This window comes from Vombatus ursinus, unplaced genomic scaffold (assembly GCF_900497805.2).
Source record: "Vombatus ursinus unplaced genomic scaffold, bare-nosed wombat genome assembly UNPS02003292.1, whole genome shotgun sequence".
Taxonomy (NCBI): domain Eukaryota; kingdom Metazoa; phylum Chordata; class Mammalia; order Diprotodontia; family Vombatidae; genus Vombatus; species Vombatus ursinus.
Window position 1 is genome coordinate 4,732,663 of NW_020943070.1, and position 68,658 is coordinate 4,801,320.

Genomic DNA, 68,658 nt, shown 5'->3' on the forward strand with positions numbered 1-68,658 from the left:
TGTGTGTGTGTGTGTGTGTGTGTGTGTGTGTGTGTGTGTGTGTGTGTTTGTATGTGTGTGTATGTGTGTGTGTGTTCCCACCCTGGCATTCTCAGTACCTGGTAAACTGACCTTACATGAAAAATCGATTAACAGAAAGTCTAGGGGAAATGAGGAAATGTACGCTGTCCTTTTTCTGTAGTGTGAGTGAAGCTATTTATTCACCGTGGTTTTGATGTTGTGCAAAATGCCACCCGCCAATATTCCAGCGGGTGATGAGGTGGGGGAGGGTGTTGGAGACTAGTTGAGAGAGGGGGAGTTTTGGGAGGGGAGGGTAGATGGCAGGTGTCTGGCCTCAGGCTCACTGACACCCTCTGCTCAGTTTCTCCTCTCTCTCCCCGCTAGATACAACACCTGATGAGAGCCTGAGGATAACAATCTGAGTTTTAAAGTTTACAAAGTCCCCTTATTGCAAGTACTCTGGATTGGGGGGCAGGGAGGAGAGAAAAGATGGTAGTATCAAATCTCATTTTACAGATGAGGAAATGGAGGCTCAGTGAGAGAAGTAACTTGCCCAGGGTCACACAGCTAATAAGTAAATAGAGCAGTGGAAATCGAACTGTCCCTAAAGTAATAGGATCTGGGTCCAAATCCTGCATTTGAACTGTATTACCCATGTAGACTTAGGCAATTTACTTAATACCCTGGACCTCAGTCCTGTTTCCTTATCTACAAAATGAGGGAGTGGAGAGGTGTTACTGGTAAAGTACAAAGGAATTTAGAGCTTGGTTCCCTGCCTTTGAGGGGTTTGTACCCCATTTGAGACAGGGGATTGATAATCCAAGAGTGAGTCCAGGGGCCAAATGCTCATGTCTGGGGTTCCCCCTCATTGGAAGGTTTCAAAGAGTCAATATCTACTTGTTGGGGATGGGATTCTTGTTAGATTGGATGGTCTCTGGGGTCCCCACAGCACCCCTTGAGAGCAGGGAAAATGTTTTTTATCTTTCTTTGTATCCTCAGGGCTTAGCACGGTGCCTGACACTTAGTGCTTAATACATGTTTGTTGACTGATTAACACCTTTCCTTTGAGATAGAGGTAGAGCAAAGAGTAGCCCCATTTAATAGATGACATAGAGGCATTGTATCTACTAGACAGTAGCCAGAGCTGGCATTGGAGCCAGGAAGACCCGGGTTCAAGTCTTGCCTCTGCCATGTACTGGTTGTTGAGACTCTGGCCAAATCATGAAACCTACTTGTTCTAGACATCTCCTTCAGGCTAAGCTGCAGACCTACATTGGTAGAGGAAGTTTCCTCATTGGAGAGTTCCCTGTAATCGATAAAATCAGAGGTTCAGTCCTTATCCTTTTGTAGGTGAAGAAACTGAGAAGTGACTTGTCCACAGCCACTAAAGATGAGAGCTGGGATCTGAACTCGGGTCTTGTGATGCCCAGTGTTATCAAATTGAGGTCCAAAGGTTGAGGGACTCTGGGCCCCAGGCATGTTCCTTTCATTCTCTTTCCCTGTTTAAGTCCCTTTGGAAGCCTTAACCTTTACTAATACACCATGAGTTCCCTAGCCTTTATTCAGACCAGGTGCTCTGCTGGGGCACCAGAGGTCCTGTAGGGGAAGGGAAGGCCCTGCACCTTCTCAGTTGTAGCAGAAAACCTGCTGCCCAAATAATAAAAGAATTCTGGCCTCAGCTGGAAGAAAAAAAAAGAAATCTATGAGGAAGACCACACAAACAGGACAGTTTTAAAAGGAACAAGCATCATTTATTTTATATATTTTTTTTAAAACAAGTGATATGACCTGGAGTTTCTTTTTTGTGTGTGTTCTACTGTGTATATAGAAATACTTTTGGGGGTGTATGCATTTAAGTTCAGAATAAACAAAAATTTAAAAAAATTTAAAAAGAAACAAAAAAATTTTAAAAATTAAAAATTTTTTTAAAAAATTAAAATAAGAAGAACCACAGAGTTCCTTGAGCTGGGAGGTATGTTATGTTGCCACAAGGAACAATAGGTAGTAGATGTAAATAATGTGTGCATTGGTCTTTTCTGACTTGTTGTTTACTTCGGGACCCAGATGGAAGATTTGAAGCCAGGGAGAGGACTGATGATAATCAATATACTCTTCTACTCACATAGTTCAAGGAAACATGAGTTCCCAAGAGGATGCAGGAGAGAACAGAGTCAGCACTGTCTCAGAGAGCAGAAACATTGGAAGAGAAAGCAGTAGGGGAGGAGAAGAGACAGAATGACACCAGTATCCAGGATTGGTTTTTCTCCTCTTTTTTTCTTTTGCCTTTGGGAGCCACTTCTCAGTCACTGAAGGTTTAGGGGACCCAGAACGACTATTGTAAAACAACAGTTTGCCACCTATGATGAAGGCAGATGCTAGTATATTTGGGATAAACAGAAGATCATAGTTTCAGAACAGAAAGAGATCTTAAAGGTCAATGAATCTAATTCAATAATTTTACAGATTAGAAAACTAGGACCTGTAGTGGGATAATGACTTATCCAGGGTCACACCAGGAGTAAGGAGTAGAGCCTGGATTGCACCTAAAGTCCTTTGGCTCCAAACCATTCCATTCTATGGAATCATGTGGTTGGATACCACTGTTGCCCACAACTATAAGCCAAACCCTACTTGTGGTGAACAGTATATGTGGTGCAACTTTCATGTAGAGATCCAGGTGTGGAGAATGAGACCAGTGGGAACCACTGTGGAAGTGAGACTGTATTGAAGGTTAGGGGTCAGCTTTTGAAAACCTTCCTTGCTAGTCAGAAAAAAAGGAGATCAAGTCACCTCCCTGAGTCCACAGTCCTCTCTTGCTTGCAGTCTTGACCATGACGATGGGTTACTTACATGTAAAGCCTCCCCTCGATCTTTCTCATGGTCTTGGAGGGGGAGGGCTTTGGACTTGTCCCCGGGGAAAATGGGAAGAAGTCTGGGGATATATTTGGAGACTAAATGCTAAAAGTAGGAGCACTGAAACCTTTTCCCTTAAAGTTTGTTATGTTAAATAAACTTCATGTCTATAGACTTCTGATTGCTTTAGTATTGAGAGATAAAAGTCCAGATACGTGGTGGGGGCTCTGAGCTATGTGAAAACTATGATTATATATGCTAATTTTGACGATACTTCATCATCATCTAATCTAAATTTAGAACATGGTCAAGGTGAGATTTTTACCTGCCCATTCAGAGCTATGCCACCTGATAGTACAAGAGGGTTTGGGGAGTTTTCCTATCTGAGGTACTCTGGCAAGACCTTTTGGTTTGTGGCTTGAGTATAATACCACATTGTGAATAACACAATCTTACATTCCCTCCCTGAGAAATTAATAACCTGACACCTTACCTTTCCATAGACTTATGAAAATCAGCACAGAGGTGATGTGGGCTGCTGACATATGGGGTATTCATCAAGTGTCATATTCACAGTGCCTGGAACATAGTAAGCTCTTAATAATTGTTTCTTGACTGAAAAGCAACCTATCCATATGTCACATGACCTAAGCAGCTAGGTGGTACAGTGGATAGAGTGTCAGTCCTGGACTCGGGAAAACCTGGGTTCAAATTTGACCTCAGACACTTATTAACTATGTTACCCCAGACAAGTCACTTAATATCTGCTTGCCTCTGTTTCCTCAGTTGTAAAATAGGGATAACAATGGCACTTACCTTCCAGGATTGTTATGAGAATGAAACAAGATAATATTTGTAATGAGCTTAGCACAGTGCCTGACACATAAGTGCTATATAAAGGTTAGTTATTATTATTAAATTCAAACTCAAGATTTAGAGTCCTCTCAAGACATCCCCAAGTGTCTCATGATAATCCATCATTCATTTTATCCACGAATTTAGCTAAGCCATCCTTAATTCTGTGTTTTGTTCTCAATCTGCATCTATAAATGTACACATGAAGTGGATAGTGTAGACTGACAGTAAGAGCCTTGGTCTTGGAGAACAGGAGCCTTGCATTTAAGTCATGGCTCTGACATTTACAAACTGTGCAATGTTGGGCAAGGCATTTCATGTCTGTGTACCTCGATTTCCTATCTGTAAAATGGGATTAATAATACTCATATTCCTCACCTCATGTGGTTGTTATCAGGCACATTATTAATCTTCACATGTTACAGAAATGGAGAATATTACGATTTGTGTTAAACTTGCCTCTCTCGTGCTCCAAAAAGAATCACTGAATTCATGTTCCTATATAAATTTCATGTATTACTATTATCATCCCCCACAAAGTCCTACTTTGCTTCCTGGTTCTTCAAGGATATGCCAGTGTCTCTGCCAAGTTTCACAATGTTGGAAAACCTTTAAGAATGGTCCCAGTCATTGACCATGGCCTGAGGACCAACCTCACTAAAAATGATGAGTCCCATCACCAGTAGCTTGGCCACATGGTACTTTGCCAAAGGGCAAAGATAACCAAAGAAACAAAGGAAAACAGAAAAAATGGCACTAAGTCCTGAGACCCCAAAGGCAAAAAGGAACAACATTTCATAAGATACTTGGTCTTTTCCCTTTTCAATACTTATAATGGGAATAAGCTCATAGACCACCATGAAGGAGCTTATTGTCAACATCTGTGGCAGAAGGCAATGAGATAGATATTTTACTTAGAGCTTGACATGTTTCTTCTACAAGTCAACATATACATTTTTATTCAGTGACTTCAATGTAAAAGTGGGCACAAAGGAAGATTGTGAAAACTTGAGATAGGAGAGGTCAAAGACTTATAGACCAATGTCTACATACATATCATGAATGTATATGTGTGTACATATATGTATATATAAAACTATCTGTATGTATGTAGATTTTCCCCCAGAAGAGAATTAGAAGATTCTGGACAACTCTGAATAACATAGCAAAAAAAAATATCAAGTTGGCTATATGTTAGACAAGATGTGACTGGTTATTGATGTGGGAGGCATGGCAGAATAAGTTGTCTCCATGCAGTTTGAGCATGGATTCTTTAAACCAAAAGTCAAAAAATAAAAATTAATTATACTGAAGGCTAGAGATGAGAAGGCTCTCTAAACAATCACATGAGCTTTGACTTGGCCTGTTTTAAAGAACTTTCAAAGCTCTTTTTCGACCTTGATCATTTGATCATTCCATTCCCTGAAAAAACACTCTAGCAGTATAAACCAGTAACCGTAATGGGATGGCCAAAAGAACCCAATAAACAACTGTTCTTTCTTTCCTCCATAAAATGGGACTAGATGATTTGTAAGTTTCCTCCAACTTCTAAATCCTAAAGATGCACATGGAGAGAAATAGAAGCCAATGACAACCTCCGCTTAGGATATAAAGTCATCTACAAAATGCTTGCTGAGGAGGATGGTGGAAGATTGTGAATAGCATTGCCTCACAAAAGAATGAATATCAGTGGAGGCAAGATGTCCGCAGAAAGCTTGTCATTGAACTCTATTGAACCACATCATCTTAAGAACATTCACAAATAAAACTGGTAAGAGGACAACAAATAGAGGTCAAATAGAATGGATTGAATGATGCTTCTATAATGATCTATTTTCATCAGTGAGAGAGGAACCATCTCATTGGGACCTAATACCATTCCCTAATGTATTATTTGAAGAAGCAGAAATAGCACTTAGAAAGATAACTTCAGGCAGAGTGTCTAGAACCAAGTGAAAGGCACAAGGAAGAAATCCATCCTGGGAATGTGTTATAGAAGCTCTCTTAATCTGAGTGACTCCATCTTGAATATGTAATGAGAAGCACACACTGTACATCTAATTATATAAACCTGATCGTGTAGGTTTAAGAACCAGATGTTTGGCAAACATGCTGGTCAAAAGCAAATTGTACTGGTCAGGATGGTCAGATATGTTATTTCATCAGTTCTTCACCAAACACTTAACCCTTTAATTGAAATGTGACACCGACGTAATATGTGTATTGACACAAGCAACCTTGGTCATAATTACATCAGAGAAGAGCTGATTGGTCAAGTTTCTCTTAAAACAGGTCACTCTGTGCCCTAGTGGCAACTCTTGATCATCACAAAATGGTCCATTGCAACAGGGGAGTTCGAGCCTAGGTCCAAGACAAGCAGAACCAGGAAAACCACATTGGTAATTAGCATCATACCAGGCATCAAATGGCAAGATATATATTCACTGAAGCTGTTTATTGCTTCTGTAGAAGATGTCTAATCGGTGCAAATGGAAGATCCAAAAGGAAGTGGGATCTCCAGTAATTGGACCCCAGATGATATCATTTGAGGATGACACTATTCTGAGTATGTCAAGCCCCAGAACATTTGTGGCAGGACCCACAGAACTGACAGGTGTCATGCTTTTCATAATGTCTGGTCCCTGTTGTTTCTATAACCCTTTTTTGGTGAAGTGAGCAAGGGCATGGTTTTGCTGGTTAGAATTTTATAACTGCAAATTCTATTCAGCCTCACCCTGAAGAATGTAAATAAATCAGTATATCTTGCTTAGATAGATGCACATTTGCTCACATTTATGTATGTGTGTATATTAATGTATGTGTATATATTAACATATGTATATGTATGTATTAATTTATGTATGAGTATATTAATAAGGCCTTTCCCTCCTTGCTAACATCTTTGTGTATTAAAAGTTCATTTTTCCCTCCCTACTGAATCTGGGTTAGCACTCTTACGTAGAATCCCAAGGGGCTGGGTGGGGAACAACAACCTAAGTGTCTTCATAAGCTATGATGGAAGAAGAGGGAAACCAACCAATTTGGGAGGTGGAGGGTGGGGTCAACAGAGCTTTTAAATCCCTTCACAGGCTGACCACACATTACTCTCACTCCTATGCTCTATTCTTCCACCAAACTGGTCTAATGGGCTATTTCCTGTTTGCAGAATTTCATCTCCTACCTCCAGGATTTTGTCCTCCATGCCTAGAAGGTGCTCCCGGCTCACCTTTATCCCTCCAAAAGTCCTGCCTCCTTTCAAAGCTCAGCTCAAGCACCCCTCCTTCACTAGGACATTCCTGATCCCCCTCAGTTTCTGCTGCTTCTCCCTGCCCCCTTTGTGATACTTGTTGATTGACCCAAATAGACAACAGAGAACTACTCAATTCCCATTTTTGCAAGTTTTCTTTACCAAGAGAAATGAAACTCAGAATTTGAAAAAAAAAATAAAGCAAAAATGATTAAACAGGGTTTAATTCAATCACATGCTACATCTGTTATGCACCTACTGCAGGCAAGAGACTGTTCTTGGGGCTGAAAATTCCAAGATAAAAGTCATTACTGCCTGCCCTCAAGGAACTTCCTTTCTATTGGGAAATACCACATGTAAGCAGATGACTGAATTCGAGATATTTGAGGATGAAGAGGGTTTAACTTAGCAAATGAGAGGGGAGCAGGGGAGTGAGATGAGATGGTCATCCCTGGAACTTAGAATGGGAATTTTTATAGCTGCATTAAAGATAAATTAGAGAAGGGGGAAGCTGGAGGCAGGGAAATGAATGAAGAAGCTATTTCAATAGTCCAGGTAAGAATTAAAATTGAATGTAAGAATCATCATAAATCACAAGTAAGATCTCCAAAGCTCTGGGGATCAGGAAGTCCAACCCCCTCATTCTGTTCAGAAGTAACTGATGCCCAGAGAGGTTGAGGCTTGTCCAGCGTCACACAAGTAGGGGCCTGAGGGGGGAATTCAAACTAAGTCAGCTCTCCCTGACTTCAAGTCTGGCACCCTATTCACTATATTGCCCTTTCTCAGAGTGCTAAGAAAGCACTTGACTGACCCTGAGTTTCTATTACCAGGCTGGAATGAAATACATCCCATGGGTGTTTTAAAAAAAATGGTAGATGTAAATGGTGGTGCCATAACTTGGAGTCAGAAAGACCTGAATTTCAATACTGCCTCAGACACTAACTAGAAGTATGACCTAGGCAACCCCCTTAAATTCTCTCAGCCTCAGTTTTCTCATCTGTAAAATGGGGATAATAATGGCACCTCCCTCACAGGGTTTATGTGAGGCTCAAATGAGTCAATATATGGAAAGCTTTTTGCACACCTTCAAGCCTTATATAAATGCTGTTATTATTATTATTTTGTTGTTATTATCTGTTACTAATTGCTGAGTGCTAGAGGTGATCTTTGAGGAGCTTAGGAGAATAGAAGAGAGATATGCTCTGGATATGGGCAACTCTGTCCCAGTTTTCAAAGGGTAGGAGAATATGGATCCTACAAATTCTCTGCCAGTGGGCTGAGCTAAAAAGCTCTTCTGCTTTCTTTTTTTTTTCCTTCTGCCTTCCTGAGCCTGGTCTTTCCTGTGACAGGCTGTCCTGGCTCTAGCTACACCCTGGGATGAAGGCTTGCTGACCAGAGATTACATCTCTACCTCGGAACTGGGCCAGGGAAGCTTCCCTTGGGCCCAAGAACATTATCTTACAAACCTCCCTCAATTCTGATCTCACCTCAAGGCCCAGGGCTCCTAATCTTCCCAGTCCATAAGACAGCCTGCCTCCCTGGGTCCATAACTACATTCTGTGTCTTCTATCTTCTACCAGGGCCGCCATCACTGAAGGTTTCCAGCTTTCTTGACTTCTCACTCCTGTCCTTTCATCTCTTGCTTCCAAATCTGTGAGGCCACACGAGTGCAGTTTCTCAGATTTACAGGGGGAAAGATAAAATAGAAATTTAGAAAGACTATCAGGATAAAATAATTAGATCATGGGCCTATTATATTAATACCATATGTAAAAGATCCCCCATCTACCCATCTGTGGCTTGGTAGCCAGTTGTCTGAGTCACTCTATTATTAAATGACTTCACTGCCCAGGATCTTAGAACTAAGTGCCAGCAGCAGAATTCTAATCTAGTTCTTCCTCGACTTCCTAGAACTCAACACCCTGTCCACTATGCCTGGCTGCCTCCCTGTGGACAGCATTAGATTCTCACCCCACCCTTTCCCCAGTGAAAAACAAGAAGAACTCAGTGACTGTGAACCCATATGCCAATTTTTTTTTACCACCACAAAATGTTTTTGAGAATTATTTGGACAAGGCTTCTTGATCTTGCTTGATGGACTTAAAAAAATTATAAGCATTTCAATAAAATTGTAATAATAATTGTAAATTTTATATACATGTGAAATTGTATATTTTATATCATAAACATTATTCTGAGAAGTTGTCTATAGATTTCACCAAACTGCTAAGTTTTCTTATGTGTAATATGAAGGGGATTCTAAGGTTCCTCCCAATCCTGACATCCCCTGTTCTAAGTCTCCTCCCAACCCTGACATCCCCTGTTCTAGGGCCCTTCCCTGCTCTGATATTCCCTGTTCTAAGGTCCCTTCCAGGTATGACTTTCTGTTTCAATGACCCTTCATCTGTAATATTCTAAAAGCCTATAGGGGACAGGACTATGATAGTGGAGACAGAGGCACATGGAAGAAGACTGAGCTCATCTCATGTATTTCTACTTGGGAGCTATTGTTATAGCCTTGGTTATACTAGGTCTGTCAAGCAATAGTCTGGCCTGAGGTTCCCACAACTTTAGCATCCCTAGTTCAGGTCACTACTTGGGAAGGCAGTGCTGTATGAAGGAAACACCACTGTACTGGGCTCAGAAGAGACTTGGGACTAAATTTAATACCTGAGTTCAAATCCAGCCTCAGACACTTAATAGCTGTGTGACTTTGGATAAGTCATTTCACCCTGTTTGCCTCAGTTTCCTCATCTGTAAAATGAGCTGGAGAAGAAAATGGCAAACCACTCCAGTACCTTTGCCAAGAAAACCCCAAATGGGATCACAGAGAGTTGGATATGACTGAAATGGCTGAACAACAACTAAAATCTTCCATTATTAGTCCTTGGCCATCTGAGTCAAGTTGATGGGGTCTCTCCATGTGCCAGATTCCTACTTCTAAACCTTAAATCATTACAGAAGTGTTATTATTTAAATGAGTCAATTCATCTGGATAATCGATCATTTACTGGGTGTGTGTTAGTTTGAAGGATGGAGGTCACTTCTGAGGTCTGACTGGAAGTGAGCACACTACAGCGTAGAGATACGCAGTTATATGCTTCTCATTCAGTGTAACCACCTCAGATCTTAGCTTCCCAAACTCTGAAGTATGCTGGGAGCTCCAATGTTCAGTCAGTTGGCCAACGAGCATTTATTAAGAGCTTACTATAGTGGTGCAGTGGATACAGCACCGGCCCTGAAGTCAGGAGGACCTGAGTTCAAATCCAGCCTCAGACCAAACACTTGACACTTACTAGCTGTGCGACTTTGGGCAAGTCACTTAACCCTAATTGCCTTATCACCCCCCCCCCAAAAAGAGCTTACTATGGGTGAAGCACTCTGCTAAGTACTGGGCATACAAATACTAATAGAAACAAAGACTGTCCTGCCCTCAAGTGGCTTACATTCTAATCAGGTAAAACAATACAAAAAAATGGAAAGAAGCTAAAGGGGGGTGGGGATGACTAGGCGAGAACAAATGGGTTTGGGAGAAAAAGTCCATAGTATAGCCTAAAGAGGAATGAAGACAGGGCTGGCCCAGACACTCTCCTCAAACGGAGTTTTGGGGAGGGGCCATCCAGTCAGAGGGAGGGGCTACAGGAGGGTGCTTCAGCCCGGAGTGAGGTTTCAGGATGGAGAGCTAGGGCATAGTGGAGGAAATCTGGAATTCAGTCTGGAGACCAATGAATTATCAAACGTGTGTGGTGCCATACGCGAGGATGCCACCCCAGAGTCAAGTTGGGTCCATTCTCCCTTGACACCCTTGCTGGAGCCAGCTGGGGCCGGGAAAGCTGATTGTTAAATTTTCAGCGTGAGCATTTACATCTGTTAGATCAGCAAGAGGTGCAAGTTGGGGCTTGTCTGTTTCTTTGTTGGTTGTCTAAACTTGTGAAAGTGATGGGGAGAATGTTGATAATGAAGTTTAGAAACTTGAAAGCGTGTCATGTGCACATTTATTTTCTGACGAGGGAGAGCTGGTTGTTAAACATTAACCAACACACTACACCCATCCATGCTTCTCAGAGTTCTACTGAAGGAAGAGTGTGTGAGGGCAGCGTCAGCCCTCACAGTGATCCCTCATTCTCTAAGGGGTTCTGATTCTGAATTGTATTCCCCTGTGCTGACTTTGGGTGCTGATTCCTAGGTCAGTAAGGAGAGGTGGTTCCTGCCCCACCTCCCCTTGTTCTGGGCTACTCAGGGGTCTGGTGGTGGGGTTGGGGGAAGACATCAATCAACAAATATACTATCGTTAATTAACATGATGTGGGCTCTAGCTAAGGCAGAGAAAATGCATTTCAGGTCATCCATTATCCCAAGCAGGATTTAGCTGGGCATGGGTACAGATAAATCTGCTCCCATCCTAATTACGTCCGTGATTTATCTCTCCTGAGATGGCCTTGCATAGAATTTATTCAGAGTGAAGGCAGGAGCAGAGATATCTCTCTTTTACTAGAAGCATTCATTTTTTTCCTACTTTTGAACAGGTGCCAGTGTTTTAGAATTCACCTTTAATCTCCTTCTCTTCTTCGCTCTTATTTCTTTCTACTTTGTCCTCTTCCCCAATTTCCCACAAATTGAGTAGAAAGCACCCTGGATTTAACATCAGAAGACCTACATCTGAGATGTAGAGGCATTGAGTTCTAGCCATGTGACCTCGGGCAAGTCACTGGGGCCTCAGTTTCTTCATCTGTAAAGTGGTATGATCCAGACTTACACTACTCACATCACCAAGGTGAGGCAAAGTAGTTCACCAATTAGACAGAGATATATGCAATATTATAGCTTCTTCCCTTTTCTCATTCCTCTCCCTGAAACCTCAAGCGGTGTGAGAGGGATATGCGGTCAGGGTTGAAGATGAAGGGTGGGGGGAAACAGTGGCAATTTCTTTATTTCTTGCTTTGAGCTGGGCTTCTACTTCCTCTGTCCTGATGTGATTGCCTTGACAGCCGCCATCCCTGGGGCTAAAACTGCTCCATTTTGGGCTCAGAGTGCCCTACTCTTTTTTACTTAGCAAAAAGAGAGGTACCCAGCAGGGTCCAGTTTGGTCCAGTTTGAGAGAGATAGTAAATACCATTTGGGGGCTTCATAGAAGCATAGAATTTTAGCACTACAAGAGGCTTGAGGGATCATCTGGTCCAATTGCTTCATGTGTATGAAGGTAAGATGAGAAAACAGTTTTGAAGAGTCCAAGTGACTTGTCTCAAGTTCATGGCTAGACAACCATTCAAGGTCACCTAGTGAATTAATGACAAAGCCAAGCCTAGAACCTGGCTGTCCTCTAAGTCCATCTTCTTACTATCTGGCATTTACCCCAGCTCAGGGCAAAGCTCACTCGTTGGCTCTAAAAATAACCCATTTTCCTTGTCAAATTCCATCTCGTTGCTTTCTCTTTCCTCTCCAAGGAAGCAATACCCTTTGGATTTTGCCTGTCTCTGCTCTCCTCTGGTCCCTCCCTCCACTCCAATAGGGCTCCCTGATCAGCTTCATCGGAGTTTCGGGCTTACTAGTAAATGTTTAACTAGCTCTCTGGAAAAGCTTTGTGATGACATACTTTAAAATTTAATCTATATTATTAAATTTTTCTCCATCATTTTCTTAAGCCTAGGCAATCAACAAAACAATAAATCTAGAACTGACTTGCAGCATTTGCCAGTTTCCTGAGGTGCTAATTGCTTGTACTGAAAATTTAACCACTGGCTCTCACAGTCAGTTCAAGCTAGCTCCAGCCAATCCCTGATTGGTGTCCAACCTCCCTTGGCATTCCAGCTCTCTTCTTGAGGAAATCTTTGGCCTTCTCCTGTGCTCCCTAACTTCTTTAAAATGTTTTGTTCCTCTCGATATGAGAAAAGTACTTTGTACACAGTACTACTAACGAAACCTATGGGCCCTTCTCAGAATAACGGTTTTAAATGCATAAAATCAAATACATAGAATTACAAAGGAGGTAAACTATATTGAAAAACAGTCATCACAATATATTTTTGATTATATTTGTATTTCATTAAATATTTCCCAGTTATATTAAAAAAAATTCATTTTAAAAAAAAATTGGAGTTCCAAATTCTCTCTCCCTCCTGCTCCTCTCCCAACCATCATAATATATATATATAATAATATTATATTTTCCCCCAATTACATGTTAAAACAATTATTAATATTTTTTTAAAAAGTTATGAGTTCCAAATTCTCTCCCTCCCTCCTTTGCCCCCTCCTTGAGAGGGTAAGCAATCTGACAGGCTATACACATCATAATACACTTTTGAAAGATTTCACTGACCCCAGGCTAAAATTCCCTAACCTGGAGGAAATCCACTACCACGTTAGTTACAACCTCTTTGGACAATTTATAGCAGAACATAGGTAAGAATCACACAAGATGGGGAAGCTAGAGTGTACTCTGCACCAATGAAGAGAGTAACCCCTACCAATGAGATCATCCATCAGCTGAAGAACCTAAGTATAATCATTAATGATTCAGTTTTATACCTCCATGGCAGAATGAAGTTGAAATTTCTCTTCTGTTCCTACAGTGTTGCTGGGTCCCTCTAGTTAACAAGCTGCATCCTTGGCCCAACTGGCCAGTTTACTGTTCTGTGACCTCAACATTCCATCTCATGACTCTGTGCCTTACCGGATCTCCCCTATTCCTGGGGTGCACTCTCTCCTTACTTCCACTTTTGGAATTCCTGTCTTTCCTAAAGGCTCAGCTCATTTTCCATCTCCTGTAGGAAGCCTGTCTTCTGGCTAGTCTCTCTCCTCTTCAGAACACGATCCAAATAGCCGGTCTTGACTCATGCCTTACCACTGGACTTCGAAGACTCTGGAGGAGAGAGTGAGGCTGATGCCTTTGCACAGTACTCCCTCACTTGAACCCAATTCACCTGCCAGTGGAGGCATCACCCTCCTCACGTAACCACAACAAACTTAACAGGATTATTAAGGCACAGACCTGACCATGTTCCTATCCTGCTGGAGAAGCTCTGGTAGATCCTTATTATCCTAGGATAAATACTCTCATTTGAAGCTATTCAGGATCAAGATTTAGCCTAAATTTCCAAGCTGATTACATATTACTTGCCATAATGCTCACAGCATTTCAGCCAGATTTGCCTACTTGCCCCCTCTGCGCCTTTGTGAAGTCAGTTCTCGATGACTAATGTGTTTTCCTTCCTCTCTTCCACTTCTTGGAACTGTAGCTCCCCTGAAAACTCAGCTCAAATACTACTTCCTTCAAGAGGTTTTCATGATTCCCCAAATCGTTCAAGCCACCCCACCCTGAAATCACTTGGTGCTCAGTTCGTAGGTGTCTTAGTGTAACCCCCCGTAGGGTTTATGTGCCCAGGTGGCAAAGGCTTTCACTTTTGTTTATATATCCCCAAATGGGCCAAGTACAGTGCTTGTCAAATGGTCAACTTGTTATTTCCTCCAGTAGACTATAAGCTTCTTGAGGGCAGGAACTATGTCATGTTTGTCCTTGTATTCTCAGAACCTAGTATAGTATCCAGCACATGATGGTCTAAGTAAATGTTTCTAATTGATTGATTAGCTGATTGCTTTTAGGTAGCTAGGTGGTGCAGTGCGTGGAGTCTTCTTCATTTTTCTGTATCGGCTCTCCTTGGTTTCAACTCCATGAACACTGTGCCCCTCTATGCTGGGTACCCCCTCCTCACTTTTTAGCTTCCTTTTGTATATTAGATTCTAAGCTCTTTGAGGGCAGGTCCTTGTTTTTCTTATTTGTAGCCTCAGTCCTTAGCGTAGTGCCTGTAGTAGGCACCTAAGGAATGCTTAATGAACCAAATTGAATCACTGGGCACAGAATCAAGGAGGCCTGAATTCAAAACCTACATCATACACATCCTAGCTGAGCACTCCATTCTGTGCCTCAATTTTCTTATCTCTAACATGAGAGGGTTGGACTTGCTGGCATCCAAGGTCCTTTCAGCTCTTAATCTACAGTAGGGTAGCATATTTACCTCCAGGGACTGGGAAAAGAACCAGGAGATACAAAAAGAGAGAAGGACCTACCTCTTAGGGTTGTTGTGAGGATAAAAGTAGAATATTTAGAAAGTATTTTGCAAACCTTTATATTAGGAATGGAACTGTCAGAGAGGTAAGAGGAGAACCATATGAGTGTGAAACCAAAGTTAGAGAGAGAGAGATTATGTGGTGGTTAGGAAAGGGTCATAGAGGAAGAGAAACGAGAAAAAACAACTAGGTTTGATCATGGGGAGGATGTTAATGACCTTTCAAAGAAGCTTGGAATAGAGTGGTTGGAGGGGAAACCAGACTGTAAATAGCGAGTGGGAGGTGAGAAAATGGCAGTAGTCTTGGGGGGTAGGGGGTGGGGGTGTTATGATATTGTCTTCTTTCTTGGCCATTTTTATTAATAATAAAGCAGCAAAATGAACTTTAGTGAGGGAAGATAATGAATAGTGTTTTGGTTATGTAGAGTATGAGATGCCTCCAGGACATCCAAGCAGGAGTACAGAATTGGAGGTTAGGAGAGAGCACAGGGCTGGCTATAGTGATCTGGGAGTCAACTGACTTGAGATGATATTGTGAGCTGCCAAAGACATGGAGAGAGTGTGTAGAGAGAGAAGAGAAGGTGGGCCAGGACAAGAGCCTCAGGGAACACCTACCCTTAGATGGTGGGCGAAGGAAGATTGCCTGCAAATGGGAGGGAAGAGAAAGAGTCAGCTGGGTAGGAGGAAAACAAAGTAAGGGTATATACCACAGGCCACGACTGAGGAGAAAATGATTAGGAGTGGGTAATCTGTGGTGTTAAAAGCTACACATGACCCAGCAATAACGCTTCTAGGTCTGTATCCCAAAGAGATCATACAAATGGGAAAAAGACCCACATGTACAAAAATATTTGTAGCAGCTCTTTTTGTGGTGTCAAAGAATTGGAAATTGAGGGGATGGCCATCATTGGGGAATGGCTGAACAAGTTGTGGTATATGAATGTAATGGAATACTATTGTGCTATAAGAAATGATGAACAGGCTGACTTCAGAAAAACCTGGAAAGATTTGTATGGTCTGATGCTGAGTGGAGTGAGCAGAACCAGGAGAACAGCAATAGCCACGTTGTGTGATGACTAGCAATGATAGACTTAGCCCTTCTCAGCAATACAAGGATCTAAGACATCTCCAAAGGCCTCGTGATGGAAAATGCTATCCACATCCAAAGAAAGAACTATGGAGTCTGAATGCAGATCAAAGCAGACTATTTGCTATTTTTTTTCTTCTGTTTTGTTTTGTTTCTTCTTTCTTGTAGTTCCTCTTATTGGTTCTAATACTTCCTTACAACATGACTAATGTGAAAATATGTTTAGTAGGAATGTATATGTATAGCCTATATCAGATTGTACGCTCTCTTGGGGAGGGAGGGGGAGAAAAATTTAAAACTCAAAAGCTTATGGAAGTGATTATTGATAAATCAAAATAAATTAATAAATTATTAAAACTAATTAATAAAAATTAATATTTAAAATTTTTTAAAAGCTACACATAACAAAGGGAGAATGAGAACTGGGTAAAGGCCACAGGATTTTGCCTCTTAGTACATCATAGTATAGTATGGTTTTGTTTTCCATGATATGATAAAATTCAACAAGTAATATGATTGATTTTGGCCCCACTCTCTCAGGACGAGGCCTCTTACATTTTAACCCCTCAGGGGTCTCAGTTACTCTGAAAGGATTGGGAAGGCTCTCCTCTTCCATCTGCTTGAGTCCTCACCAACCATTTTTCCCTCCTCAATTTTAAGGTCCCAGTGACTAGTACTCCAGTTCCACTTAACTACTTAACATTGAATTAGCTTTTACAAGGGGACATTTATTTAAGAGATAAAACAAGAGCAAACTTACAAACATTTCTTCAAACACCTCAAGGGCGCAGTGAGGGGGTGTGGGTTATTTCCACAGCTTAGCATATATAGATCTTACTGTTGTTGTTATTCAATTGTGTCCCACTCTTTGTGACCCCATTTGGGGTTTTCATGGCAAAGATACTGGGGTGATTTGCCATTTCCTTCTCCAGCTCATTTTACAGATGAGGAAACTGAGGCAAACAGGGAGAAGTGACTTGCCCGGATTCACAAGCTAGTAAGTGGCCAAATTTGAACTCAGGTTCTCCTGACTCCAGGGATGGTGCTCTACCCACGGTACCACTTAACCCTTATAACATTACAAGTATAATGGAGCAGTGAAGGGTATAGCATGTTTCAGTTTAGTCCAGTAAAGAATAATATAATGTGTATGTGTGAAGTATAATAAAGTATTGTCCTCAAGGAGACAACATGTCAGATTGGAAATAAAGCCGGCCTCTGAGTCAGGAAGACCCGGGTTCAAGTCTTGCTTCCGACCCCTACCAGCTACGTGAACCTGGGAAAGTGACTTAGCTCCTCAGTGCTCTAGACCAGAAGGGTCAACGATGGCCCCTTGGCTGCAAGGGGCCCACCATGTATGGTCCAAACTAAATTGAAATGTAATTGATAAATATTTAACAAAATAAACAAAAATATAGTAGAACACAGATAATGTCAAGATGTGGTTTTGTGAGTCAATATGTAGCAGCAGGGATCCTTCTGAGTTTGACACCCCTCCTCTAGTCAAACTCTCTAAGAATGGAGAGAATGTAGACCTGCATGGGGAAGGAGAGTTTTCTCACCTGGGAGTTCTTTATTTCAATGAAATCAGAGGTGATGTCCATATGCCACACCACACCCCCCCCCACACCCAACCGAATATCCTACTGTGTAGGAAATTGTGGTGTGTCATAGCTTTGAATCTGATGGTATAGTATGGTAGAGGAAATTTCAGTGGAATATTATGTAGCCAAGCACCCAACAAAGCGTACAGGACAAGTCAGACTCAAGGAGCAGACACATTGTCTCACACTCAGTTTATTGGATAATATACAAACCACATGGAAATATTCCCTCCCACAAGAAAGTGACAAATACTTTGTTGCCTCACACTATAATATAGTCCTACATGGGGGATGAGAAGGTGTCAACCAGAGCTGTGGTTCTACCTGTGCAGGGGAGTGCCAGAAAGGAAACTCCATCCACTAATGCAGATTGTCATTCATGTCTGTTACTTAGAGTCTTAGAATGAAAGGTACCTGAGGGCAAAAACTGTGTCCCTTGCTTTTATTTGTTTCTTCAGTGCTTAGTACAATGCCTGGCATAGGAAAGGGCTTAGTAAGTGCTCTCTCTCTCTCTCTCTCTCTCTCTCTGTCTCTGTCCCCCTCCCACCAGAGTTGCTTGAAATACTAAGAAGTTAAGTGACTTGCTTAAGGTCATACAGCAAGTATATTTCCTAATTAGGACTTGAACCCAGGTCTCTCTGACTCCAACCAGTCCTATATCATCTATGTCACTGATGCCTCTCTATGGCATTATATAATAAGAGCTAACATTTATATAACACCTACTATGTACCCATCACTGTGCAAAACCCTTTACAATTATTATCTCATTTGATCCACACAACAAGCCTGAGAAGTAGGTGTTATTATTACCTCCATTTTACAGATGAGGAAACTGAGGCAAACAGAGGTTAAGTGACTTGACAAGGATCAAACAGCTGGAAAGTATCTGAATTTGGATTTGAACTCAGGTCTTCTTGACTCCAGTCCCAGTGCTCTAACCAGTATACCACCTAGCTGTCTTATATAGCTGCATTATATAGTAAACTATTCTGTAGTATAGTATAGTAGTAGCATAACATGGAATGGGTAGAAATGATAAAAATGTAGAGTGCTAGAAATAGAAAGAGAAAGGTAGATCAGATAGGTACCTGGAGCATTTATTAATACAAATATGAGCAAATAAGGCAGTCCTTACCCTCGAAGAGCTTACATTCTGATGGGGGGGGAGGGATGATACATAAAGGGACCTGGAAAAGAAGGAGAGAGGAGAGCCTGGTTAGCCAGGGCTGGCCATGAAATGTTGGTGCACAGCAGGAATTCATCCATTGGAAAAGGGAGGTGCGGGGTAGAGGTATCTCTAAGGTAAGAATGCTGCTAGGGTGGAGGTGGAACAGTCCAGAGGATCTAGAGCAAAATCAGGAGAAAATAATTCAGAGAGCTAATTATAGGATGAGACAGTGAAGTACTGTACAGTGAGGTATAGTAGTATAGCTGGAATCCGACAGCCCAGCACAGCATCACGGAATAGATAGCAGAGGACTCCACAAAATCAGCTCACATAGTGTCCCCCACACAGGGCTTGGAAACCTTGGAATTGGCCAGTACAGGATGGAAGATGAGGCCAAGAACCTGGCTTGAATTCCCAGAGCCCCAGAGCCCTCTGGTCCTTCCTGATGCCAGCATTCTGTCCCTTGATGCTGATTCTCACTTTGTGGGTCCAGGTGGTGGAAGGCTGTGATGCAGGGTCTTTAGCTTAGGTACCTGAGTCTCAACTTTCCCAGGGTGTGTCTATGGGGCTTGTCAAGGGATTCTGATCAAACCCTGAAACTTGTCTGGGTGGACACCTACCCACCCCACCCATTGCAGAACCTGCCTGGAAAGCAGCAGACACTGAGACACTGTAGGAATCATGGAACCATAGTTAGGGAGCCTGGGGATGTGTGCTCAGGAGCAAGTCACTTCCCCTGGCTGGGCCTCAATTCCCTCCCTTGAACATGAAGCTTCCCTCCAGGGCTAAAGCTGCATGAATCCATCATTCCATGAGAGATTTATTAAAGAGTACCAGTGACATCATTGGGTGATAGCTTTACTTGCTTATGACTTAGATTTAAGTGAGTTGCACAAAGTTATGTATGAAAGACAATAGTGTTCAAAGATGAGAAAGGTCAGAAGAGCCTCTGTTGTGAGGGCCCTTAAATGATGAACAGTGGACTTTAAATTTGATTATAATAAATTTTAACTAATAAATAGAATAACTAGCATTTCTAAAGCACCTACTATGTGCCTGGCACTGTGCTGTGCGCTTTACAATGATAATCTCACTTGATCCTCCCTCCCTGGGAGGGAGGTGCTATTAATATCCCCATTTTACAGTTGAGAAAGATGAGGTCAAGTGATTTTCCCAAGTTTGCACAGCTAATAAATATCTGAGGACAGATTTGAACTCAGGTCTGTCTTTCTGGCTCAAGGCCCAGTGTTCTATCCACTGAACCTCTTGGGGAGAATAGAAAGCCATTGGAGTTTATCAAGTGGACAGTGGGGAGGGGGAGGAGATGGTGACATGGGCAGACACAGGAGAAGCTTAGAATGTGGAATGACATACTTAACCCCAATTGCCTCACTAAAAAAAAAGAAAAAGAAAAAAAGAACATCTAATGACAGACCTGGGGGTGGGAGGCAGGAGAAGATTATAGGCTGTGTGAAGAAAAGAACACTGAGTTTGAAGTCAGGGGACCTGGATTCAAAGCCAAGTCCTGGGGGGAGGTGAGACACATCAGTGAAGAAGGTAAGAAACGGCACAAGTAACTATGATACAAAATAGTGAGTAGTTGTTTTTGTCCAGTACCTGGCACTTGATAAATGTTTATCGAATGAATGAGAAGTTCAGTCAAAATGCCTAATAAAAACTTGAATGCAGAGGGAGCAGTTCTAGCTAGAAAGGATAAGTGAAAGCTTTACAGGGAAAGTAGTACCTGAGGTTAAATGACAGGAAGGGTTTCAACAGGAAAAGCTATACCTCCCCTCCCTCTGGGATCTTCACAGTTCTCTGGACTTACAGTACTACCATGGAGAGGAAAGTCTGCAGGGTTACTATAAAGATAAGAAGTCCACCCCCTAGTAACCTTCACCTCCCCCAGGGACATATACAGATCTCCCACTTATAGTACTACCCAGGAGTTGAAGTTTCCCTAAAATGGAAAGCTCTCTCAAGGTCACCAGAGTTCCTCAGACTTCCACAGTCCACATAACTCACATTACCAGTGAAGGAAAAGGTCTGGTTTTGCTCTTTTACATCGTGGTTCTGTTTCTTGCCATGATACTCCATCTTGATCTTTGTACCTGTGTACTGGTTGTCCCCCAAGGCTGGAATGCTACCCCTCCTCATCTTTTTCACTTTCTTCATGACTCAGATCAAATCTCCCTGTCATCAGGATGCCTTTTTCTGGTCTCTCTCCCCAGCCTCACCTCTAGCCCCAATCCCTTCCCTCTGGGATTACTTGCTATCAATTCTGTTTGCCCATGTATATGACATGTTGCACACACACACACACACACACACACACACACACACACAGACACCACCTTGAGAGCAGTCAGTGTTTTACCTTTCTTTGTATTCCTAGTTCTTAGCCACACATCATGAGTACTTAATCAGTGCTTAATGACTAACTAAGCTCCTTCACTCCTTTGATATTACCTGTTCCAAGGCCCCTCCAAGCTCTGACATTCCCTATTCTAAGGTATCTTCCAGTTCTGACATCCCCTGTTCTAAGGCCCATCCTAATCTTGACATTCTATATTGCTGTGTTTGTCTGTGAAGTGTGGAGGCTTATTCCTTCTGTTCTAAGTCTGTTTTGCTGTGAGTCGTGAAATCCATAGATAGAGGCATTTTCAGATGCCTTTAAATCTATCATGGAAGAGGGGCACACACACACAAATGTGGCAGGGTAGGATGGCCTGGTGAGAACTTGGAACAACACAGTACGGGCTTCCTTTCACTTCCCCATACCTCATGCAAAACACACAGCCCTCTGCCCAAGGGGAAAATAGGGTACTAAGGAGCCACCCCTCCTCCCCTCCCCATTGACCACTGGTACCTAAAATATTCCCATTTGAGCCCTGCCACTGGAGGGCATCACAGGAAGGCTGTGGTAGGGGGAGAACCAGCTGGCTGACTCGATAGGGCCCAACACACACAACTCCCCGCTCCACTGGGACCACCACCACAGCAGAGTTGAGGACTAGCACCTTTGGTGTCCCGCCCACCACCCAACTCTCACGTGTCCTTCCAAGAAGCTGTAGCTTACATAGTAGCCACACCCTGGTAAAACCTTCCTGGCAAGAGTCAAATCAGGTTGAGTGGCAACAGATCTCAAGCCCATTGGTGAATTAGGGGGGTGTCTACCCCAAACATATGAGAACTTCTCCTGGCGGCATGGGCAGATGAGAACAATTTGTTCCAATGGCCATGAAGGAGGTTGAATACTTAGAGCTTGGTCAGACATCAAAGATGCCAAGGTCATCCGCTGCATCCCAGGCCTTTGCCAGTCATCTTGATTTTTGTCCTGCCACTGGACTTAGATGACTCTGGAAGAGAGAGTGAGGCTAATGACTTTGTGCAACTCTGCTTCACTTAAATCCAATTCGTGTATGAGTCAGGACATGACCCATGATGTCATTGGTCCTCTTCAAAAGGAAGGATGAGCAATAAAGCTGCCATGGAATGATGGACTTGTGCAGCATTAGCCCTGGTGAGAAGCTTCCTGGCCCAGCCAGGGGATGTCACCTGCTCCCGTAGACCTGATCTGCACACGTGCACAGAGGCCCAGCCCAGCCTAGGGGCCAGGGTTTCAGAGCATAGGCACACTCTGGGCATGTTTGTCATCTTTCCACCATCACACCCAAGGGAAGGTTCACCCTTTTTAATTTGAACCTCCTGAGAGCAGAGAACTTACTTCCCCCTCACTCCTCTAAGAGGTAGCAGAGAATGGAGACTCTGTGTCTCCTATCAGAATGAAAGCTCTTGTAAGGACTATGGCCATGACATTCTGTGTCCTCAGTCCAGAGCTTCCCAGGCTGCGTTTACTCCCTCCCCTTCCCATCTCACATTGTTGTTTGTCCTTCATTCTCAAAGAAAACCATGGCATCAGGAAGGGGATGCTATAACATGTAAGTGAATTGAATTCGAGTGAGGGAGGGCTGTGCAAAGCCACCAGACACACTTTCTCCTCCAGAGCCATCTGGATCCAGTGGCCAGAAATGGATCAGGATGACTAAGGATGACCCAAGATACAGCAAGAGCAGGAACTCTCTAAGGCCAGAGACTATGTCTCCTCCTTCCTCTGCATTCCTCTTATACCATCTAATGCAGAACTCAGCCCAACAAAGACTTACTGAATGTTCTTCTGTTTAAGAAGCACACCTCTAAGGGGCATCTTGCCCAGGGAGTGCCTCTGGGAAGACAGAAAAGTTCTGGGATGGGAATTTGGGTTGTCCTGGAGAGCGATCTCCAAGATAATAATAACATTAATAATAATAATGATAGCTAGGATTTCTATAGCACTCTAAGGTGGCAAAGCACTTATGTATGTATGTATGTATATATATATATATATACACACACACATATATATACATATATATACACACATATAGAGAGAGGGAGAGACAGAGAGATACACAGAGGGAATTGGGTGGGTGGGACAGTATTTGTGAATGAAAGTGACATTTATGTCACTATGTTACTGGGTACTAATTCTGCCTTTCATGTTTATTAGCTGTATGACCATAGCCAAGTCTCCTCCCTCTTTGAGCCTCATTTTCCCCATCTGTAAAATGGGAGTGGTAATAACTGCCATACCCACATTACAGAGCTGTTGTGAGGATCAGATTAGATTACACATGAAAAGGACTTTGTAATCCACAGTGTTATAGGAATGTTGGCTATTAGCTCCATGTGTTTATGTGTAGTGCATGTGGCAATGTGTGACTGTGTGTAAGAGTGTACTTGACTTCTGCATTGGGTGGTCTGTGTACATATGTTTGGGGGGAGGTGCAAGTGAGCAGGATTTTGTGGTTTAAAGATCTGAGAAATGGGAGCTGAGTCCTGGGGAGGCCTTCCCTGGGAGGCAGAGACCAATCTTACCTCTTGTGTGTGTGCACATGAATGTGGGATGTCTGCTCAGTCTGTGGGAGTGTGTGGGGGGAGATCTCTGTCTGGTACCTGGTTGCTCTGTTCAGAGTTTCAGACTTAGCCTAATTTCCACCCACCTCTGTCCCCCTCCCCCAGTCACCACAGGAAGTGGGCTGAGCCTGGGGGATTTTTAGTCTCTGCCCAGGTAGCTGTCTTTTCATAATTGGAGGCCCTGGTCCAGGCCAGTGCATGGAGCCCTTAGGGCAGAGTGGCAGGCTGCTGACAAGGTCCTGCCTCCCTCCTCAGGCCACCTAAGGGACAGTGACCTCTCCCCTCTGGGAATCCTCTCTCATCCTAAGAAATCCCTGCCTCAGAGTGTGTTTTTGCCCCCTCTGGTGGCCCTGGTAGGGGCTGTGTCCCTGAAAGAGGCAGCAGAGGGGGCAGCTAGTGATGCAGAAGGTAGCGGATCCTGGAGAGCTGGAGGAGGTAAGTCTGGGGCAGGGAGCCTTCTGAAAGAGAAGAAAAAGATGAGGAAGAGGAGAAGCTGTGGGGCAGAAGTGATGGACCTTGTGAGAGGAAAGAGAAAGAAAAGGGAGGTGTAGGGAAAGAAGTGCCCAGGGGTCCGGGGCATTGTGGTAACACAACAGCATTGAATTTGGAATCAAATCTTGCCTCCGATACTATTTAGGACAAGTCCTTCTACCACCCTGAGCCTCAGTTTCCTTCTCTGTACATATATAGGATTTGGAGTAGACAGAAATGTTAGGATTTGAGTCCATTTTAGAGAGGTCATTGATATACTAGAAAAAGCATTGATTCTAGAATCGGAGATCCTAGGTTGGCCTCTGAGCTCCCTACCAATTCTCTTATAATCTGGAGGGTGTTCAGGAGAGGGAAAATATGGCAATGATGAGGCGGAAGCTGCTGCCATATGAGGATGGGTTGGAGGAACTGAGATGCTGATTTGGAAGGGAAGACTGAGGTGGGGGAAGGGGGATTCTGAGAGCCACCTTCAGATATCTGGAGGGCTGGCTGTCCTGTGGGAGATGGGTTCCATTCATTCTGTGGCTACAGGAAGCAGAATTAGAAGGAGTGGGTGCAAGTTGCAAAAGGGTAGATTTTGGCTTACATTAGGAAACTTCCTAACCGTGAGAGCCGTCCCAACGTGTAATGGGCTGCCGGGAGAGGTGACGGCTTTCCTCTCATTAGAGATCTTTGAGCAGACTGAATGAGCACTTAGCAGGTGTGTGGTGAAGGGGATTCTTGGTCAGGAATGGGTTGGACTGGACGGCTACTGAAACGCCTTTCAATCTCTGAGATCTTCCGAGGCTATCATCTCTTAAGATCCATCCAGCCTTTCAGTCTGTGTTCTTATGTCCTCTGTTCCTTTGGGGGAGGGACCTTTGAAGTAGGCAAGAACAGAGGCTATGGAGCTGGGGAAAGTGGGAAGTGGGGACATGGATGGAGCAGGGGGGAGAAGGATAAGCGACCTTTGGAAAAGAGGGCTACAGTGGAGAATAATAATGGAGATGTTGAGGGACCAGGGAAAGGTTATGGGCCATGAGAAAAGGGAGGGGCTGCTAGGGGCTGCTTCCCAGCTAAGGAGGGGGTGGATGGTAGGCACATATATAAGCAGTTTCATTCTGACACATCTTTCCCAGCAGTAAGACAGATCTGGGTCCCCGTGGGCGAGAGATTACTATCCACTGTTTTTCTTCTCCTTTTCTCTGGGGACAGCCAGATGGGGAAGTGGTCGCCTTGGAGAACAGGTGAAGAGAATGCTTCCAGATCCCTCCCTCCAGATTCCCTTCCTTGTACCCTGACACCTGCCTTTCCCTTCCTTCTTAGAAGAATGAGGGAGCATCTTGTATTCCCCTTCTGAGCCTGTGACTGTTGAATTGTCAGGGGGTGTGGGGGGAAGGCAGAGGGCTTGTGTCTGTCTTTGTGTTTCATCACATGAGATCAAAATCTATCTCTATGACTCAAGATTCCCCCACTCCTAATCCTTCCTCTTCACCCCGTAGAAGTCTGGGGGTTATACTGTCATAGGATACCACAGTGATCATGGAGTTCATATCTCTCATGTTCAAAGGAGGAAACTGTGCCCCAAAGAGGGCATGTGCTTTGTTTAAGGTCACACTACTAGTAATTATGAGAGCTAGGTTTTGAAAAAAGCTAGGACTGTAATCTCCCAATGAGTCAGCTCTGCAGCTGAGCAGCCTCCAAAGCTGATGCCTTCCTTGGCCACAGGAAGTGTCCAGAGCAAGGGAGATGCTATTCCTACTAAGCTGTGCCCCAGTCAGCCCCATCTGGAGCATGGCTTCTGTCAGTGATCACCCTGAGCACGGCCAGGGGAGAGCAACCAGGATGGTTCATGGCACATCCATATGGACTGGTTAAAGGAACTACCCCTGATGATGATAAGTTTGTGAAAGGGGGGGGAGGACGTGAGAGCTGTCTTAAAGTATTTGAAGGGCTGTCACTGGCGAGAGGGATCAGACCATTCTATTTGGTGCCACAGGACAAAAATGGAAGAAAGACACCAATTCAGCTTGAGGGATGTTGTAGATGGCATTCCTAGGCATTCCAAATCTGCTGTTTTTCCATGATACCTCAATGCCTCCCTTCATTCAGCTGCCAAGAAGAACAAGAGTTAGACAGCCTCTAAGAGCCAGGTAGGAGGTGAGAGAAGGCTGATGGGGTGGGGGAGGGAGATAATGTAGTCTGAAACTCATTCCCCATCATTAGGACCTGGGGAGGCAAGGGGCAAGACACTACTCCTCTCTGAGCCTCAGTTTTCTCATCTGTTAAAAAAAAAAGCAGAGTTGGATTCAACATCTTCTAAGGTCCCTTGTAGTTCTAGATCATTTAATCAGTCTCCTTATTGGAAAAATAAAACTGTGTACTAGAGAATCTTTAATGTCCCATCCAGCTTGCAGGGGAAGGTGGACTTAGAGAGAAGATTTCACCTTGATGCAAAGCAGAATAGTCTAACAATGGAACCCACTGCCTTGCAAAGAAGTCTTCATGCAAAGAGATGGTTTCAAGGGAGATCTGGTGCTGGGAGGGAAGTTGGGTCTCTGAGGTGCCTCTGAAGCCGAGATCCTGGGATTCCATGAACCTAAGCCAAGGGGAGAAGGATCCAGCTTGCCCAAGGTGTCCCATTGGATTAGGAGCAGAGCAGAAGACCAGCTTATCCTCTAGCAGCTCGAGCAGGAGGTCTAACATGGGCGCCAGTTTTCAGAAAAGACATTGAGAAGCAGTGTGTGTCCCAAAGAGATGTACTCCATATCAACAATGTTGAGCCGTGGGCTCACTGCAATTTTCTGCCTTTGGATACACACACACACACACACACACACACACACACACACAGCTCTGTTATTGTTGCCATTTCAATCCTATCAGACTCTTCATGACCCTATTTGGATTTTCTCGGCAAAGATACTGGAGTGATTTGCCATTTCCTTCTCCAGTTCATTTTACAGATGAGGAAACTGAGGCAAACAGGCTTAAGAGACTTACCCCAGGCCACACAACTAGTAAGTGGCTGAGGTGGATTTGAACCAAGGTCTTCCTGACTCCACGTCCAGTGCTCTATCCACTATGTCACCTAGTTGCCCCCAAAAGCTCTGTAGGTCTTGCCCCTAAAACCTCACTTCCCCTATCCTTGCTATAAGGACCCTTAAAATATAGAAGTCAAATTAATTCAACAAGTATTAAACAACCACTTGTTTCAGGAACTGGGGATACAGTGACAAAAACCCAACACTACTCCTGCTCTCAAGTGGCTTGCATTCTATTGGGGGAGTATAATATGCAGAGAGACAAGTAAATACAAGGTAATTTGAGAAGAATGAGTTACAAGCAGGGTTAGGAAAGCCATTCAAAGCAGGTGGTCCTAGACATGAGCCTTGAAGAAGGGTAGGGATTTCAGGAGGCTAGGTTAATGAGGGACAGCATGCCAGGCATGGGTGACCACCTACGAAAAGGAAGAGGCAGGGATGGAATGTTGAGTTCCAGAAAGAACTTTGTCTGGGACAAAGTATTCATGAGGGTGGGAATTGTTTGCCTTTTGTCCTTGTATCTTTTTATTTTGTTTCGTTTGTTGGAGGGGGGGAGGGGGAGATAGGGTTAAGTGGTTTGCCCAGGGTCAGACAGCTAGTAAGTGTCTGAAGCTGGATATGAACTCTGGTCCTCCTAACTTCAGGACCAGTGCTCCATCCACTGAGCCACAAAGCTGCCCCATCTTTGTATCTTTAGGACCAAACAGAGTGACCTGGACACAGGAGGTGCTTAATAAATGCTTGTTGATGGTTTGATCAATGAAGGGGAATAGCATGAAATGTCAGGAAAGATTTGCAGGAGTCAGATTGTGCAGGTATTTAAATGCCAAACTAAGGTGTATATTTCATCCTAGAGACCATAGGAAGTCACAGAAGCTTCTTAAGCAGGGATGTGATATGGTGAGACCTCTATTTTGGGAAGATAAATTTTGGTAGCGTTTGGAGATTGATTGGGAAGGAGAGAGATGATTTAGGGAGATCGACTATGGCACCAATCTAGGTGAGAGATCAGAAGCCAGGAGATGGAGTGGTGGCCACGTGAGTAGAGAGACGGGTAAAGATGTTATGTGGATCAAATCGGTGAGCTGGCAGTTAGCTGGCAATGGGGTGGCCAGATGAAAGAGAGAGAATTAATCTATCAACAAGAATGAGTGAAGTGGCTGCTATGTGCCAGAGTGTGCTAGGTGATGGAATACAAAGACAAAAATGAAATAGTCCCTGCCTTCAGGGAGTTTACATTCTAATGGGGAAACAACATGTGCATAAATGAGCATATCAAAAGTAAACACAAGCTCACTTTTTTGTGCCTGGGCAGTGGGGCTAAGGAGGGATCAAGAAAGACTACTTATGGAAGACAGCACTTAAGAAGAGTTTTGAAGAAAACAAGGGATTTTAAGAGGTTCAGGTGAGGAGGGAGAGGGGACAAACATTTATTAAGCACCTACTGTGTGCCAAGCACTGTGTTAAATGCTTTACACAATGACCCTGGGAGGTAGATGCTATTATTTTTCCCATTTTACAGATGAGGAAATTGGAGCAGACAGAGACTATTTGACCTACCCAGGGTCACACAGCTAGTAAGCGCCTGAGGCAGAATTTTAACTGAGGTCTTCCTGACTCCAGACCCAGCACTCTACCCACTGTGCCACCTAGCTGCATTCCAGGCCAGGGAATGGAAGGAGTGGCAGCCAATGCAATGTCATGGTGATGGGCAATAATATCTTGTCTGAAGAGCTGCAAAACCAGATTGGCTGTGATGGGAGAGTGTGGAAAGAGAAGAAATAGACATAATCAAGTTGAAACTGATTTGGGGCCCATTTGTGTTGGGCTCTAAAAACTAGAGGGGCTCCTATCTGATCTTAGGGGCAATAGGGAGTCACTGGAGTATAATGAGTTGAGGAATCATATAGTCTGATTTGCCCTGGAAGAAAATGTCTTTGGTAGCTAAATGGAGGAAGGGTTATTAAAGGAAGAAGTAGAAGACAGGGACATTAATTCAGAGGCTATTGAAGTAGTCCTGGTGAGAGGTGATGAGGACCTGAATGAGGGTGATGGTGATATTAGATGAAGATGATGAGGATGAGGATGAGGATGAGGATGATGGTGGTGGTGGTGGTGATGATGATGATGATGATGATGATGATAACTAGAATTTATATAATGCTTTAAAGTCTGAAAATTGTCTCACTTGATTAAAAAAAGGGGGCAGATATAAGAACTATTGTCAGAAATGACAAGAAGGAGAGTCAGGAAGACATGAGTTCAGATCCTATATCAGGCACTAGCTATGTGACCCTTAGCAAATCACCACCCAGTTCTTTACCTGTTGTCTTCCCATTAGAATATAAGCTCCCTGAGAACAGGGACTAGTTTTGTCTTTTATTGTATTACTGCTATTTAGAGCAGTGCTTGACTCTTAACAAATTCTTATTTATTGAGTGACCATAAGCAGATATCTAGGAGGTGATTTGTAATGGAGGACTGGGGTTCTAGAAATACTGTTAGTGAAGATACATAAATTTAGGAATCATTATTAAGACCCTATTCCATAGGATCATAGTTTGGGAGTTGGAAGGGACTTTATAGGACCAATAACACCAACTCTATAATTTCATCCAGAACAAGATTATAACTGAACTGAGGGGTGCTCAGAAGTTCACTAAGAGCAATTGTGGAAAGAAAAGAAAAGGATCCAAGACAGAGTGTTGGCATGTACCCATAGTTCAAATTTATACTGTTCTTCAAAGAATGAGAAGGCACAGCCAGAGTGGTGGGAGGAGAACCAAGACAGAGCACTGTCACAGAATTCAAAGGAGAAGATAATTCCCAGCACAAGGGAGGAGTCAGAAAGTGTCAAAAAATTGCAGAGAGGTCAAGTAAATTGACGACTGAGGAAGGACTTTTTTTTAATTCATCCACCAGGGCATAACTAGTGACCTTGGAGACAGAGTTATCAGGGGGGTCACAAGACCCATTGCAAAAGGATGAGAAATAATTGGGAAGTGAGGAAATATAGACAATGAGAGTAGAGTTTTTTTTTTCTACAAGTTTGTTGGTGAACAGGAAGAGAGATATGAGAGGAGAGGTCCAGAGGATGGCTGGGTCAAGTGAAGCTTTTCTTAAAGATGGGAAGGTGTGGGCATGATTGTCAGCTGCAGGAAAAGAGCCAAGATAGATAAGGGGGTGAGGATGAGAGAAGGGAGGCAAATTCCAGGAGGAAGCAGGAGAGAATGAGATCTAATGCAACAAGAAGGTTGAGCTTGGGAAGGAGAAGAGTTACTTCTTCTTCAGAGACCGGAATAAAGAAGATAACGGGGGCTGACATAAAGAAGTCTGAGATGTGAAGTAGCGGAGAAGGGGGAGCACAAAGGAGATACATGCCTCCACTGAAAGAGAGAGGAGAATGGAAGTTGTGTAGTGGACTTAAGGTAAGAAAGAAAGCTTTGGAATTTGGGGATTATGATAGTCAACAAAGGAAGAATGAAAGGATTGCTAAATGTCATGGGGAGAGGAGGAGGAGGAGGAGAAGGAGGAAGAGGAGGAGGAGATGGAGGAGGAAGAGGACCTGAGTTTAAATTTAGCCTCAGATACTTACTAGCAGTACGGCACTGGGCAAGTCACTTAACCTTCGACTGCCTAGGTTTCCTCAACTACAAAATGGGAATAATAATTATAACATGCATCTCACAGAGTTGTAGTTAGGATCAAATATGATAAAATTTATAAAGCACCTTGCCTGGCACATAGTAGGCATTTAATAAATTAATTTCTCTCTCTATTGCTTACTGCCTGTGTGTCCCTGGTCCAGTCAATTAGCCTTCATAAGCATCAGTTTCTTCATTTGTAAAATGAAAGGATTGGATTTAATGTCTTCTAATGTTCTTTCCAGTTTTAAGTTTATGATCCTTCTCAAGATATAAATTTGAACTCAGGTCTTCCAAACTCCAAGCCCAGAACTTTATCGACTTCCTCACCCCCAGGATACCTCAGGATCATAGCCTTAGAGCAAAGAGACCCCTGAGGCCATCTAATCCAAACTCCTCATTTTACGGAAGAGGAAATCCCTCTGTAAAATCTGGGGGGTTGGGCACAAAAATCTCTCAGGGCTGTCCCAGCTCTGATGTTTTCTCTGATGTTTTGTGCTCTGGTATGCAAGAGGAACCCCTGATACAGAGGAGTGATGTGGTTAGACCCAAACTGCTGCCTCCCCACATTTTCCACATCCTGTATTCATGCAGCTGATTATTGGACCCAAGTAAAGGGCCTATCCTTATTCAGCTCCCTCCTCTTCAATTCTGTCCATCAGTGTGTCAACTTTTTTAGACCCTGATTCAGTCATTCTACCAGTTAAATAGCCCTCCCAGCTTTGTGCACATGACTTCAGTGTCTTCATCCAAGAAGCTGATGGGGATAAGAGATTGGGGTTGGACCTGGGATTTCATCAGGAATGCTTAGAGGGGGAAACTCTTTCCAAATGCAAATTGGCATCTTCACCCCAACTTGGAGTCTTCGATACTTGCTTGGTGTACTGAGAAGTTTAGTGACTTGCTCAGGGTCACTCAATAAGGATGCATCAAAGGCAGGATTTGAAGCCAGGTTTTCCTGGCACAGAGCTCTCTATAGGCTAGCCATGGAGCCTCTCAAGTCATTGATAAGCATTAAATAGAATAAGACCAAGGACAGATCTCTGGGATAATCCACCTTTCTCCAACTTAACAAGGATTCATTCAAACCACGATATGTCAGAACTGGGAGGAAGAAACAGGTCACCTAGTCCAATGCCCTTATTTTATGGACCAGGAAAGTGTTTTGCAAACTTGAAAGTGCTATGAAAATACTCACTGTAGCAATTACTACTTCAGTAATTATTCAGCTTAGCTACAAGGCAAAAAGGAAGATGAATTTACCATTAATTAATGACTGATCTTAATATGTCATCACTCTTTGTCTCATTGTTTTTGAACTTTTCTAACTGGATCATCATGTGGTCTGCAAGGATGTTGTGGGAAACCATCAAAATCCATGTTTCCAACATTCCTTTGATTTGTCAGTTTGGTAATCCCATCAAAAGAGAACATTTAGTTACCGTGGCATGACTTGCTTTTAGCGAACCCATCCTGGCTCCGAGATGATCACCACAACAAGAAGAACTGAAGATGGCCATAGCATTTTTGCCCTAGGAAGTCAGTGGTGAGTGGAGAGAAACTGTTTTCAGTAGACTGGTTAAGAATGGAAGTCTTATTGAAATGATTAGAAGGAGGCAATAGTGTGGAGGGAGAAACAGAGAGTATAGAACATTGTGGGATAGTCAGGCAGTGAAAGGAACAGAGCAATTGAGTCAAGGAGAGAGGAGCCCTGTTAGACTGCAAGAGTATGTTTGGCTTCTGATCATGACCTTCAAAGTGCCCATCTATGGAGGGAATGGGATGTTAGCCCCTCACCAGCACTTCCAGCAGCAAACTTGGTGGATTGTGGGATAAAGGAGTAACAACCTGAATTAGACTGCAGAGGAATAGAGGAAAGGTCATTAGATGGAAGACTAGGACACTGAGATTCCTGTGCCAATTCTGTGACCTGTTCTGTTAACTATGTGACCTGGGACATTATAGAAACATAATTTCCTTGACTGGAAGGGACCTTAAGGGTCATCTAGTCCAAGCCCTTCATTTTGTAGAAAGGCAGTGTGACAAAATGGTTAGTGTGCTGAATCTGGAGTTCAGGGACCTGGGTTCAAATCTTGACTTTGCTGCTTCCCATCTGTGTGACTTTGGGAAAGTCTTTTCATGTACCTGGACCTCAGTTTTCTCTCTGTAAATGGGAGAGGAGGCAGACTAGTTGGCCTCTGAGGCCCTTTCCAGGTCTAGATCTATGGTCCTGTAATCATCTCCAGGCCTCAGTTTCTTCAAATGTAAAATGGGGAGGGAATGGGTTGGACTAGATGACTTCTAACGTCCCTTCCAACTCTGGATTTATGACCTTGTATTCATATACTTGGGCTCAAATAGTGGGAGGTGATCTTGGATGTTAAAATGGCAAAGGTGGGATTCTAACTCATTTTTCTTGACTTGAAATCCAGTAATCTTCCCCTTATACCACACTGCCTCTCTCTGAGTCTTAGCTTCTTCCTCTGGAAAACTGGGTAATAACATTTGCATTGCCACCACCTAAAATTGCTGTTAGGAAAGCATTGTGTTAACCTTAAAGTGTGCATTGAGTAAAGGGGAATTATTATTATTATTATTTCATTTTTACTCTCCCCTCTTTCCAATCATAAATCTTTCTGATGCCATGCTTTCTGCCATTTCTCCTTTGCATAATAAGTTGTAGACTCCTCATGCCAACAATTCACCACTCCATGGCTTTTTAGATAACTGTCAGGGAATTCTCCCTACCTCTTGGGAGAAGCATATCCATAAGTGAGGGTCTGATGACTGTGGGTCAAAGATGGGAGGCCAAACTCAAAGGAAAGAGATCAGTTACCTCTCTAAGGAATCTGCTCTTGCTGATTCAGGTTTCTGGGGTTCAGATTGGGCCTTTGTAACCTTTCAAACCCACTTCAGACAATTAGTAGCATTCTGTGACAACTTAGGATAGATCAGCAAAGCATTTCATGGGAGTGGGAGGGGAAGAGAAAGAAGAGAGACAACTAAGAGAGAAAAGAGGAGTATTTGGAATGCGAGTGGCAAGATTTATTAACAGAGTAAAAAAAAAACAACATTCCCTGTGCAAGGTCAGGAGACAATAGGAAGAACGAAGGCAGTCCTTTTAAACAAAACTTTGTGGTCTCTTATCCAAGGACAGTAAGTAGTTGTTAGATTAATGAATGAAACCATTGGTTTTATCATGTCCTTATGTAGGACTTGGGAACTTTCTAATATTAGGCCACTATGTGGTTAAGAGATCTCTAGTTAGTTCATCAAGATGTGAAATGATTGTTTTTTCCTACTTTTTTCCCATATTCACCACTTTAATTCTTTGAAAATTGTGGCCTTGCAGGGCTCAAAGTTATAAGATGTCCCTGGGAGAACGTGAATGTTACAAAGAAGACTTTTTGGTTGTAGGAGAAGTTAGTGTTTCCCAAAGAAAGCGGAGCTTTCCTTTAATGAAAGCAAGGCATGGACCGCTGTGTATTTCACCAGTATCTATAATTTATCAAGGGTCTTAGAATGACTTCAGCATGTTAGAGGGCTTCCCCATGGAGAATTCACAAGAAAACACAGAAAAGAGTTCCATGGGATGATTGATATTGACAATGATAGAGATAATGGTGATGGTAACGGTAATGAAAATGGGAATGCTAATAGAATTGATGACTGTGCTGATGACAGCAATGGAGAGGATGGTTAGAGTGGCCACAATCATGATAGTGTTGACAAAGATGATGAACCTGAGGGCGGTGTTGACAATGATGGTTATGGTCATTGGAAGGATGGGGATACCTATAATGACAACAGGGAAGATTTATACAATCATGGTGATGTGGATGATTTTGGTGATGGCAGTTATGGAAAATGGGAAAGGTAGTTATGGTGATGAAGATGATAATAACAATGTGATGGTGATTCTGATGATGGCAATATAGTAGTAGTAGTAGTAGTAGTAGTAGTAGTAGTAGTAGTAGTAGTAGTAATAGTAGCAGCAGCAGTAGCAACAGTAGTAGTAGTAGTAGTAATAGTAGTAGTAGTAGTAATAGTAATAGTAGTAGTAGCAGTAGTAGTAGTAGTAGTAGTAGTAGTAGTAGTAGTAGTAAATAACTTTTCTTTCTCTAGTGTTTGATTTAACATTTATAAAACACTTCCCTCATGGCAACCCAAGGGGCTATATTATATGCATATTACTGCAGTGATGATAATGTTGGTGATGATTTATCATAGTGATGACCATAATGATGATAATAGATAACATTTGCACAGTTCTTTAGGAATCACAAAAGGTTTTACCTATCAGGCATGAATGGGTTGCCATTTGCATGTCTGGACCAAGTCCCTGAGCTGAAGAGCTTACAATACCATTGGAATGAGTTCATTGTGAACCTGTGCCCTCTTATCTCTCTCCTTTTCCAGATGAGAAGACTGGGGTGCAGATGAACAAAAGGCCTGATCTAAGACCCACTCCCCTGTTGGTAGCTAAATCAGGAATAAAACTCAAGAGGACTTGCATCTGTTTCTAAGGACCTAACTATGCAACCTTCTCTCCAGATGGTAACTGCTGGGATCTTTGTTTTTAGTGCACTGGAAAAGACTGAACAACATTTCTAAATGATTTTTTCCATTCCTCTCCTTTCCCTAAGTCTACATGACTTAAGTATGATTGGAGGGGGCAGAGGCAAATGATCAAGCCCACTGCACCTTTCCCTTCATTCCTACTCTATTCCTTTGAGTCCCTTCAAAGAAGCAGTGTGGCAGAGTATCTGAACTTTGGAATTGGCATCAGAACCTGGAATCCTGGTTCTGCTACTTACTAGTTGATGACTTGGGCAAATCATTGACCCTCTCTTGGCCTCAGTTTTCCTCTCTGTAAATGAGAGGGTGATCTCTAACACCATTAGATTTTAAATTCTGTGGTCCTAAAAACAGTGTGGAATAGTGGCAAGAGTCTTGGACTTAAAATCAGAGGCTCTAGCTTTGAATGTTGGATCCAACACTTATTAATACAGTTAGATAAGACAGAACTAGGATTTTGAACTCAAAGACTGGAGGTCTTGACTTCAAATCTGCCCCCCAAACACTTACTACCTATGTAACCCTGGGCAAGTCACTTAACCTCTCTATGCCTCAGTTTCCTCATCTATAATATGGGGAAGATGTCAGCACCTACCTCCCAGAATTGGCAAGAGGATAAAATGAGATAGATATTTGTAAAGCACTTTGCAAACCCTAAAGGACTATATAAATATTAATGATTATTATTAGCCCTGTGACCCTTGGCAAGTTAGTTTACATCTCTAAACCTCAGTGTCTTTATTTATAAAATGTGGACTAACACCATAATTCAATTCAGCAAATATTTATTGATATATAATTATATATTTATATATGCATATATTAATATATACAAGGTACATTTTTAGGTTATGGCAATATGAGGTAAAACCAAAGTACATGTGCAGTATAGGATAATTTGAGGGAGCAGGAAGAGTACTCACAAATTGAACATAATATATTATAGTTTCTTTATGTCTGCTATGCACCCTTCCATTCCATCATCCATCCCTTGGGTACCACAACCTGAATTCTTTGGATACTGTGGTACCCAATGCCTTGTAGCCAGAAGGCATCTCCTGAAGAATATTTCTATTACAAAGAAGGGCCATTGCTCCAAGAAAAAGCTTGGGACCATTAAAAGCTTGGTGTAATTTTCTAAAGAGGGCAGGACTGCCATTTATTGAGAGCAAAGGATGGAGAGCTTCATGCTCAGTTGGTCTCCTTGTTAAGCCAAAGAAACAAAAGACACCCCCCAGAATGTTGGTTGAATCACCTGAGGAGGATTGACAGGAAGCCACAAACCAGAGCCACACAGGAAGGTGATAGTGATGGAGGTGTTAGAGCTGTTAGTTTTGATGATAATGGTAGTGATAATAATAGAGGTGACAATGCTCTTGGAGGTGATAATGGTGATGATGAGCATAGTGATAATGAGAATTGTGGAGTGATATTACATTGGGGATATTCTCTCTTGCATTCTCTTTTCCAGGGGCCCCATACTCAACTTCACCCTGTGGGTATGACCACCTGTTCTCTTCCATGGTACCTACCTCTCTTCCTCCTCCTCCTTGTTCTCCCTTGGATCCAAGGAGCCTTGAAAGGTGAGGAAATTCCATAGTTGGAGAACTGGTACAAAATACTGAACTTCATAGGAAAACTGACTTTGCCTTTAGTAGCTCAGTGATCTTGAATCTCCCTTGGGCACAATTATCTCCTGTGTAAAATGAGAGGGTTGAGCTAAATGGTCTTTGGGTTCTTCTTCAGTTCAATGGTTCCATTGTCCAACATCTGCCCTGATCCAGGGAGTGGGAACCCATCTCCCAGTCCCATGTTCCATAACTTAGTTCTGTAAACTGAGCAACCAACTTGTAGGGGAGCATGATCATGTGTGTGCATGCATGTGTGCAAAGCCAAGGTGATTTTAAGAGGCAAATACACTGGAAATATCTTTGGTTCTTAGGGTATGAAGTTGGAAAGGACCTTAGAGGATCTCTAGTTCAACCTTCTCAATTTACAACAAAGGGAACTGAGGCTTAGAGAGATCTGCTATGGAGTCCTATTACTATGGTTACAAAAAAGGGACTCTCTCACTCCAAATTCAAAATCAATCTATGTCCCAAGGGGAAGGGCTGATGATGGGAGTAAGTAAGTGGTAAGGGATAGGAGAATGCTGCTAGGAGGATTTTAAGCCTTGGTCGATAATTGGATTTCTTTCAGACTCTCCTCAACTGTCCTGCTTCTATAACTCAAAAGCCAACATCTCCTGCACCTGGAAGCCAGAACCTACCCTGAGGGTTGAGCAATGCCATCTCTATGGCACGTCTAAACGGCAACAGTAAGTGGCAGTCATTAATGCTTCTCCCGTCGCCTGTGTTGTTGTCTGTGAGGTCCTCCTGCTCGCTCACTAGGAGCTGTTCTCAGGACCACCTTTCCCCTCTTGCCTGCTGTTGGCTAAGGTAGCCCTGAGAGTGATGGGGAAACCATATGGTGAGGTTTATTAAGCTAAGTAAGCTTTTTCTACACACTATAATGTAATGAGCCCAGGAGGTTTATAGCCCAGTAGGCTTCCACTTTAAAAACTTCCAGACAACTAAGAGAGCAGTACCATGAAATCAATAAATCAATCATTAATCAATAAGGACAGGTAGGAGGCACAGTGGATAGAGTGCTGGGCCAGGAGTCAGGAAGACCTGAGTTCAAATCTAACTTCAGACATTTACTAGCTATGTGACCCTGGGCAAGTTACTTAACTTTGTTTGTCTCAGTTTTCTTATCTGTAAAATAAGCTAAAGAAGGAAATGGCAAACCACTTTAGTATATTTGCCAAGAGAACTCCCAAAGAGTTGGACATGACTTAAAATAACTAAACAACCAAAAAATTATTTAGCAACTACTATGTGCCAAGTGCCAGAGGTACAAAAAAAGACAAAAATGAAAAAGCCCCCAAACTTAAGAAGCTTACATTTTATTAGAGGAAATTTCATGCGCAAATATGTGCATTATGTACATTGATTAATCAACAAACATTTACTATGTTCCAGGCACTCTACTAGGCACTAGGGAGTCAGTGACAGACAGTGAAACAGCTCCTCTCTGCAAATTACATTCTATCAGGGGAAGGGACACTACAAAGATAAGCATTATGCAAATCAATTAATCACCAAGCATCTATTAGGCAAGGACTATGTTCCAAGGTGGGTTGTAGGCATTCAAAGACAAAAATGCCCTGCCCTCAATGAGCTTCTATTTAATTGTAACCAAGGAAGAGAGAGGACCAAGAAGGAATAAGAACTCCTTGATGTCACATGTTACATAGAAGAGAGGGAGGAAGAAGACTGAGAAAAGGCCATTGGATTTGGTGATTGTTAATTCACTGGTGTCCTGAGAGAGGACAGTTTGAACAAAATGTTAGAGATAGAATCCAGATCTCAATGGATTGAGGAGTGAATGAATGATGAGGAAGGAGCAGCCATGAGCACCCATGCTTCTTTCTAGGGGTCTGGGAGGAGAAAGCAAGCTTTGGAATTTCTGGGAATAGCAGGATTGAAGAATTTCTTTTTCAGGATAGGAAAGACCTTAACCCATGTATAGACTGAAACTTCCCCGTCCTCCTCCCACTAGCATCATTCTTGCTAATTCTACCCTCTGGGGTCAAGCAGACTATGGCTAATCTCTCTTCCACCTGACAGCCTTTCAAATATTTGAATACAGATTTCATATCTTTCTCCCCACCTCCAAACCCAGGTCACTCACAAGTATTCCCCTCTCCAGAATCAACGTCCTCAGTTCTTTAGCCAATCTTCATAGAGCATAATTTCAAGGCTCTTCAAGATCCTGGGCCCACTTTTCTAGAAGATGAGCATTCTGAGTCCCTTGGATAGGATTCCAAATTGTAGACTATATTTTGGCCTTTCTCATTGGGGATCATGAGCATTACAGACTCTCGGTGACCACATGGCACCTAAAGAGTGCACGGTTATACCCACTAATCCAAAGAACAGAGTAAATATTGTTAAAGTTGTATCAATTAAAGTCAAGAAAGCATTTATTATGCACCTACTATGGGTCAGGCACAAGTTCTGGGGATAGAAAGAAAGGCAAAAAACACAACCTGCCCTCAAGGTGCTCACAGTCTACTGAAGGAAGACAACACGTCAACAACTACATACAAACAAGATATAGACAGATATGGGACAGATTGGAGTGACCCAATTGCTGAACACCCTAAAAGAGATTTTTAATTTTTTTTATTTTCTCCTTAGCAGACCGGTGAACCGAAGCTGTGAGCTTCTCCATGTGGCACCAACACTCTGGACTTGTGACTTGATCTTAGGAGAAATCGATGTGAGTGGCTGGAATCTTCTGAGACAGGGCTGAGAGGATAGAGAGAGTGACATGGAATCCTCAGGCAAGAGGCAGATTTCCTCTATATCTAGACCCATAGCCAGCAGACTTGGCTTCAGATCTGGGTTCTGCCACTTACCATCTATGTGACCTTAGGAAAGTACCAATCTCTATGAGTTTTAGCAGTCTTATTCATAAAATAAGGAGATTGGATTAAATTACCTTTAATGTCCCTTCCTGCTCTAAATCTGTGATTCTTTCAGTCTTAAATCCCTGGTGTCATCTACCATCCCAACCCTCTGAACCTCCTCCTATACCCGTATAAGTCACAATCTCTCCATATTAGGCAGCTGCAATGGGAATAGCCCAATGTTGAATGCCTGAAGGAACCATAGGATTACATGTAGCATTGGAAGGGTCTCAGATGCTGTCCAGCCCAACCTCCTCATTTTACAGATGAGGAAACTGAGGCCCAGGGAAATGAAGGGACTTGAAAGTTATAGAGCAAATGTGTAGCGGCCAAGTAAGGACAGACTACCACTCAGGGATAATCCAGAGTTCCTTTGACCACATCATAGATCCAGAATTAGAAGGAACCTCATAGTTTCTAGCCTAACCTCCTTATTATACAGATGAGGAAACTGAGAACCAGGGAAATAAAAAGACTTGCTCAAAGTCAGGCAGTAAACATTGTCAATGGGATTTGAATGCAATTATAGCTTCAGGTCTGCCACGGGCTTTGGCTGAGTGACCATCCCATTCTGGCCCTTAGTTCCATCATCTTGAAAATGAGATGAGAGGAAATCTTTGAGCTTGAAAATGTTGTGATTCTATAACTCTTGAGCTGGGCCTTGCCATACACAATAGAATTAAATGGCAGAGAGAGAGCAAGGGAGGGTATCATGGGCCTTTGGAGAATCAAGGAAGGAGTGACCTGAGAAACTTTGGGCTTTAATTCTGTTGCCCTGTTCACCTGGGAAATGAAGGGGTCAACTTGATGACCTCTACGGTCCATTCTGACTCTACAGCCCCATGAACCTATGAAGACAAGGTATGAGGGGAGGGGGAGTCTATCTAGACTCTTTATTGTTGATGACCTGGGTCCACTTTCCCCAATCCCCAATCTTTAGGACCACCCACTGCAGCCCTGATCTCTCTTCCTACCAGGGTCAGCCTCTGACAGTTGTTGACGTCCTGGTCATGAAGGTGAGCTGTCTGATTGGGGGACAGAGGATGGTGATGCAAGAGGAATTCAGACCCTTTGAGAAGAGTGAGTGAGGGGATCCTGTTTCAGGATCCAGGATAGGGTGGGGGATATGGACCCAACTTTTTTCCCTTTTCTTGAATGTAAGAAATAAAAGGGAAATAAAATAAGGTTGATAGAAAGTCAACTCCTTTTCTTGGATTTGAACAATAGGAAGAATTCATGGTACCAATGGCAGGCAAGGTATGGGCTTTATCTTCTACACTCTGGTTCTGTGCCTTGCTCTTTCTTGGTTCATACTCCTATTTGGGCCTTAAACTCATCCTCTTGGCCTAGGAATTGAATGTGATTCCAAGGGCCTTCCCAGTTCTGAGGTTCTAGGATTTTTGGAAGGTTTTTAGCCAATGTTTCTCTGTGGTCAGGGTTGAGGTCTACTCAAATATCAGCTCTAAGCTCTGTAAATCCATCCTATGTTTATTTTCCTGCTTCCTAGTTTAATTACTATTTTAGCTTGTCTCATTTGAATTAAGTATGAAGAGAGACCTGCTTATTATACCTGGGCCCTGACAGGGGTGCAGGGATGAGAGGCCAGAAAGCCCAGATGATGGCGGCAGTTGTCCAGACAAAGTGGATGGAACTAGATGGAAGAAAGCAAGTGGGGATAACTGAGTCCCTACTATATTGGAGTTTCCTCCCAGCATCCCCAACTTTTCCTGCCCCTTTCTCCTTCAGTTCGACTGATGGCCCTCAGTGACCTCTGCCTAATCCAGCAAGAAGAACATGCCACCAACGTGTCCTGGGCAGTCCCCTTATGTTCACACTACCTGGAGGATAACCTGGTGTTCGAGGCTAGATATAAGGTTCAGGGAAGCTCCTGGGAGGTGAGTGACTATTGAGGTTTGGGGCTCAGTTGCTCTGTTCTCCCTGACCCCTGGGGGCTACTCCCAACTCCCCTCCCCTGACCTCTACCACCCTGCCAGACACAGCCAGCCCTTCAGAATTCAGGGTCTTTTGGGAAAATCCATACCTGCTAAACCCTCTGTATTGTCCAATCCTATTTCAGTCTATGGCAGGCAAAGGACCACAGGATGCAGAGTTGGAAGGGAAGCTCCTCAGAGAAAATCAAATCTAGGAGTTCTTAATCTGTGATCAAAGGGATCCATGGAGAGATTTCAAGAAGCCTATGAACTTGGATGGGGAAAAATAATCTTTACAGCAATAGAATTGCTTTCCATTGTAATCCTAGTTTTTTATGCATTTAAAACCAGGATTCTGAGAAGGGGTCACTAGGCTTTGGTAGACTGACCAGCCAGGGGATCCAGAACATGCAAAGAAGGTTAAGAATTCATTCTCTAAGACAATACTTCTTTTTTTGGGGGGGGGGCGAGGAAATTGGGTCAAGTGACTTGCCCAGGGTTGCACAACTAGTAAATGTATGGTCTGAGACCAGATTTGAATTCAGGTCCTCTTGACTCCAGGGCCAGTGCTCTATCCACTGCACCACCTAGCTGCCCCTAGGACAGGGCCTCTAAAACTTTTTCTACTCTTAATCCCTTTTATGCTTCTTAGATGTGTGTGTGTGCATGTGCGCATGCATGTGTGTGTGTGTGTGGGGGGTACTTTAGGAGGACCCAGGTACAGAAGATGAGCATTCTGGCTTGGAGTATTATTAGAACTACCCCCCATTCTCCTTTTCCTACTTCTGTTCAGAACCCTTCCTCATATTCCTTAGCCCTCTTGAATGTAAGATATAAAAGGGAAATAAAATAGGGTTGAGAGAAAGTCAACTCCTTTTCTTGGATTTGAACAGTAGGAAGAATTCATGGTACCAATAGCAGGCAAGGTATGGTGACCCAGCCCAGTCTCCTCTCTTCCCTCTGATGGATAGTTTAAAACTGGGGTTCTTAACCTGGAGACCATGAATTTTTTAGAAGTATTTGGATAACTGTATTTCTAGATCATTGATGTCCTTTGTAAGCCTATGTATTTTATTTTATTCATTTAACAGCATGATTCTGAGAAGGGATTTCAGCAGACTGACACCCCAAGAGGTCCAGGACACACACAAAATAGTTAAGAACTCCTATACTAAAAGAATTCTTGCTCCTAGCTGGGAACAGATTAAAGGGGAGGATGGAAGAGTGTGATAACTGGAGAGGTGATTTGGCAGAGTGAAGAGAGGCAGGCAAACCTGGTTTTAGGTCCCACCTCTGATACAATTGGTTATGTGACCTTTGACCTCTCAGTGACTGAGCAATTCCCTTAAGACTAGATGTTGGAGAGGAGATGTCACTCTGCTTTGGTAGAGGGCATTTCTTCATTGGGAAGTTCCTTATACCAATGAAAAACCAACCATCAGAGGCAAATATGACATAGTTGAGAGAGACTTGGCCTTGGGTATTTGGACATAAAAAGACCTGGATTCAAATCCAGCCTCTGACACATACTGGCTGTGGGACCCTGGACATATCCCTTCATTTCCTAGTCCCCTAGCCAATTCTCTGAGGGCTAGAAATGTCCAGGGAAATACTGATCTGTTTTGGTGGAATTGGAATTTCTTATGCCAATGAAATAATCTGTCAGGTCCAAAATGTATTATAAAATATATAATATATAGTAATAATATTACATAATCATAAATAATAATTGTTATTATTAACTGAGGCATATTATTACATTATTGGACAACTTTCATCCTTAGGAAGTTCTTCCTTACATCTAGCCAAAATCTTATTGCCTGTAAATTACTTCAGTCTTTATTTTGCTATCTGGGACCAAGTGAAACATTGACCAGGATCAGGTGTCACCCTTCAGTCCTTTGACTTGAGTCAAACACACTCATGGAAAGGGAGACACCTTAAACTGTTATCATTTAGTGATACTTTGGTATGAATAAGGGATTGGGCACTAGATGCAGAGTGTTGAAGAGAGATCGAAAAAGCATGAGGGTGTGAGGACCACCAGAAGAGAGGCAGTGAAGGGGGAAGAAGCTGAGGGTTGGGGGGTGGGGTGGGGCAGTGTGTCTGGAAGACTTCGTTGTCCTCATCATCTCGCTGCTATTGCCCTGAATCCTGCATATAGAGTTCTGTTGATATAAAGCAGGGCAACAAATGCTAGAAACTCATATAGACCAAATCCCAATAGTCCAAGAGTCTAAAGATCACAGGATTCTAAAAGTTCAAGATTCTATGATTCAAGGATTCTAAGGTTTTAGAAATTCCCTCACTATCCCTAATACAAGACAGTCTCATCTCCTAAGCTTTTCCACAGGCTAGGCTGAACATCTGGAATGTTCATCTCTCTTCCCTCTGTTTCCTTCAAAGCAGTGTTCAAATATGACCTCTTCTAGAGGAGTTCTCCTGCTGCTAGTACTGCCCCTTCCCAACCACCTTGTGTTTAGTTTGTGTGTCTGTGTGTGTCTGCGTGTGCACACAGAGATATATATGTATACATACAGAATATATATATATAGCTACATATTATCTCCTTTATAAAACAGAAACTCCTTAATGTTGAGGATTACTTTATTTGGCATTTTTTGTCATTGTATAGCAACGCCTGGTTGAGCTCAGTTCTGGACACGTGGTAGGTACTTAGTTATTAATTATTGATTAATTCATTGGTTCTCTGCAGAAAGCCACCATGCTGCCTATAAACCAAAACCAGAGGTGGGTCTACATTGAAAAACTCTCTCCTGGCACAAAATATGAGTTCCAGGTCCGAGGCAAACCAGAAATAAAGGGGGCTTCAGCATTCTGGAGTCCCTGGAGCCAGACCCTCATCTTCCAGACAAAACCACAAGGTATCTAAAGAGAAGATCATTTGGAGAAGAAGTCATCACGAGTAGGGATGGGACTGTGATAGATAATCCTGGGAAGGAAGATTTAAGGAGCAAAGTCAGGGAAGAGGACGAAGAGAAATGAGAGGAACAGGAAAGTTGTATGTGGAAAGTGGAGGAGAGAAAAATGAGGAGGAGCAGGGGAAGTTTGCTACTGAGGGGAATGGGGGAGGATTGGGCTGGGTCCCCTCCATGGGCTAAGAGGAATAACTAACCCATTGGCTGGCAAATTCAAAACAAGTTAAACAGACTAAAATGGTGGGCAGACTCTAATGTGAGGAAATACAAAGAATAAATATGAAGTTCCATGTTGGGGTTCAATTTATTGGCGAAGTAAAGGATAGACTGGTCACAACAGTTTCTGTGAAAAAGATCCCGGGTCTTTGGTGGTCTGAAAGTGCTAAATGACTTAACAAACCATTCAAAATTCATCAAGCACCTGCTGTGTACAAGGATCAGTAATAGGTAGGCACTTGGGATACTTCAGTGTTCTCATTAATGTGGCTATTTGCTGTGATGATGCAAATCAGAGTTCTTTTCCATCTGCCTCCTCTGATCACCTCTTTTCCATCCCCCTCCCCAGCTACCATCAATAAATCTTCTACAGCTAATCTGTCCAGGTTTCTAGGAGACTTTGAGTTTTCTTAACATTATATGAATATCAATGGAAGCCTTCAGTGCATGGAATACTAAGATGAAAAGTGAAATAATTCCCACCCTAAAGATATTTCCATTATCCTGAATCTATCCACATGAAGCATCCTTAAAAGCTCTAAATATATTTTCCAGATGTATAAATGCCAGTCAGTCAATAATCATTTGTTAAGTGTGAGGCATCATGCTAAGTGTTGGAGATACAAGGAAAAGAAAGGGATAGTCCCTGCTCTTTAGGAGCATTGTAAGCAAGGCAATTCATCTACATGAGACTCAGTTTCCCTCTCTGTAAAATGTAGATAATCTTTAGCTGCCTCACAGGGTTGAAATGAGGAAAGCAATCTGTCTAAACTGGAGCTATGGGGAAATAATATCCATTGAGTTTGGAGCTGAAAGACCTAATTAAATTCTGATCTTAGTTTGTCACTCACTGACTACCTATGAGACCTTGGACAGCTCATTCCTAATCAACTACTAATTGTCAGTGCCCTCATCTATAAAATGGGGCTAATAAAACAAATCCTATTGATCTCAAAAAGTGCTATATGAGTCTATATTGGGGGCTGGACCTGGGACTGAATGGGATGGGACCTTCCCCACAGTATGTCCCCAGATCCTTGACTCACTTCCATTTTGGTAACTCCTCTAACTTTTTCTCCCCTTTTCAGTGTCCACCTTGAAGTGGCTGATCCACTTAATTATGTGTCTATGTGGCATTGCCAGCATCTTCCTCGTGGTCCTGTTGGTGCCCAAGTGGTACTCCCAGAAATGGTGAGAGATTCTGAACTACCTCCTTGCCTGGATTCCCCTTTCCTTCACCATGACTCATTATTAGGCATCCTCTCTCCTTTCCCCTTCCTAGATCCCTTGAAGCTCCTGGTTGGCTCTTGTCTAAGAGTAGTGAAGAGCCTGCCCTTTCCATCCTTCAGCCCAAGAGTGAATGGGTGCTCTAGGCTTGAGCTGTTGGAGAAAAAGTTGTGGGTAGGAATAAGGAAGCCATGGTACCCCCACATATCTTGGTGTCTCAGACCGAGGGTATATGAACATGTATATACATGTGAGTGTGTAGAATTTCACATGTCCATGTATGTACATACCTGCATGCACATTTGTGTATATCACCTTTACATCTTTACACCACCTTTGGGAAGGTGGATTTTTCACATGCTTTTGCCTGCATTCATGCTTATGTACATGTGTACAGGTGTGCAAGTATATTGTGTTTCTGTGTGGGTACCAATTTACATACATCATGCTTGTATGTTTTATACATTGAAACATGCATGTGTGTTTGCATGCATTGCATATACATAAGATGGTTGTGTTTATTGTATTTGCATGTGTTCTTGTATGTTTGTGGACACATGCTATGTATATCTGTGTATGTCATGGTATATATGCATGGACGTGTTTCCACTCTCAGTTCTGATAACAATTATTTGCTAATTTTAAAAAAGAACTCTGGGAAGGAGGAAGGGTCTCCATATGGGAGAGGGGCATCCTTCATCCTTTTTTTCCCCTTTCTCATCCTCATTTCCTCCCTGGCAGGCTGAAGAAGGTTTTAAAATGTCACATTCCAGACCCTTCCAAATTCTTTTCCTCATTAAGCACAGAGCATGGAGGAGATTTCCAGGTATAGTTGTGTGTGTGTGTGTGTGTGTGTGTGTGTGTGTGTGTGTGTGTGTACATGGATAAGGTGGAAGGGAGTAGGAATTGGGAAGTGGAAGAGGGGAAGGTGAATGGAAGAGAGATTGGCCCCTTGGGGAGAATCCATATTGTTCCCACTCAATAGTGAGAGGAAGAGGAGGAGAGAAGACCGAAGTTGGAAAAATATCACCTTTAGGCATCACATCCTCTTTGTCAGACATTTAGTCATTCAACAAGCATTTATTAAAAGCCAGGTATTTTGTTAGGCAATGGAGATACAGAGAAAGGAAGCACACACACAGAGTCCCTTCTTTCACAGAGTCTACAGTCTAATGACTTGGTGGCCTTGAAGAACTAGGCCCCCTCCCTTCAGGCCCCAAGTCCCTGCCTCAGCCTGCTTCCCACCCTCCTTGGTTGGGGGCTCAACATAAGAAGTTTCTGACATCTGGAGCTGTCCAATAAAGGAAAGGGCTGCCTTGGAAGTGGTAAGCTCTTATTTCTGAAGTATTCAAAAGCAGGGGATGATTGACCTCTCCTCAGGGAATCTGTTGGGAGGACACCATGGAATACATGAGTTAGAAGGTCCTTTCTAGTTCTTGAGACCTCAGATAAAGGGGTTTGGGACTACCCTATGCCCTACATTTTATAGCACAGGGGTCGCAATTTATTCCCGAGGCTTCTGGAGGCCATGTGAGAACAATGACTTTTGCCAGAGAACCAGTCTTGATCCTGCCTTTGTCACTGACTACCTGTGTGGCCTTGGACAAGTCACTTCACTTTTAAAAGGTTTCGCCTCTTCCTTTCAATGTGATAGGTTGGCCTTGGGGGTCCCCTCCCAACTCTAGATCTATGACCCTTTGAGGCTCCTTTGACTAGGATTGAACCCTCTGTGGTCTGCCCACATGGAATAAGTCCTGGCCCAGCAGGTCCTTCCACCCTAATGGAGGCACCAAGAGAAGCTTGGGGATGAGCATCCCATCTTCTCCTAGGCTCATAGAACCTAGACCGGGAAGAAACCTTGGAGATAATCTAGTGTTACCCTCATTTTACAAATGAGCAAGTGGAGACCCAGAGGGGAAGAGACTTGCTCAAGGTCACATAGGTTGTATGTAGCAGAGCCAGGATTCCAATCCAAGGGCAATGATTCAAAATCCAATGTTCTTTCTGCCCCCCCCCCCCCCTTACCACACTGTTTTTCTGCCCTTCTAGAGCACACAAATTGAGAGTCAGGGGCCTGGAGTTCAAATTATGGTTTTGCCACTTTTTTCCTGGGTGACTTTGGGCAAGTGACTTCCCCCCTATGCCTCAGTTTCTCCCTATGTCAAATGATTTGGATTTGATTGAATAAGCTCTAACTTCTCTTCTAGCCCTAAATTTGTGATCCTCTCATATCACTCCCTTGGATTCCAGCCTTGTCATCAAGGCTATGACCACAGGGTTTAGATAGGAAAGGAGCCAGATTGAGGAGCCCCCATTTTATAGATGAGGGAACTGAGGCCCAGAGAGGGGAAGACATCGAAGAGTGTGAGTGGTGCAGAGCGAGTAAGGAACCTACTTGAGATCACATGGGAACTAAGTAGTGTAATTGAGCCCTTTTATCTCTTCACCACATTGTCCTGTCTCTCCCCTTCCTTTTATCTCAGAGCTCCAAGTCAAGCCAAGTCAACAAGCATTTACTAAGGGCTTACTATTTGCCAAGCACTGTGCTAAGCCTTGGAGACACACATAGGTGCAAAAAGAAAGGCAATCCCCACCCTCAAGGAACTTACATTCTAATGAGAGGAGACAATATATACAAAGGACCTGAAAAGGTCAAGGAAAATGAAAGATACCCACTTAGGGGCATGGTAGCAAAGTCCAGAGTATGAAGGGTGGCTGGATTAGGGCCTTCCATGAGGGGTATTGGATTCTCCTCCTCCTCTTCAATTATGGGCCCAATTTATAGTTCATCTGCTGTGTTGTGTGCGTGTGTGTGTGTGTGTGTGTGTGTGTGTGTGTGTGTGTATTCTAAAATACCAATAAGAAATGTAGCAGGGTGCTCACTGAGTGCCATTTTCCAACCCCCTGGGACTGTCCAGCTCTCTACCAAAGGAAGTGGAAAGAGGATAAGTGGGGAAGGAAGGAAGAAAGGAAGGGAGAGAGGGAAGAAGGGAGGAAGGAAGGAAGGAAGGAGGAAGGAAGGAAGGAAGGAAATAGTTAAATACTCACTATGAGCCAAACACTATGCTAGGCATTGGGGCTACAAATACAAAAAAAATAAGACATTCTCTGTCCTCAAGTAATTTGAATAGGCAACAACTCATGTAGGGGAGTGGTGTCCAGGGAGAGGTATTTTGGTCTGAGAGGTCACAGTAAAGGTTAGTGGAGCCATAGGATATGTAACTGATACAATCTTTCCAGGAATGATGGTGTTGATTTGATTAGTGCTCCCAGTAATCAGGGGCAGGGCAGGAGGAATAGTGGGAGGGGTACACTGCTGGCACAATGCCAGGAATATGGCCAGAGAGTACAGTGTGATGGGTCTGGGACCCACTAGATATGCTGAATTCTCACCAACCAGAAGCAAAACAAACAAACAAAAAACCCTCCAAGGGTGAACTGTGCCCTGGGAATGGGAGAAAGAATCATAGTCATGCTCAGGGTAACACAGCTAGTAACTAACTGTCTCGAGTGTGTCTCGAGATACTGTGAGTAATGATGTGTTATTTTGTATTATTACCCTTTCCCCCTCTGGCAGAAGTGGCTTTCTTCTCCTTTTCCCATCGCCTCCTTCACCACCAGCATTTTGGCCCCAGAAATCTCTCCACTGGAGGTGATGCAGAAGGAAGACCCAAACTTGGGCTTGTTGCTCTCCAAGGAGCTGGTTCCAGCCTACAGATCCCCAGAGACCAGTGGTCACTCTCTCTCCAGCTGCTTCACCAACCAGGGTTACTTTTTCTTCCACCTTCCTGATGCTCTGGAGGTTGAGTCCTGCCAGGTATATTTCACCTATTCGCCTTTCACTGAGGAAGAGGAAGAGAACAGAGAGGAAGGGGAGCAGGGCTCCCTGGTGCCCCAGCTGCCTCCTGGAGGGCCTGAGGATGACTCATACTGCACATTTCCACCTGGAGATGACATGATCCTCTTCTCCCCCAGGGTCTTCCAGGGCCCTGGGAATAACCTGGGACCCCAAAGCATCTCTTTCTCAGGAAAGGAGTCCAAGAAGGAGACTTCACCTCCTGAAGAGGACACAGCTGCTACCACATCCTGTGACCCCAGTTTCTCAAGATCCCAGAATTCTTTGGATGCAAGGCCTGAATCAACCCAGGATGGGAGCCTTCCTTTCGGCACTGGATTGGGGCCTGCTTCTCCCTTTCCCTGGAATGTTCCCCCAACAACAGACCAGACTCATACTGTCTCTTCTTCCTACCCAGTCCTGAACACTGGTGCCTACCTCTCGCTGGGAGAACTTCAGAACCAATACCACACCCATTCAGCCTAAGCAGAAAGACTTCTCCAAGAGAGGATAGAGAGGAAAGGCATGGAAGATCCCCAAAGTTCAGGATAACTCCTGGACAATGGAGCAAAAAGAGCTATTTACAAGCAAAAAACTGGATTTGGCTTCAGAGGGATAAGCTTCACACCTTGACTTTATTCCTTACAACCTCCATGACTTTGAACAAATCACTCTAACTTTGTGAGCATCAGTTTTCTCATCTGTAAAAATGAAGACCATATGAAGCAATAGCAATAATAGACTTGATAAAAAAAAAAAAGGTAAGCTTGGAAATTATATTACTCTGAGAGATATAATGAATTACTTTCAATATTCACTTATATTCACCGAATGGTATATAATCTAAATACTTAAAGGAAAAGTTAAAGAAGTTATAGGGAGAAAGAAAGTCAAATTATAATACTGGGGGATATCTCAATGAAACCCTTTCTGACATAAAACCCCTCCAAAAAAAAGTAAAAAAAAGAAGATAAGGCCCTTGAGTAGAATTTCTAAGTTAGATATGACAGCTCTCTAGTGATTATTAAAGGGGAATAGAAAGGAATATACATATTCTAATATGTATATGGAACATTTACAGAAATAGACCATGTATCAGGTCATTTTTTATGACCTCAAAAATATAGAAAATCAGAAATATTAATTATATCCTTTACTGATTAAAATGCAATAAAAATTATATTCCATAAAAGACTATTAAAGAAATGATTAAATGTTACTGGGAATGAAATAATTTAATCCTAGGGAATTAGCGTGTCAAAGAGCAAATCATTGAAACAATAAAATAATGACACTCAGGAGACACATACCAAAATTTGGAGTAGGCAGCCAAAGCAGTCCTTAGGGGAAAACTTCTATCTTCAAATATTTTCTCAACAAAAGAGAAACAGAAGAAATCAAACTGGGCATACAACTAAAAATATTAAAAAATCAACAAAATTTAAAAACTCAATTAAACACCAAAATAAAAATTCTGAAAATCAAAGAAGTCATTAACACAGGTGGAAGCAAAAACAGGAATAAATTTATAAGAACCAAAAAAATAGAGAAACTATTGGCTAATTTGATTTTTAAAAAAAGAAAGTGAAAAATCAAAAAATCAAATCATTTTAAAAATATTTTATTCATAAAAATTGAATTATAAATTCAATAGTTCACAACAAATGAAGGTGAAATAAAGAAAGTTATTAGAAACTATTTTGCCTAAATATATGTAAACAAAACTGACAACCTAAATAAAATAGATGGATATTAGCAAAAATGTAAAATGCCCAGTTTGATCAAACAAGAAATAGAAAATTTAAATAGCCCAGTCTTTGAAAAGGAAATTGAACAAGCCATAAATGAACTCCCTAGGGAAAATAACCTTGAGAACCAGGTGAATTTACAAATGAATTCTATCAAACATCTAAAGAACAATTAATTCCAAAATTATATTAATGATTTGCAAAAAAAAAAGAGGAAAAGAAAGAATCCTTCCAAAGTCCTTCTGTAATATAAATATAGTCTTGATACTTAAACCATTAAGAGTCAGAATTAGGCGCTTTAGAAATCAAAGAAAATTAGACAATTACATCCCTAATGAAGATTGACACGATTTTAAAAAATAAAATTTTAGTAAAGAAGTTCCAAAAACACATCAAAAAAATTATACACTATGACCAGGTCATATTTATGCTGATGATGCAAAGTTAATTCAATATTAGGAAAATTATAAACATAATAAACCACAGCAATGGCAAAAAGAGCAAAAACAATGGTTATATCAATGTATGTAGAAAAAAGCTTTTGAAAAAATTGCATGCTCATTTCTGGAACAATAAAAGCAAATAGCAGTAAATTGACCTTTCCTTAAAATGGTAAGTAATATCTATCTAAAACCAAGAGTCAACATTATATATAATGGGGATAACCTGGAGTCTATTTCAGTAAGATTGTAGGTAGAGAGTGTCCATCATTACCACTCCTATTTGATACAGTGCAGAAAATACTACCAAGCAATAAGACAAGAAACATAAGGTGAAGGAATAAGTGTAGGCAAAAAAAGAAACACAGTTATCTTTTTTTGCAGATGGTATAGTAGTTTATTTAGAAAACCCCAAATATTCAACTAAAAAATAATTGAAACAATAACTTCAGCAAAGTTGCAGGATATAAAATAAATCCATACAAATCATCAGTGTTTATGTATATTAGTAACAAGATCTAGCAGAAAGAGAGAGAAATTCCATTTTAAAATAACTATGGAATATATGAGTTTACTTGCTAAGATATACACAGGAGCTATATTTATACAACTACAAAACACTTTTTGGAACTAATAAGAAGCCTAAATAATTGAAGGAATATTAATTGTTCATTGGTAGCTTAAATTAATAGAATAAGGATAATACTACCTAAATTAATTGACTTCTTCTGTGCCATACCAATCAAGCTACCAAAAGATTACTTTATTGAGCTAGAAAAATTATAACAGAATTCAGAAACAATGGGAAAAAAAGTATAAAGAAAGAGGGTCTGGCAGAACCAGATCTCAAACCAGATATTTAAAAGTATTGGTTAAAAAGTAGAGAAGTCAATCAGTCAACTAGAATTAATAACTAGTATTTCCATAATACTCTAAGGTTTGCAAAACACTTTATAAATATTATCTCATTTGATCCTCACAACAATCCTATAAGGTAGGTGGTATTACTATCTTCATTTTACAGATGAAAAAACTAAGGTTAAGTGATTTGCCCAGAGTCATACAGTTAGTAAGCAACTGAGTCTGGGCTTGGCCTGAGTGAGGTCTTCCTGACTCCCCCTCCAATGTTCTAACCATTGCACCACATAAATACAAATTAAATCAACTCTGGGATTCTGAGATTCCACCTCATACCCATCAGTTTTGCAAAGTTGACAGAAAGAAAAATAAAACCATTGGAGGGGGTGCATGAAAAACCAACACATTAATCACTGCTGCTGGAGCTATGAATTAGTACCACTATTCTGGAATGCAGTTTGGAATTATGCTGCCCAACATCACTAAAACAAGCCTACATTTTGACCCATGAATGTCCAGATGAAATGAAAAATAGATCTGTATTTCTTTTTTGCCTGAAAAAAATGGGAGCTGTTTTCTTAGCAGCAAAAAAACAAAACAAAACAAAACAAAACTACACAAACACAAAAAATGGGAAAACAAAAATGTGCCTACCTACTGGGGATGAACTAAACAAATTATAGTGTATAAATTTAATGGAATTCTATTACGCTAGAAGAAATGACAAAATGGACAGTTTCAGAGGAGACTGGAAAGCTCTGCATGAACTGATGCACAGTAAAGTCAGCAGAACCAGGAGACTAATTTGCAGTACAACGAAGACTTAACTGAAAGACTTAAGAACTCTGATCAATGCAGTGTTCAACCATGATTCCAGAGGATCAATAATGAAGAACACTGCCTGTCTCCTGATAGAGAAGTGCGGGGCTAAGGATACAAAATAAACAATATTTTTTTGGACTTGAGCAATGTGAGCATTTGTTTTGCTTGGCTATGCATACTTGTCACAGGGATTTTGTTTTTCCTATTTTTTTTCCCCGGGATGGGATGTGGGAGGAAAGGAGAATAAATGTTTATTCATTGAAAAAAAAAAGTAACATTTAAATTTTTTTTTAAAGGAGTGAGTTGGATTAGATCGCTTGTCGGGGCCCTTTTAATTCTAAGTACTACAGTTGAAATGACAAGAAGTCAGGAAAACCCTGACCCTATCTTTCCTAGTCTCTATCTCCTACTATCCCTGAGACTATTTCTAGGCAGGGTAAGCTGAGGCCTAATTGGTGTAAGGTATCATCAGGCTGCAACTTTCAGAGGGACACAGGGTCTTCTGTTTCCTCTGTTTTCTGGCTAGATACTTGAGCCAGCCCCAAGGGGCCCCAAGAGAGAGTGACTTTGCTTATCTGGGTCTTAAGAGCCTCATCTGTAAAAGGCAAGCTTAGGTCCCTTTACTTATCATCTGCCAACTGGGGCTGGGAGAATGAGGGCCTAGCCCCCAACAGGTGGAAAGTGTGGAGAAAGCCTGAGCTTAGGGCCCTGGAAGGCAGAGCTGGATTATGCATCCAGGGAGGGAGGATGATGGATTCCAGGTGGAGAGAGGGCAAACAGATGGAAGGAGTGAGGGAAATGAAAGGTGAGATTGGGAAAGCAAAGGGATGGGATACATATGGTGGGTTTCCTCGGGGGGAGGGGGGGGACCACAGGCCAGGTGGGAAGTAGAACTGGGCTGGGTTGCAAGGCAGAGGAATGGAGCCTGTCTGGAGACAGAACTGTAACCGAGCCCCTGCGTAAAGGGGCTATGCCAAGGTTTGCCAGCTGGAGGGGGACAGAGAGAACAAGAAAGATGAAGACCAGTAAGACACCCAAACTCTAAATCTGAGGATGATGGATGGATGGTACTCTCTCAATTCCTTCTGATCCATCCTTGCCTGAGCAGCACATAAATCTCTGAAGCCCCTAGACCACTCCTTGCTCTGCCAAACCTCTTCTTCCCATTTGCAATATTCCCCACTTTCAAGATAGTGTCAGGGGAAAAGCTCCAGGCTAGTAGCCAAAAGGCCTGGGTTCTGGCAATGTGGTGTAGTGGGTAGATCACTAATGAGATTTGGAGTCAAGAACACTTGGGTTTGAATTCTGCCTCAGATGCTTGCTCATTTGTTAGAGAATGGCTTCGCTTATCTGGGTCTTAAGAGCCTCATCTCTAAAAGGTAGGAGTAGGTCCCTTTACTTATCATCTGCCAATGACTCTGTATCCTTTTGTGCAAAACACTTGACCTTCCTGGGCCTTGGTTTCCCCACCTGTAAAATGAAGGGTTGGGATGGGATGGGTTCTTGCTCAAGAATTCTGGACCTCCAGGAAGAACACTCTCTGAGTTCCTGATCCAGAGTCATAGACTGTGACCTTAGAGCCCATCCAATGAGGCTAACTGTCACATTTCATAGATGAAGAAATGATTGGAATACTCACAAGGTCAGCAGTGAATATCATGAGACCCAGCACGGGAAAGTTCTCTGAACTGTAGAAAGGACTGGAACCCCAGAGGGGATCCTAGCTGTGTAGACTACAGATTTCCTAACCTACAACTCAACCCTCCTTGAGGGAAGCCTGGAGTTTTCTCTTCTCAAATGAAAGGGGTCTATGTGATCAATATGGGGTTTCCAGAAAAGGTTGCCAAGAAGACATTCAGATCCAATGGCAAAAGTCATGGGCTGTGGGGAAAAAATTCAGTGGATCTGGAGTCAGAGATATGGGTTTCTTTTACAGTGGGACCACTTAATAATTGTGTGATGACCTCAGGTGACCTTCCACTCACTGGGATGCAGCTAATTAGATGATCTTTTATCCCCCTGCCAGCTCTGACATCTTGTGTTCTAACACCTCTCCTTATTCTGAGACCCCTCCCAACTCTGACGTTCCATGTTCTAAGGTCCTTCCCAATTCTGACATTCTGTGAATTTTTAATTCTGCGAATTCTGAAATAACAGCTACAAAAGTAGATTCTTATAAACCCTTAAAGACTCCAAGAATGCAGTGGCCTTTTCTTTGCAAAGGGATGAACATCAGTCTTTCCTCCTCTTACATGAAAGGGTGACCTTTGATGTGAAAGAATCTTTTTCTTCGTGGAATATTATATATAAACTACAATCATTATTTTGGCAGGTGATATTTACTTACGCTAATTCAATTATTTGATTTTTAAATATTTATTCATGGAAGTACGAGTACATAAGTACCTAACAACAGAGAAGAGTCAGAAAAGGACAGATAGTTCTTTTCTGAAAGCTTTTTTAGTTGATATATTTTGTTCCAACCCTACCTCTAAATTTCACCTTTGCTACTTACTACCTGAGTGACCATGGACAAGGTAGGTGCCCTCTCTGAACTTTAGCTTCCTTATCTTATGGATGAAGAGGTTGGACTTCAAGGCCTCTCAGTTCCCTCCAAATTCTAAGACTGTAATTCAAGTCACTGAATCTCTCTCAGCCTCAGTTCATTCTTCTGTAAAATGAGCAAATTGGAATAGATCAGGAGTTTTAACCACGTGTGTGTGTGTGTGTGTGTGTCGCGTGTGTGTGTATGCGTGTGTGTGTATGTGTGTGTGTTTGTGTGTGTGTATGTGTGTGTGTGCACGCGCACGTGTGTGTGTGTTTGTGTGTGTGTATGTGTGTGTGTGTGTGTGTGCGTGTGTTCTGTCTCCCTTTGGTACATCCTATCTTTTTCATAATTATGTTTTAAAATGTACTTAATGAAATACAAAGGATTACAATGGAAACCAATTATGTTGAAATCGTTATCAAAATGTTTTAAGATTAGCTCCTTTTCAGAATACTTAAAATTTAAAATGCATAAATAATGTAAAAAGATTGAACCAATTATAATCATTAATTTAAAAATTGTTTGTTATCAAAATACACATTTTTAAAAATTCATAGAACTCAGGTTAAGAACCCGATGGAAATTGATGACCTCTAAGGTCATCTAGCTCTAGCTCTAAATGGCCAATCCTCTGATCCTAATAAACTCATAATTTAATTCCCCACCACCATCAAATGCCTTCCCTAGAAATAATTCAGTGAAATAGCATAGAATGTTGATTGTAGTCACAGCCCTACATGAAATGACCCAGCTAGCAGGTCATCATCATGATTGAGGGTCTACTTGCTTCTAGTGCCAATCCATAGTCCTCACATGTCACCTTGTACCTGGATGGTCTGTGCTACTGTGTTCTAGCACCACCCTTTTTGGGTCCCATCACACTCTGCCACCGCTGCTGCTGCTGCTGCTGCGCCTCTTAAACTGAGCATGCCCCAGGCACAATTCCTAGTTATCACTCCCTTGGTTTCCCCTTTGCTTAAAAGGAAGGAAGATCAATTGTTTTCACTTTAACAATTAAGTACCAATGTAGACAGCTCTCTTATTTTTTTACCCCGTCAATCGTGTGGCTTTACACGGCTGCCTTCCTGTCTACTTTGGAGGTCGATGGATATGTTGTTATTTTCTTTGAGTCAGCCTGCTTTGGCTGATACAGGAGCCTAAAGTTAGGATGCTCGGGGTTCAAGACACCTGCAGCACTTACTATCTTTATCACCCTAGAGATGACTTCACCCTTCAGCGTGTCATTTTTTTGTCATTGGTAAAAGTCTCTTCCTCCCCTCTCCTCCCCTTGCTCACGAGGACACTGAGCAGACTCCCTGGGGACCAGGGCTGTCTTGTGTGATGCAGCAAAAAGAGGAAGGAGGCTTGGCAATCAGCAGACCTGACTATATGTCCCAGTTCTGTCAATGACTCTGTGACCTTAGGCAAATCTGTGGAGGGGAAAGAACTTTGAACTTGGAGTCAGAGGACCTGGGTTCCAATTCTGTCTCTACCACTTGTTATCTGTGTAACCCTGAGAAAGATAACATCCTTTGATGTATCTGGGGCTCATTTTCCTCATCTCTAAAATGAGGTTAGGTTAATTAGATTACCTCAAAAGTCCCTTTCAGGTATTAAAAAAAAATCTGAGCCTTGGTTTCTTTATCTGTTCAATGAGGAGGTTGGATTTAATAACCGCCAGCTCTTAAAAAAATCATGTGAGCTGAAATCACTCCCTTCTCTAGAGCTGTTTTTTCATCTGTCAAATGAGTGAATATATGAATGAATGAATGAATGAATAACGAATGAAAAAGCATTTATTAGGTGCTTACATATAATATAGAGAGATGTATGTACTCCAATTGAATGTGCAGCCACTTGTAAGAAACCAAGCTTTCGGAAATTTTCTTGGGCCCCTCTCAGATCTAACCCTATGATCCACATCTGAGGTGATGGCCTCCATAGCTAAGCGCCCAAGACCTCTACCTATTCATTGGCAGAGTTTCCTGGGATTTTTACAGTGGGTCTTGGGTGGGTGGGGAAGTGAACTAAAGATCCAACCCAATCTTCATCCATTTCCAGAAATAATTTCTAGCATTTAGAGCTAGGCCAGAACTCAGTCCATTTAGTCCAAATCCTTCCACTTAGTGCTGATGAACCTGAGATCTCAAAATGTTGAGAGGCAGCTTCCCTGAAGGTATACAAGTGATTGGTAGAAGATCAGGATCTGAACCCTGGTCCTCTGATTCTGAATCTAAAGCTGTTTCTCTTATACTTCACTGTTTCTGAGAGAGTGGATCAGGCAAATAGGTTTTTAGAGGCCCAGGGTACCTTTAGTAAATCATCTCTTTGGCTGGTCCAATGTGACCTTTTTTTCCACGACTGGTGGCCCTGTCTGTTTTTTTCTAAGTATGGCATGCTTGGTGGGACATTAGATGATGACAGCTCACTTGGAGGGGTGGTGAGGTGAGTGTGAAGCCACAGGCAGGAAGCCTGGGGTGATAGAAATGATATTCAGAGATACCAGGACTTCTATTACAGGAAAACAGGATGAAGAAGACTGGGTTGGGTGATGTGGGGAGAGTAGAGATGAATGAGAAGAGAGGGAACAGGTAAGCAGAGAAGGCTGAAAATCATTCTAACTGAAAGGGGCCAGAGAGGGGCAAGCAACTGGAGGCAGGACAGGGATGCCCATTGACCTTAGCATTGACTTAGAGATGCTGCCCTTCCACAAAATTGTGATGTTTTGTGAAAAGGGCACTGGACTTGTAGACAGAAGAGTTTACTTTCTGGGTGATCTTGGGCAAGTCACTTTTCCAATTCTGTGCCTCAGTTTATTCAGGTGTAAAATGAGGAAGTTGAAATTCAATCAATCCCTGCTCAAAATCCTGTGATCCTCCGACTGTGGGAAAGTCTCTTTATGTCCCTGGGCCTCAGTTTCCTCATCTGTAAAATGAGAGGATTGAACTAGACAGCTTCTTAGCTCTAAGTCTATGAGCCTCTCCATGATCAGTACAGCCCCACCCAGATCTGACATCTAAGGGCTCCTCCCACTCTAAATTCTATAACCCTGTCATCCTATGAACATAGGTACAAATGTTTTTGATACAAGGTGGTCCTGGCAGAGAGAGAGCTAAACAAAGTGTTTTCAACTGCAGGAGATAGGAAAGGTTTTGTTGCAGAGGAGCTCTTTAAAGGTAGAGCTGGTTTTTACCTAGTAGGGACATGGAGGGAAGATGGTATGTCCCAGGGATTGGGTTGTGGGCTAAAGGTCTCTCACTCAAGGAAAAAGTCATCCTCAACTCTTGGCTTCAGTTATTAAATTGAGATAATAGGATTTGTACTCCCTGACTCACAGGGTTAGTGTAAGGACCAAATCTGAAAATATATGTGATATACTTTCAAGAATCAGCTCAAAAAAATTAAAATTAAAATTAAAAAAGAATCAGCTCCATTTCCACCACCTATAAGAAGTCTATCCCTGAGCCCCTCAGCTGCTAGTTTCTTTCTATGTAAGGTTATCTTTCCTCCTATCTACTTTATATGTATCTTGTATGGACCTATAAATGCACATGCTCTCTGCCCCATTAGAACATAAGCTCCTTGAAGGCAGGGACTGTTTCACTTTTGTATTTGTATTCCCAGCCACTAGCAGAGTGTCTGGCATACAGTAAGTTCTTAATAAATCCATGTTGATGAATGAATTAGAACTGTAAATCCCTTCATCATTTTGAGCTCTATCATTTGCCTTTTTTATCACCTTCCAACTTGGGCACCATTATTCTTTCTGTTCTTCTGAGGGCTCATAAGCAAGAAACACACAAAGCATTGGTAAGCTAGTGTCTTCCTCTATCTATAAGTTAGAAATGTGGAGGGAAGGTGGTAAAAAGCATTCAGTAGACAAGATACCATTCAATCTACCCACAAACTAAACTCTTTGTGCCAACACATTCTTCTCTGGCTACCCTGATAGTCAAAAGTCGACTCTATTTTGGAAATGATGGTAAAAACTCTCAGTGTGAGCTTCTATTTTTTTTCATCCCCTCTTCCCTTTGAGAGGTGGAAAATGACATGTTGCCTTAACTCCATTATAAAGACAGGTCTGTGAGTGTTTGCATAAAGGCTCATCAGTCATCAGAAGGCTTCCTGATTGGTTGAAAGTGAGCCAGAGACTATAGAATTAACCAATGATCTCAGACCAGAGATCCCCAGTGTGTCGATCTCAAACTAGCCCAGGGATATTTTGAGGAAAAGGACACAATATTTAGGGGGAGGGAGAAAAGCAGGCATGCTATCTTAAAGAAACTCAGTATTCCAGGTTAGAGAGAGTCAAACTTGGGACAAACTAGACATAGATACCCAAAGAGAACCATAATAGCTTAGATAATTTAGGCTTAGTTCATATGCAATCCTCTTAAATGTTTGTCTTTAAATATTGAAATATTCATATTTTATTTTTTCAAGTTCATAATTTTTTAAAAGTGTGGGCACCAACTATATCTGGGACTGGGTAGTTTTCTCTCACTAGCATTTCTTATGACCCTAATGTGGGATGATATTATTCTTTTTAAAGCTTTACTGATGCCTTGTGTTGTTATACCGCAGTCATTTCCTGATATACCCCTTCCTTTGAACCTTCTCTTATCACAAAGAAAAACAGTTAAACAACAACAAAAAAGCCTACAAACAAAACAGAATGTGTCTGACAGGGTATGAGTACTTGGCTCTTATGGTTCCCCCCTCTTCTCTGCCAAAAGAAAAGAATTGTGTTTAATCTGTTGTTCTTTAGGTTGAAGACTGGACCCTTCAATCATAAGAGTTCAGCTGATCTTTAGTGCCCTTTCTACTTCCATTGTTATAGTCATCAGATACTTATGTATGTATAAATGTATATGTATGTGTATGTGTATATATGTATGTGTATGTATATGTGTGTGCATCTACATATGTGTGTATATATACTTATTTATATATTTATGATTCTGCTACAGTGCATACAAATCTTCGGTTTCTCTGGTTACTGTCATCTGTTACAGCACAATATATGACATTACATTCATGGACCAGAGATAGGTACCCACTTGGCTTCCAGTGAATTGCTAACTTTGGTATATTACATTGGAATTTGCAGATTCTCTTCATATTTGCTTGTGAAAAAAAAACCATAGAAATGTATTCTTGTTGTAGAATGTGTACATGTAAAGGGATGGAAGGGAAAGAGCAAGAAAATGTCAGATTAAGGTATCCAGTTACAGTAATGGAGGAAGAACGGAGAAGATAATTGGAGATTGGGTATGGTGGATTGCTAAACCTGGAAACCAAATTGTCTCTGGGGGCCAGGAAGATCAGGAAGCTTGGCCTTTTTAGGTTAGGGTTATTTGATCAGGGAAATTGTAGAAAATGATAAAAAGTGAAAGTCGTGGGACTGAGGGGAAAGCCCACCTCCCCACACTTTAATTTTTAAGGAGTTGGCTCACCGGCTATATCTGGGAAAAGGCTAAGATTGTCAAAGTCCAAGATACAGACTTGAAGTCCTTCACATCCTGTTACACTTTTAGTTAGACATGCATTTGTTAAAAGATTGAGCCAATGGCTGCATTCATGAATCAATGGTGTCGTCATCACAGTCCTTTACATATGTACAATTTACTGTTCATAAATCAATTTATCTGATAATAGGAGTGATCTAGAAAAAATAAGAATTGGTAAAAGTATATAAAAATAAGAGCTATTTCCCAGTACATAAATGGTTAAGAGCAGAACTGTAGTTCTCTTTCTCATTTCCTCTATTTTGTTTTGTAACTCTCAAAAATGCTTGTTATAGCATTTTCTATTATATCTATCTCCTGATTGTGTAAGCTCCACTAAGGCAGAATTACGTCTTCTCTAAACTATGTATCATCCTCCCCAACACCTGCAGAGTGCTCTGCATGCACTAGGCTCTTTTTTGAGGGGGGAGAGTGGAAATAGACACCCTTTATACCTGGCCAATATCTTAGAAATTGGAAGGCCCTCATCAGTATCATATACTGCCTTCACCTCAATTTTGTGACCTGTGTGAGCAACTCACCACCTGTTTCTTCTATCTGGATAGAGGGTCTGCAGTCTACTCCCCCCTCTTTTATCCACTCCCAAATGCTCTCTATGCTGTTTCCTTAGCAACTAATCATGGTCTGGGATTCTAATAGTTCATGATTTTATAGGTCTGAGGTTCCATAATTCTATGATTCCATGATTCTAAGATTCTATCTAAATTGTTTAGAATATAAATGTTTCCTAACTCAAATTTGTGGATTTCCACATAGATGTAAGTTTCTGATAAATAGTTACTTTGAGAAGGGACCAAAGTGGGCATCTAGCTAAATTCTCTCCTAATGAAGGAATCTCCCTCATAGCATCATGGCATCATGGATAGTCAGTCATCTAGACCCTGCTCAAACACTTTCAGTGTCTGGGAACTCACTACTTCACAAAGCAATCAGTTCATTTTAAAAGGAGTTTTTACCAGGATTGTCTCATTTTAAAGAGCACTGGGTGAGGAGCCAAGTGACATAAAATCTATCTTTGACTTTGTAGCTAAGGATCCAGGTGACCTTGGTTATGGTCATAGCTCCCTTCTCTTCTCCGGCTCCATCTCCCTCATCTGAAGGAGTGTAATTGACGGTCTCTAAGGTCCTTTATGTTCTATGAGCAAGCGGGTGTCTGGATGGAAACCTGTGGCATGTCAGTTTGTGTCTGTTTCTTTGTGTGGTTAAAGCCAGGCCTTCTGTCCATGAGTACACCTGACTCAAAGTTTCCATTGTCACAAACAATGTGAGAAAGTGCTCTTCAAAAACCCCCAAACATCTTTCTCAGCCCTTCAGCCCCAGACCACTGCTGGAGAAAGCGGCAAAAAGGTCCATGCCAGAGTGGGTGGTAATGACCACAGCAGGGCTCCTCCTTCAAGCAGATGGATGTCAACATTTTGGGGAGGTGGGAGGTGGTCCAGACTAGTGATTCTAAAATACTAAAATGTAACTGTCTATGCAATTGAATAAATGAAACTTTAATAAGCATTTCACTCATTGTATTTGTGCCTATGTTGCTTGGCACAGTGACTGACACATAGTAGGCACTTAAGAAAACACTTGTTGGTTGAAAAAATGGATTTAGAGCTGGAACGTACCTTAGAGGTCATTGAGTCTGACCCGTTCATCTTAAAGAAGAGGAGACTAAGATCCAGACGGGGAAAGGGACCAGCTCAAATTCTCCCAGCTAATAAGTGGTAAAGCCAGAATTTGAACTCAAGTCCTTTGATAAGCACTTATAGAATTTCAATCTTAGAAGTAATCTTGTTAAACTCCCTTATAGTGTAGGAATCATGATACATTAGTTGTTCGATAGATGTTTGGTGAATGAATGAATGAATACTGAATTCGCAGTCAAAAGATCTATATTAAAATCCTGACTCTAATACTTGCAAGCAGGCTCTTTCCCTACCATGAGCTTTTTTTTTTTCATCTTCTGGAAAATAGGGGTATTGGGAAAAATGACTTCTCAAGCCCCTTCCAGCTCAAAATATGGGACTCTATGTTCATTTGAGGAGTAGGTAGGAAGGGATGGACTGGAATAGTTAGGGAGAGGTAAGGGTGGAAGACCATAAGAAGGTTCAAAATGGCTCTTCAGTTGTCTGTGAGGTACTTGGTTCTTCTTCGGAAGCTAAGGCCACGTTGAGGTGAACCCTCACTTCATTGGTGACTAGCACCACTATAAATAAGTCTGTCTTCATCCTTCTGCTGAAACAGCCACCTCAGAGCTCACTTGCATCTCCTCTGCTCTCATCCTTCACGATGATGAGGTTACAGTCATGGAGGATAAAATCAATGCCTTCATTACAGCAGCAGGTGTAAATGTCGAACCCTTCTGGCCCGGATTATTTGCAAAGGCCTTGTCCAGTGTCAACATTGCAAATCTCATCTGCAATGTAGGAGTTGGTGGACCTGCCCCAGCAGCTGGTGGTGCTGCCCCAGCTGAGGAGAAAAAGAACGGGGAAGCAAAAGAAGAAGAATCCAAGGAGTCAGATGATGACATGGGCTTTGGTCTGTTTGACTAAATATTTTTGTAACATTAAATAAAAAGCTTACCTCAATTAAAAAAAAAAAGGTCCTAAATGACCAAGAAGGGCATCAAAGTGATGTCTGGCTGGAAGGAGGTCACCCTCTAAAGAAGGAGGAACAAGTAAGCAATAGAGTCAGAAAAATAATGACATAAGTTCCTTTCTAGAGTGTCACAGGAGATAGATATATAATATAATATAATATATTATAATAATATAATAAATATATAATATTTATATATAAATATTTTCTCCAGGTAATACAGTCAGGGTCATCATCTGAAGGCTCAGAGAAAAAGCTATGAATAGTAATTAAGAATTGTTCCTCTCATCATTGTTCACATCTCTTAGACTACTCTTACCAAAACTTCAGGAGAAGAAATTACACATTAAACAAAAACCATTTTTAATCATCTGAAAATTGGGATGGGACTTAGTTGGAGACAGAGAAAGAAGGTGTACATAAAGGCCAACACTTATTCTTGACTCCCTTTAAGGCAACTCAGGCATTCCAGAACCCCAAGTTGTCTCCTGAATCTGCCATCATAAGTGTTTTCCCCAAATGCAAGCCACAAATGAAAGGCAACATGGTACCAGAGGCTGGAGGCCTCGCTCTGCTGCTAATTTCTGTGTCATCTTAGGCAAGTCACTCTGATTTTCTAAGCCTTCATTTCTTTTGCTGGATAATGAGAATGGTAAGACCAGATGGCCATGGTCAATAGATTGCTGGTCATAGTGTCTAGAAGCCCTGGGTTCAAAACCTGCCCCTAACTTTAATTGTGTGACACTAGGCAAATCTGTCCCTCTCTCTGGGCTCCTGTTTCTCCTCTGTAAAATGATGGAGTTAACTAGTATCTCCTGAAGTCCCTTCCAGCTGTAGACCTCTGCTCCTCTCAGCTCTTATGTTCTATCCTTCTAAGTTGCCTGGCTGGTTGTTTCTCTGATAGTTTCATTGAGACAGCCCTTTACCACAGAGGTGATGTCAAACATCCCACACAGATTTTCAGAGAAATATCAAGGCTTAGTTTGTCAGTGATTGCCGAGCACATATCTGATTTTCCAGGTACCGTAACTGACTTTTAGACAAGGGATGAGCTGTCTCCCACTGAGAGTCTGTGACATATCCTTGAAAGGGCTCTAAGAGGTCCCCCGAGTCTGAAACATGTCAGCTAGTCTGCTTACCGTAGAGATGGGGCAACTCGTCTACCTCATCCCCCATGACTTTCCTACTTCCTCTACTAATAACATCACTTGTACTGTCTGCTGCCAGTTTGAGAATGGGCCCATAGGCTCTGTTGCTATCACTGGGATTGACCTACCCATCACATTACTCATGCAACTTTGGGCAAGTTACTTAACTTCTGTGGGCCTCAGTTTCCTCATCTACGATGTGAGGGGTTTGAGTAGATAACCTTGAGGGTGCCTGTCACTGCTAAGTCTTATAATCCTATGTATACTGTTGAAAAAGGCAAAGGTTAGAGAGAGATGGAAGATGATGATGATGATAATGAAAGATATCATTACTTGAGGCAGTGTCTACATTGGTTAGAGCACTAGTTTTGAAGTCAGAACCTGAGTTCAGATCCTGGGGACTACTATTTACCATCCATATGACTTTGGTCAAGACACAACCCTTTGGACCTCAGTGTCTTCATCTGCCTTCTTTGGTCAGTTACATCTTCCTCTGTAGACCTCCTGGATCAAATGAGACAATATTTGTAAAATGTTTATTTAGCACAGTGCCTGGCACATAGTAGGTGCTAAATAAGTGCTTATTTCTTCCCTCCTTATCTTCCTGGAGTACTTTTATTGGTCCCTCTCTGGTGTCCTTAACAGGTAATATTAGGCATTCTAGTAATAGGCAAAGGGGTCATCCTCCTATGATACTTACTTCATGAAGACAAGGACATCAACTTATCTAAACTGCTCATCTTGCTCGGTGCTCTGTATACAGTAAGTGCTTAATAAATGCTTAGCAACCAGTCCCAAGGCCCCTTCCGATCTTAAATGCCCTATGATCCCACAGGTAAACATAGGTCTGCCCCACTGATAACAGAGTCTTTATTTAGCTCTCCATTGTCTGCTTAGCTTGGTATTCAAAGGCCCCCACTTTAGGGTCCCACAAAAATCTGGCTGCCAGCGTTCCAGGATGTCTAACCTACGTATAGTTTAGAGAATAGAGTAGGGATCAGAGGGTGTGTTAAAAGTGATGTTACTGTAGCAGAGTCAATATCACTTGAAGGACATTTCAGTGTTCTTTGCGCTCATGACCTCAGGCAACTTCAAGCATGGATGGCCCAGAAGACGTTTGCAAGAATACACACCCAACACAGGGAAAGCTGCCTAGTGAGAGAAGAACAGCCCCCTCCCCCAGAGCCATGTAGTGGCCTTTCCTTCCTCGTAAGTTATTCAGTCACTTCAACCTAGACAACAACCAACAAGTCTGAATTCTCCCCCTTTTTACTGGCTACCTCAGTGTGGGAGAGAGGCTGGTGCCTTTCTTGGGTTTCCAGCATCAGTATTTGACTTCCCAGTCCTAAAGTGAATTGTTCTTCTGGTTGCACTTCTCAGACGTGTCTGATCTGTCAGACCTTTCTTCTCTCATCTTCCTTTTATTTTCATTAACCATCCAATACTCCTTACACACCTAATGACTCGCCATGCTCTGAAACATACATGGGTATGTTCTTAATGCCGTGCATGGCTTTTCCTTCTTCTCCACCTAGAATGCCCTCCTTCCCATGTCAGTCCATCATTATCCTCTCCATCCTTCAAAGCCCAAGGCACAAGTCACCTCCTCATTGAAGTTTTCCAGGATCTACTCCTCCTTTCATCGAGATATGATTTCTCCTTCCTGGGCACTCGCACAGCATGATGGACCTTTCTCATGCACATTCACAGCATCCCAATATTTAGAGCTGGAAGGGTCCTCAAAAGTCATCTAGTACAGCCCATTTGTTTTGTTAAGTTATAACTTCTTTATACCCTAACTCTTTTGCATTATGATTATTTGGATACACGGTTCCTGTCACCTCCATGATCCCTTGGGACAAGGACAGTATTGGAAATAACTAAACCCCAGGTTGAGCTCTGCCTCTTTTCTTACTGGTTGTGTGAAGTTGGCCTTTCCAGGCCTTTGTTTCTTCATCTACGGATGCAGTTATCAGACTAGATGGTGACTAATGTCTTGAGCCTATGAAATTCATAAGTATAGTCATAACAGTAATAATGCAAAACCATGCTGTAAAGACAAAACAGTACTGAACATACTGGCTATATAAAGATAACAGTAGGATGGTGTCCTTGGACTATTTCTATCTGAAACCATTAAAAAAAAGTGAAAACAAAATAGAAGGAGGAGGAGGAGGGGGCAGAAGAGGAAGAAGAAGAGAAAGAACAATGATGACAATGATGATGACAACTTACCATTGCCAGTCTAGGAATAGGCCCATAGGCTCTGCTGCTTTATTTGAGACTGGCCCCTCAAAGTCCATGTGACCGCAGGCCCCAGTACTTTTATCTGTAAAAAGAGCAGGTTGGATTTGATGGTTATAAAGTAAACTATACAAATGATCTCATTTGAGCCTCTGAAAGGTCCCATGAAAGAGTCATCATGTCCACTTTAAACATGAGAACACTATTTACTCTGAGAGGGGCAATCCTCACCCAGGCTTTGAGGCTGGAGATAACATAGGAACTCCAATTCAGGTCACCTGATTTCTAGTCCAATGCCATGTTCTCCATACCCTGCTGCCTCTGAGATACTTCCTTGGTAGTAGGGGTTCTGATTATGGAAGGAAAAAAGGAAGGAAGGAAGGAAGGAAAGAAGGAAGGAAGGAAGGAAAGAAGAAAGGAAGAAAGGAAGGAAGGAAGGAAAGAAGGAAGGAAGGAGGGAAGGAAAGAAGGAAGGAAGGAAGGAAAGAAGGAA

General features: G+C 42.3%; 1 protein-coding gene, 1 long non-coding RNA gene and 1 pseudogene across 5 annotated transcripts in view; 2 read left to right on the forward strand and 1 right to left on the reverse strand.

The window, feature by feature from the left end:
• Positions 1-24,020: 24,020 nt before the first annotated feature.
• Positions 24,021-51,026, forward strand: IL2RB (interleukin 2 receptor subunit beta). 4 transcript variants are annotated; one of them, XM_027872384.1, is made up of 13 exons: positions 24,021-24,274; positions 30,646-30,782; positions 32,462-32,544; positions 35,418-35,555; positions 37,048-37,159; positions 37,776-37,893; positions 39,821-39,902; positions 41,070-41,172; positions 41,839-41,987; positions 44,740-44,908; positions 46,267-46,369; positions 47,147-47,231; positions 49,983-51,026. In XM_027872384.1, exons 4-13 carry the CDS (start codon positions 35,535-35,537, stop codon positions 50,724-50,726), a joined length of 1,686 nt encoding a protein of 561 aa, XP_027728185.1. In that variant the 5' UTR covers positions 24,021-24,274; positions 30,646-30,782; positions 32,462-32,544; positions 35,418-35,534; the 3' UTR covers positions 50,727-51,026. The 4 variants fall into 4 exon arrangements, with proteins under 4 accessions (XP_027728185.1, XP_027728175.1, XP_027728169.1 ...); XM_027872374.1 differs by lacking the exon at positions 30,646-30,782; XM_027872368.1 differs by lacking the exons at positions 30,646-30,782; positions 32,462-32,544.
• Positions 51,027-63,321: 12,295 nt separating this feature from the next.
• On the forward strand, positions 63,322-64,727 carry LOC114050287 (annotated as a pseudogene).
• Positions 64,728-64,779: 52 nt separating this feature from the next.
• LOC114049661 overlaps positions 64,780-68,658 on the reverse strand; it is a 9,786-nt gene continuing 5,907 nt past the window's right edge. The window contains exons 2-5 of the long non-coding RNA XR_003569894.1: positions 68,397-68,514; positions 68,157-68,250; positions 66,334-66,425; positions 64,780-64,834 (exon numbers count right to left, since the gene is read on the reverse strand). This is a non-coding gene — a long non-coding RNA (uncharacterized LOC114049661). The remainder of the gene's footprint in view (positions 64,835-66,333; positions 66,426-68,156; positions 68,251-68,396; positions 68,515-68,658) is intronic.

What these genes read in the sequence shown, in the direction of transcription:
- IL2RB (XM_027872384.1), top strand. Translation starts at nt 35,535, where the DNA reads ATGCAACCTTCTCTCCAGATG. An exon ending in GATCCAAGGAGCCTTGAAAG is followed by an intron (nt 37,160 to 37,775) that starts GTGAGGAAATTC and finishes GATTTCTTTCAG; the next exon opens with ACTCTCCTCAACTGTCCTGC. An exon ending in TGATCTTAGGAGAAATCGAT is followed by an intron (nt 39,903 to 41,069) that starts GTGAGTGGCTGG and finishes TCTTCCTACCAG; the next exon opens with GGTCAGCCTCTGACAGTTGT.